Here is a 70594-nt window from a genome sequence, read left to right as displayed (position 1 = left end):
CAAAGTGCTCTCTGGATATAGGGGAACTACAACTCCCAAACTCCAGGTCAATGCCCATCAAACCCTTCCAGCATTTTCCATTGGTCATGGGAGCCAAGTTTGGTTCAAATCCATCGCTGGTGGAGTTCAGAATGCTCTTTGATTATAAGTGAACTATAAATCCCAGCAACTACAAGTCCCGTCCCCCTGTGGGGGTTGCGAGGGGATGTCAGAGGGGTCGCCAAAGTCCATCAGAAAACATAGTATTTTCTGTTGGTCATGGGGGTTCTGTGTGGGAAGTTTGGCCCAAATCAACCATTGGTGGGGTTCAGAATGCTATTTCATTGTGGGTGAACTATAAATCCCAACAACTACAACTTCCAAATGTCAAGGTCTATTTTCCCCGAACTCCTCCAGTGTTCACATTTGGGCATATTGAGTATTTGTGCCAACTTTTGTCCAGATCCACCATTGTTTGAGTCCATAGTGTTTTCTCGGTGTAGGTGAACTACAACTCCAAAAACTCAAGGTCAGTGTCCACCAGACCCTACCTGTATTTTCTCTTGGTCATGGGAATTCTGTGTGCCAAGTTTGATTCAATGCCATCACTGATGGAGTTCAGAAGGCTCTGTGATTTTAAGTGAACTATAAATCACAGCAATTCCAACATTCCCAAATGACAAAATCAATCACCCCCAACTCCACCAGTATTCAAATTTGGGCATATCAGGTATTTGGGATTTGAAAATCCATCTTGCATATCAGATATTTACATTACGATTAATAACTAGCAAAATGACAAGTTATGAAGTAGCAACGAAAATAATGTTATGGTTGGAGGTCACCACACCATGAGGAACTCTGTTAAGGGGTCACGGCATTAGGAAGGTTGAGAAACACTGATGTAGGTGTTAGGCATGTGCAATCCATGGTTCTAGATGGTTCTTAAGTACTTACAAAACTAAAGTTCTGGTGGTGCAAACTAGGGGGCGCTAGTGCTTTGCTTCTACAGTGTTGCTAAAGTTCTGGTGGCGAAAATTTCAGAACTCTAACAAAACTTTCAAAAATTTCATTATTATTTCATTATTGGTGATTTTTACGACAGAACCTATTAGGAACTGCCATTTATAATGAAATTTTGAAAGTTATGTTAGAGTTCCAAAAGTTTCACCACCAGATCTTTAGCAACACTGTAGAAACAAAGCACCATCGCCCCCTAGTTTTCACCACCAGAACTTTAGTTTTGTAAGTACTTTAGAACAGTGTTTCTCAACTTGGGGGTCGGGACCCCTGAGGGGGTCTCGAGGGGGTGTCAGAGGGGTCACCAAAGACCATAAGAAAACACAGTATTTTCTGGTGGTCATGGGAATTCCATGTGGGAAGTTTGAGCCAATTCTATTGTTGGTGTTCAGAATGTTCTTTGATTGTAATGAACTATAAATCCCAGCAACTACAACTCCCAAATGTCAAGATATATTTTCCCCAGGCTCCACCGGTGTTAACATTTGGGCATATTGAGTAGTTGTGCCAAGTTTGGTCCAGATCCACCATTGCATGAGTCCAAAGTGCTATCTGGATGTAGGTGAACTACAACTCCCAAACTCCAGGTCAATGCCCATCAAACCCTTCCAGTGTTTTCCATTGGTCATGGGAGCCAAGTTTGCTTCAAATCCATCACTCGTGGAGTTCAGAATGCTCTTTGATTGTAGGTGAACTATAAATCCCAGCAACTACAAGTCCCAAATTACAAAATCAGTCCTCCCCCAACCCCACTATCATTCACATTTGGACGTATTGGGTATTTGTGCCCAGTTTGGTCCAGTGAAAGGAAATGCATCCTGCAGATCAGATAGTTACATTATGATTCATAACAGTAGTAAAATGACTGTCATGAAGAAGCAACAAAAACAATATTGTGGTTGGGGGTCACCACAACATGAGGGAATTCCTGCTTCTTGGCAGAATGGGGTTGGACTGGATGGCCCATGAGGTCTCTTCCAACTCTTTTACATTTGGTTGCAACCTAAAACTCATGATTCTATGATTCTATGAATGTATTAAGGGGTCATGGCATTAGGAAGGTTGAGAACCACTGCTTTAGAACCATGGATTGCACATGCCTAGTAGGTATGTTAGGTCCCTGTGTTTGTTTAGTTCTGTTGTATGTTGCAATGGCTCATGAGACGGCTACTGTGGTTGTGACCATGGACTCTCTCTGGGAAGCCAAGGTGATGCAGCCTCTGATGGGATTCCCCTCCCCACACGAACACACCTTGTGTCCCCCGTCACCCCCCGATCCTTGTGTTTTCACTCCAATGTGGACTTCCGGAGGGGACTCTGTCCAGGGCCAAGGGGCCCAAGGGTCACCAAGGGAAGGAGGTCCATTGCAAGCTCTGGACATTGGGACAGTCCTATCAAGAGGCTTCACCGAAGCGGACTTCCGGAGGGGACTCTGTCCAGGGCCAAGGGGCCCAAGGGTCACCAAGGGAAGGAGACCCATTGCAAGCTCTGGACATTGGGACAGTCCTATCAAGAGGCTTCACCGAAGCGGACTTCCGGAGGGGACTCTGTCCAGGGCCAAGGGGCCCAAGGGTCACCAAGGGAAGGAGGTCCATTGCAAGCTCTGGACATTGGGACAGTCCTATCAAGAGGCTTCACCGAAGCGGACTTCCGGAGGGGACTCTGTCCAGGGCCAAGGGGCCCAAGGGTCACCAAGGGAAGGAGGTCCATTGCAAGCTCTGGACATTGGGACAGTCCTATCAAGAGGCTTCACCGAAGCGGACTTCCGGAGGGGACTCTGTCCAGGGCCAAGGGGCCCAAGGGTCACCAAGGGAAGGAGGTCCATTGCAAGCTCTGGACATTGGGACAGTCCTATCAAGAGGCTTCACCGAAGCGGACTTCCGGAGGGGACTCTGTCCAGGGCCAAGGGGCCCAAGGGTCACCAAGGGAAGGAGGTCCATTGCAAGCTCTGGACATTGGGACAGTCCTATCAAGAGGCTTCACCGAAGCGGACTTCCGGAGGGGACTCTGTCCAGGGCCAAGGGGCTCAAGGGTCACCAAGGGAAGGAGGTCCATTGCAAGCTCTGAACATTGGGACAGTCCTATCAAGAGGCTTCACCGAAGCGGACTTCCGGAGGGGACTCTGTCCAGGGCCAAGGGGCCCAAGGGTCACCAAGGGAAGGAGGTCCATTGCAAGCTCTGGACATTGGGACAGTCCTATCAAGAGGCTTCACCGAAGCGGACTTCCGGAGGGGACTCTGTCCAGGGCCAAGGGGCCCAAGGGTCACCAAGGGAAGGAGGTCCATTGCAAGCTCTGGACATTGGGACAGTCCTATCAAGAGGCTTCACCGAAGCGGACTTCCGGAGGGGACTCTGTCCAGGGCCAAGGGGCCCAAGGGTCACCAAGGGAAGGAGGCCCGTTGCAAGCTCTGGACATTGGGACAGTCCTATCAAGAGGCTTCACCGAAGCGGACTTCCGGAGGGGACTCTGTCCAGGGCCAAGGGGCCCAAGGGTCACCAAGGGAAGGAGGTCCATTGCAAGCTCTGGACATTGGGACAGTCCTATCAAGAGGCTTCACCGAAGCGGACTTCCGGAGGGGACTCTGTCCAGGGCCAAGGGGCCCAAGGGTCACCAAGGGAAGGAGGTCCATTGCAAGCTCTGGACATTGGGACAGTCCTATCAAGAGGCTTCACCGAAGCGGACTTCCGGAGGGGACTCTGTCCAGGGCCAAGGGGCCCAAGGGTCACCAAGGGAAGGAGGTCCATTGCAAGCTCTGGACATTGGGACAGTCCCTATCAAGAGGCTTCACCAAAGCGGACTTCGGGAGGGGACTCTGTCCAGGGCCAAGGGGCCCAAGGGTCACCAAGGGAAGGAGGTCCATTGCAAGCTCTGGACATTGGGACAGTCCTATCAAGAGGCTTCACCGAAGCGGACTTCCGGAGGGGACCCTGTCCAGGGCCAAGGGGCCCAAGGGTCACCAAGGGAAGGAGGTCCATTGCAAGCTCTGGACATTGGGACAGTCCTATCAAGAGGCTTCACCGAAGCGGACTTCCGGAGGGGACTCTGTCCAGGGCCAAGGGGCCCAAGGGTCACCAAGGGAAGGAGGTCCATTGCAAGCTCTGGACATTGGGACAGTCCTATCAAGAGGCTTCACCGAAGCGGACTTCCGGAGGGGACTCTGTCCAGGGCCAAGGGGCCCAAGGGTCACCAAGGGAAGGAGGTCCATTGCAAGCTCTGGACATTGGGACAGTCCTATCAAGAGGCTTCACCGAAGCGGACTTCCGGAGGGGACTCTGTCCAGGGCCAAGGGGCCCAAGGGTCACCAAGGGAAGGAGGTCCATTGCAAGCTCTGGACATTGGGACAGTCCCTATCAAGAGGCTTCACCGAAGCGGACTTCCGGAGGGGACTCTGTCCAGGGCCAAGGGGCCCAAGGGTCACCAAGGGAAGGAGGTCCATTGCAAGCTCTGGACATTGGGACAGTCCTATCAAGAGGCTTCACCGAAGCGGACTTCTGGAGGGGACTCTGTCCAGGGCCAAGGGGCCCAAGGGTCACCAAGGGAAGGAGACCCATTGCAAGCTCTGGACATTGGGACAGTCCTATCAAGAGGCTTCACCGAAGCGGACTTCCGGAGGGGACTCTGTCCAGGGCCAAGGGGCCCAAGGGTCACCAAGGGAAGGAGGTCCATTGCAAGCTCTGGACATTGGGACAGTCCTATCAAGAGGCTTCACCGAAGCGGACTTCCGGAGGGGACTCTGTCCAGGGCCAAGGGGCCCAAGGGTCACCAAGGGAAGGAGGTCCATTGCAAGCTCTGGACATTGGGACAGTCCTATCAAGAGGCTTCACCGAAGCGGACTTCCGGAGGGGACTCTGTCCAGGGCCAAGGGGCCCAAGGGTCACCAAGGGAAGGAGGTCCATTGCAAGCTCTGGACATTGGGACAGTCCTATCAAGAGGCTTCACCGAAGCGGACTTCCGGAGGGGACTCTGTCCAGGGCCAAGGGGCCCAAGGGTCACCAAGGGAAGGAGGTCCATTGCAAGCTCTGGACATTGGGACAGTCCTATCAAGAGGCTTCACCGAAGCGGACTTCCGGAGGGGACCCTGTCCAGGGCCAAGGGGCCCAAGGGTCACCAAGGGAAGGAGGTCCATTGCAAGCTCTGGACATTGGGACAGTCCTATCAAGAGGCTTCACCGAAGCGGACTTCCGGAGGGGACTCTGTCCAGGGCCAAGGGGCCCAAGGGTCACCAAGGGAAGGAGGTCCATTGCAAGCTCTGGACATTGGGACAGTCCTATCAAGAGGCTTCACCGAAGCGGACTTCCGGAGGGGACTCTGTCCAGGGCCAAGGGGCCCAAGGGTCACCAAGGGAAGGAGGTCCATTGCAAGCTCTGGACATTGGGACAGTCCTATCAAGAGGCTTCACCGAAGCGGACTTCCGGAGGGGACTCTGTCCAGGGCCAAGGGGCCCAAGGGTCACCAAGGGAAGGAGGTCCATTGCAAGCTCTGGACATTGGGACAGTCCTATCAAGAGGCTTCACCGAAGCGGACTTCCGGAGGGGACTCTGTCCAGGGCCAAGGGGCCCAAGGGTCACCAAGGGAAGGAGGTCCATTGCAAGCTCTGGACATTGGGACAGTCCTATCAAGAGGCTTCACCGAAGCGGACTTCCGGAGGGGACTCTGTCCAGGGCCAAGGGGCCCAAGGGTCACCAAGGGAAGGAGGTCCATTGCAAGCTCTGGACATTGGGACAGTCCTATCAAGAGGCTTCACCGAAGCGGACTTCCGGAGGGGACTCTGTCCAGGGCCAAGGGGCCCAAGGGTCACCAAGGGAAGGAGGTCCATTGCAAGCTCTGGACATTGGGACAGTCCTATCAAGAGGCTTCACCGAAGCGGACTTCCGGAGGGGACCCTGTCCAGGGCCAAGGGGCCCAAGGGTCACCAAGGGAAGGAGGTCCATTGCAAGCTCTGGACATTGGGACAGTCCTATCAAGAGGCTTCACCGAAGCGGACTTCCGGAGGGGACTCTGTCCAGGGCCAAGGGGCTCAAGGGTCACCAAGGGAAGGAGGTCCATTGCAAGCTCTGGACATTGGGACAGTCCTATCAAGAGGCTTCACCGAAGCGGACTTCCGGAGGGGACTCTGTCCAGGGCCAAGGGGCCCAAGGGTCACCAAGGGAAGGAGACCCATTGCAAGCTCTGGACATTGGGACAGTCCTATCAAGAGGCTTCACCGAAGCGGACTTCCGGAGGGGACCCTGTCCAGGGCCAAGGGGCCCAAGGGTCACCAAGGGAAGGAGGTCCATTGCAAGCTCTGGACATTGGGACAGTCCTATCAAGAGGCTTCACCGAAGCGGACTTCCGGAGGGGACTCTGTCCAGGGCCAAGGGGCCCAAGGGTCACCAAGGGAAGGAGGCCCGTTGCAAGCTCTGGACATTGGGACAGTCCTATCAAGAGGCTTCACCGAAGCGGACTTCCGGAGGGGACTCTGTCCAGGGCCAAGGGGCCCAAGGGTCACCAAGGGAAGGAGACCCATTGCAAGCTCTGGACATTGGGACAGTCCTATCAAGAGGCTTCACCGAAGCGGACTTCCGGAGGGGACTCTGTCCAGGGCCAAGGGGCCCAAGGGTCACCAAGGGAAGGAGGTCCATTGCAAGCTCTGGACATTGGGACAGTCCTATCAAGAGGCTTCACCGAAGCGGACTTCCGGAGGGGACTCTGTCCAGGGCCAAGGGGCCCAAGGGTCACCAAGGGAAGGAGGTCCATTGCAAGCTCTGGACATTGGGACAGTCCCTATCAAGAGGCTTCACCGAAGCGGACTTCCGGAGGGGACTCTGTCCAGGGCCAAGGGGCCCAAGGGTCACCAAGGGAAGGAGGTCCATTGCAAGCTCTGGACATTGGGACAGTCCTATCAAGAGGCTTCACCGAAGCGGACTTCCGGAGGGGACTCTGTCCAGGGCCAAGGGGCCCAAGGGTCACCAAGGGAAGGAGGTCCATTGCAAGCTCTGGACATTGGGACAGTCCTATCAAGAGGCTTCACCGAAGCGGACTTCCGGAGGGGACTCTGTCCAGGGCCAAGGGGCCCAAGGGTCACCAAGGGAAGGAGGTCCATTGCAAGCTCTGGACATTGGGACAGTCCCTATCAAGAGGCTTCACCGAAGCGGACTTCCGGAGGGGACTCTGTCCAGGGCCAAGGGGCCCAAGGGTCACCAAGGGAAGGAGGTCCATTGCAAGCTCTGGACATTGGGACAGTCCTATCAAGAGGCTTCACCGAAGCGGACTTCCGGAGGGGACTCTGTCCAGGGCCAAGGGGCCCAAGGGTCACCAAGGGAAGGAGGTCCATTGCAAGCTCTGGACATTGGGACAGTCCTATCAAGAGGCTTCACCGAAGCGGACTTCCGGAGGGGACTCTGTCCAGGGCCAAGGGGCCCAAGGGTCACCAAGGGAAGGAGGTCCATTGCAAGCTCTGGACATTGGGACAGTCCTATCAAGAGGCTTCACCGAAGCGGACTTCCGGAGGGGACTCTGTCCAGGGCCAAGGGGCCCAAGGGTCACCAAGGGAAGGAGGTCCATTGCAAGCTCTGGACATTGGGACAGTCCTATCAAGAGGCTTCACCGAAGCGGACTTCCGGAGGGGACTCTGTCCAGGGCCAAGGGGCCCAAGGGTCACCAAGGGAAGGAGGTCCATTGCAAGCTCTGGACATTGGGACAGTCCTATCAAGAGGCTTCACCGAAGCGGACTTCCGGAGGGGACTCTGTCCAGGGCCAAGGGGCCCAAGGGTCACCAAGGGAAGGAGGTCCATTGCAAGCTCTGGACATTGGGACAGTCCTATCAAGAGGCTTCACCGAAGCGGACTTCCGGAGGGGACTCTGTCCAGGGCCAAGGGGCCCAAGGGTCACCAAGGGAAGGAGGTCCATTGCAAGCTCTGGACATTGGGACAGTCCTATCAAGAGGCTTCACCGAAGCGGACTTCCGGAGGGGACTCTGTCCAGGGCCAAGGGGCCCAAGGGTCACCAAGGGAAGGAGGTCCATTGCAAGCTCTGGACATTGGGACAGTCCTATCAAGAGGCTTCACCGAAGCGGACTTCCGGAGGGGACCCTGTCCAGGGCCAAGGGGCCCAAGGGTTACCAAGGGAAGGAGGTCCATTGCAAGCTCTGGACATTGGGACAGTCCTATCAAGAGGCTTCACCGAAGCGGACTTCCGGAGGGGACTCTGTCCAGGGCCAAGGGGCCCAAGGGTCACCAAGGGAAGGAGGTCCATTGCAAGCTCTGGACATTGGGACAGTCCTATCAAGAGGCTTCACCGAAGCGGACTTCCGGAGGGGACTCTGTCCAGGGCCAAGGGGCTCAAGGGTCACCAAGGGAAGGAGGTCCATTGCAAGCTCTGGACATTGGGACAGTCCTATCAAGAGGCTTCACCGAAGCGGACTTCCGGAGGGGACTCTGTCCAGGGCCAAGGGGCCCAAGGGTCACCAAGGGAAGGAGGTCCATTGCAAGCTCTGGACATTGGGACAGTCCTATCAAGAGGCTTCACCGAAGCGGACTTCCGGAGGGGACTCGGTCCAGGGCCAAGGGGCCCAAGGGTCACCAAGGGAAGGAGACCCATTGCAAGCTCTGGACATTGGGACAGTCCTATCAAGAGGCTTCACCGAAGCGGACTTCCGGAGGGGACCCTGTCCAGGGCCAAGGGGCCCAAGGGTCACCAAGGGAAGGAGGTCCATTGCAAGCTCTGGACATTGGGACAGTCCTATCAAGAGGCTTCACCGAAGCGGACTTCCGGAGGGGACTCTGTCCAGGGCCAACGGGCTCAAGGGTCACCAAGGGAAGGAGGTCCATTGCAAGCTCTGGACATTGGGACAGTCCTATCAAGAGGCTTCACCGAAGCGGACTTCCGGAGGGGACTCTGTCCAGGGCCAAGGGGCCCAAGGGTCACCAAGGGAAGGAGGTCCATTGCAAGCTCTGGACATTGGGACAGTCCTATCAAGAGGCTTCACCGAAGCGGACTTCCGGAGGGGACTCTGTCCAGGGCCAAGGGGCCCAAGGGTCACCAAGGGAAGGAGACCCATTGCAAGCTCTGGACATTGGGACAGTCCTATCAAGAGGCTTCACCGAAGCGGACTTCCGGAGGGGACCCTGTCCAGGGCCAAGGGGCCCAAGGGTCACCAAGGGAAGGAGGTCCATTGCAAGCTCTGGACATTGGGACAGTCCTATCAAGAGGCTTCACCGAAGCGGACTTCCGGAGGGGACTCTGTCCAGGGCCAAGGGGCCCAAGGGTCACCAAGGGAAGGAGGTCCATTGCAAGCTCTGGACATTGGGACAGTCCTATCAAGAGGCTTCACCGAAGCGGACTTCCGGAGGGGACTCTGTCCAGGGCCAAGGGGCCCAAGGGTCACCAAGGGAAGGAGGTCCATTGCAAGCTCTGGACATTGGGACAGTCCTATCAAGAGGCTTCACCGAAGCGGACTTCCGGAGGGGACTCTGTCCAGGGCCAAGGGGCTCAAGGGTCACCAAGGGAAGGAGGTCCATTGCAAGCTCTGGACATTGGGACAGTCCTATCAAGAGGCTTCACCGAAGCGGACTTCCGGAGGGGACTCTGTCCAGGGCCAAGGGGCCCAAGGGTCACCAAGGGAAGGAGGTCCATTGCAAGCTCTGGACATTGGGACAGTCCTATCAAGAGGCTTCACCGAAGCGGACTTCCGGAGGGGACTCTGTCCAGGGCCAAGGGGCCCAAGGGTCACCAAGGGAAGGAGGTCCATTGCAAGCTCTGGACATTGGGACAGTCCTATCAAGAGGCTTCACCGAAGCGGACTTCCGGAGGGGACTCTGTCCAGGGCCAAGGGGCTCAAGGGTCACCAAGGGAAGGAGGTCCATTGCAAGCTCTGGACATTGGGACAGTCCTATCAAGAGGCTTCACCGAAGCGGACTTCCGGAGGGGACTCTGTCCAGGGCCAAGGGGCCCAAGGGTCACCAAGGGAAGGAGGTCCATTGCAAGCTCTGGACATTGGGACAGTCCTATCAAGAGGCTTCACCGAAGCGGACTTCCGGAGGGGACTCTGTCCAGGGCCAAGGGGCCCAAGGGTCACCAAGGGAAGGAGACCCATTGCAAGCTCTGGACATTGGGACAGTCCTATCAAGAGGCTTCACCGAAGCGGACTTCCGGAGGGGACCCTGTCCAGGGCCAAGGGGCCCAAGGGTCACCAAGGGAAGGAGGTCCATTGCAAGCTCTGGACATTGGGACAGTCCTATCAAGAGGCTTCACCGAAGCGGACTTCCGGAGGGGACTCTGTCCAGGGCCAAGGGGCCCAAGGGTCACCAAGGGAAGGAGGTCCATTGCAAGCTCTGGACATTGGGACAGTCCTATCAAGAGGCTTCACCGAAGCGGACTTCCGGAGGGGACTCTGTCCAGGGCCAAGGGGCCCAAGGGTCACCAAGGGAAGGAGGTCCATTGCAAGCTCTGGACATTGGGACAGTCCTATCAAGAGGCTTCACCGAAGCGGACTTCCGGAGGGGACTCTGTCCAGGGCCAAGGGGCTCAAGGGTCACCAAGGGAAGGAGGTCCATTGCAAGCTCTGGACATTGGGACAGTCCTATCAAGAGGCTTCACCGAAGCGGACTTCCGGAGGGGACTCTGTCCAGGGCCAAGGGGCCCAAGGGTCACCAAGGGAAGGAGGTCCATTGCAAGCTCTGGACATTGGGACAGTCCTATCAAGAGGCTTCACCGAAGCGGACTTCCGGAGGGGACTCTGTCCAGGGCCAAGGGGCCCAAGGGTCACCAAGGGAAGGAGACCCATTGCAAGCTCTGGACATTGGGACAGTCCTATCAAGAGGCTTCACCGAAGCGGACTTCCGGAGGGGACCCTGTCCAGGGCCAAGGGGCCCAAGGGTCACCAAGGGAAGGAGGTCCATTGCAAGCTCTGGACATTGGGACAGTCCTATCAAGAGGCTTCACCGAAGCGGACTTCCGGAGGGGACTCTGTCCAGGGCCAAGGGGCTCAAGGGTCACCAAGGGAAGGAGGTCCATTGCAAGCTCTGGACATTGGGACAGTCCTATCAAGAGGCTTCACCGAAGCGGACTTCCGGAGGGGACTCTGTCCAGGGCCAAGGGGCCCAAGGGTCACCAAGGGAAGGAGGTCCATTGCAAGCTCTGGACATTGGGACAGTCCTATCAAGAGGCTTCACCGAAGCGGACTTCCGGAGGGGACTCTGTCCAGGGCCAAGGGGCCCAAGGGTCACCAAGGGAAGGAGACCCATTGCAAGCTCTGGACATTGGGACAGTCCTATCAAGAGGCTTCACCGAAGCGGACTTCCGGAGGGGACCCTGTCCAGGGCCAAGGGGCCCAAGGGTCACCAAGGGAAGGAGGTCCATTGCAAGCTCTGGACATTGGGACAGTCCTATCAAGAGGCTTCACCGAAGCGGACTTCCGGAGGGGACTCTGTCCAGGGCCAAGGGGCCCAAGGGTCACCAAGGGAAGGAGGTCCATTGCAAGCTCTGGACATTGGGACAGTCCTATCAAGAGGCTTCACCGAAGCGGACTTCCGGAGGGGACTCTGTCCAGGGCCAAGGGGCCCAAGGGTCACCAAGGGAAGGAGGTCCATTGCAAGCTCTGGACATTGGGACAGTCCTATCAAGAGGCTTCACCGAAGCGGACTTCCGGAGGGGACTCTGTCCAGGGCCAAGGGGCCCAAGGGTCACCAAGGGAAGGAGGTCCATTGCAAGCTCTGGACATTGGGACAGTCCTATCAAGAGGCTTCACCGAAGCGGACTTCCGGAGGGGACTCTGTCCAGGGCCAAGGGGCCCAAGGGTCACCAAGGGAAGGAGGCCCGTTGCAAGCTCTGGACATTGGGACAGTCCTATCAAGAGGCTTCACCGAAGCGGACTTCCGGAGGGGACTCTGTCCAGGGCCAAGGGGCCCAAGGGGCATCAAGGGAAGGAGACCCATTGCAAGCTCTGGACATTGGGACAGTCCTATCAAGAGGCTTCACCGAAGCGGACTTCGGGAGGGGACTCTGTCCAGGGCCAAGGGGCCCAAGGGTCACCAAGGGAAGGAGACCCATTGCAAGCTCTGGACATTGGGACAGTCCTATCAAGAGGCTTCACCGAAGCGGACTTCCGGAGGGGACTCTGTCCAGGGCCAAGGGGCCCAAGGGTCACCAAGGGAAGGAGGTCCATTGCAAGCTCTGGACATTGGGACAGTCCTATCAAGAGGCTTCACCGAAGCGGACTTCCGGAGGGGACCCTGTCCAGGGCCAAGGGGCCCAAGGGTCACCAAGGGAAGGAGGTCCATTGCAAGCTCTGGACATTGGGACAGTCCTATCAAGAGGCTTCACCGAAGCGGACTTCCGGAGGGGACTCTGTCCAGGGCCAAGGGGCCCAAGGGTCACCAAGGGAAGGAGGTCCATTGCAAGCTCTGGACATTGGGACAGTCCTATCAAGAGGCTTCACCGAAGCGGACTTCCGGAGGGGACTCTGTCCAGGGCCAAGGGGCCCAAGGGTCACCAAGGGAAGGAGGTCCATTGCAAGCTCTGGACATTGGGACAGTCCTATCAAGAGGCTTCACCGAAGCGGACTTCCGGAGGGGACCCTGTCCAGGGCCAAGGGGCCCAAGGGTCACCAAGGGAAGGAGGTCCATTGCAAGCTCTGGACATTGGGACAGTCCTATCAAGAGGCTTCACCGAAGCGGACTTCCGGAGGGGACCCTGTCCAGGGCCAAGGGGCCCAAGGGTCACCAAGGGAAGGAGGTCCATTGCAAGCTCTGGACATTGGGACAGTCCTATCAAGAGGCTTCACCGAAGCGGACTTCCGGAGGGGACTCTGTCCAGGGCCAAGGGGCTCAAGGGTCACCAAGGGAAGGAGGTCCATTGCAAGCTCTGGACATTGGGACAGTCCTATCAAGAGGCTTCACCGAAGCGGACTTCCGGAGGGGACTCTGTCCAGGGCCAAGGGGCCCAAGGGTCACCAAGGGAAGGAGGCCCGTTGCAAGCTCTGGACATTGGGACAGTCCTATCAAGAGGCTTCACCGAAGCGGACTTCCGGAGGGGACTCTGTCCAGGGCCAAGGGGCCCAAGGGTCACCAAGGAAAGGAGGCCCGTTGCAAGCTCTGGACATTGGGACAGTCCTATCAAGAGGCTTCACCGAAGCGGACTTCCGGAGGGGACTCTGTCCAGGGCCAAGGGGCCCAAGGGTCACCAAGGGAAGGAGACCCATTGCAAGCTCTGGACATTGGGACAGTCCTATCAAGAGGCTTCACTGAAGCGGACTTCCGGAGGGGACTCTGTCCAGGGCCAAGGGGCCCAAGGGTCACCAAGGGAAGGAGACCCATTGCAAGCTCTGGACATTGGGACAGTCCTATCAAGAGGCTTCACCGAAGCGGACTTCCGGAGGGGACTCTGTCCAGGGCCAAGGGGCCCAAGGGTCACCAAGGGAAGGAGGCCCGTTGCAAGCTCTAGACATTGGGACAGTCCTATCAAGAGGCTTCACCGAAGCGGACTTCCGGAGTGGACTCTGTCCAGGGCCAAGGGGCCCAAGGGTCACCAAGAGAAGGAGGTCCATTGCAAGCTCTGGACATTGGGACAGTCCTATCAAGAGGCTTCACCGAAGCGGACTTCCGGAGGGGACTCTGTCCAGGGCCAAGGGGCCCAAGGGTCACCAAGGGAAGGAGGTCCATTGCAAGCTCTGGACATTGGGACAGTCCTATCAAGAGGCTTCACCGAAGCGGACTTCCGGAGGGGACTCTGTCCAGGGCCAAGGGGCCCAAGGGTCACCAAGGGAAGGAGGTCCATTGCAAGCTCTGGACATTGGGACAGTCCTATCAAGAGGCTTCACCGAAGCGGACTTCCGGAGGGGACTCTGTCCAGGGCCAAGGGGCCCAAGGGTCACCAAGGGAAGGAGGTCCATTGCAAGCTCTGGACATTGGGACAGTCCTATCAAGAGGCTTCACCGAAGCGGACTTCCGGAGGGGACTCTGTCCAGGGCCAAGGGGCCCAAGGGTCACCAAGGGAAGGAGGTCCATTGCAAGCTCTGGACATTGGGACAGTCCTATCAAGAGGCTTCACCGAAGCGGACTTCCGGAGGGGACTCTGTCCAGGGCCAAGGGGCCCAAGGGTCACCAAGGGAAGGAGGCCCGTTGCAAGCTCTGGACATTGGGACAGTCCTATCAAGAGGCTTCACCGAAGCGGACTTCCGGAGGGGACCCTGTCCAGGGCCAAGGGGCCCAAGGGTCACCAAGGGAAGGAGGTCCATTGCAAGCTCTGGACATTGGGACAGTCCTATCAAGAGGCTTCACCGAAGCGGACTTCCGGAGGGGACTCTGTCCAGGGCCAAGGGGCCCAAGGGTCACCAAGGGAAGGAGACCCATTGCAAGCTCTGGACATTGGGACAGTCCTATCAAGAGGCTTCACCGAAGCGGACTTCCGGAGGGGACTCTGTCCAGGGCCAAGGGGCCCAAGGGTCACCAAGGGAAGGAGGTCCATTGCAAGCTCTGGACATTGGGACAGTCCTATCAAGAGGCTTCACCGAAGCGGACTTCCGGAGGGGACTCTGTCCAGGGCCAAGGGGCCCAAGGGTCACCAAGGGAAGGAGGCCCGTTGCAAGCTCTGGACATTGGGACAGTCCTATCAAGAGGCTTCACCGAAGCGGACTTCCGGAGGGGACTCTGTCCAGGGCCAAGGGGCCCAAGGGTCACCAAGGGAAGGAGACCCATTGCAAGCTCTGGACATTGGGACAGTCCTATCAAGAGGCTTCACTGAAGCGGACTTCCGGAGGGGACTCTGTCCAGGGCCAAGGGGCCCAAGGGTCACCAAGGGAAGGAGGTCCATTGCAAGCTCTGGACATTGGGACAGTCCTATCAAGAGGCTTCACCGAAGCGGACTTCCGGAGGGGACTCTGTCCAGGGCCAAGGGGCCCAAGGGTCACCAAGGGAAGGAGGCCCGTTGCAAGCTCTGGACATTGGGACAGTCCTATCAAGAGGCTTCACCGAAGCGGACTTCTGGAGGGGACTCTGTCCAGGGCCAAGGGGCCCAAGGGTCACCAAGGGAAGGAGGTCCGTTGCAAGCTCTGAACATTGGGACAGTCCTATCAAGAGGCTTCACCGAAGCGGACTTCTGGAGGGGACTCTGTCCAGGGCCAAGGGGCCCAAGGGTCACCAAGGGAAGGAGGTCCATTGCAAGCTCTGGACATTGGGACAGTCCTATCAAGAGGCTTCACCGAAGCGGACTTCCGGAGGGGACTCTGTCCAGGGCCAAGGGGCCCAAGGGTCACCAAGGGAAGGAGGTCCATTGCAAGCTCTGGACATTGGGACAGTCCTATCAAGAGGCTTCACCGAAGCGGACTTCCGGAGGGGACTCTGTCCAGGGCCAAGGGGCCCAAGGGTCACCAAGGGAAGGAGGCCCGTTGCAAGCTCTGGACATTGGGACAGTCCTATCAAGAGGCTTCACCGAAGCGGACTTCCGGAGGGGACTCTGTCCAGGGCCAAGGGGCCCAAGGGTCACCAAGGGAAGGAGGTCCATTGCAAGCTCTGGACATTGGGACAGTCCTATCAAGAGGCTTCACCGAAGCGGACTTCCGGAGGGGACTCTGTCCAGGGCCAAGGGGCCCAAGGGTCACCAAGGGAAGGAGGTCCATTGCAAGCTCTGGACATTGGGACAGTCCCTATCAAGAGGCTTCACCAAAGCGGACTTCCGGAGGGGACTCTGTCCAGGGCCAAGGGGCCCAAGGGTCACCAAGGGAAGGAGGTCCATTGCAAGCTCTGGACATTGGGACAGTCCCTATCAAGAGGCTTCACCGAAGCGGACTTCCGGAGGGGACTCTGTCCAGGGCCAAGGGGCCCAAGGGTCACCAAGGGAAGGAGGTCCATTGCAAGCTCTGGACATTGGGACAGTCCCTATCAAGAGGCTTCACCAAAGCGGACTTCCGGAGGGGACTCTGTCCAGGGCCAAGGGGCCCAAGGGTCACCAAGGGAAGGAGGTCCATTGCAAGCTCTGGACATTGGGACAGTCCCTATCAAGAGGCTTCACCGAAGCGGACTTCCGGAGGGGACTCTGTCCAGGGCCAAGGGGCCCAAGGGTCACCAAGGGAAGGAGGTCCATTGCAAGCTCTGGACATTGGGACAGTCCTATCAAGAGGCTCCACTGTCAGACCTTGAGATGAGGATGAGGATGGAGATGAAGGGTGTCCTTGCTCAGCATCGGAGTCAAGGCCAAACAGGGAGGAATATGACACAAAGGAACCTCACTCTTTAGAGCAGGAGCAGCGACCTCAAGGAAGCAGTGACGCTGAGTGAGGGCAGGGCCAGAAGCTTCAGGAAGAAGACCAGGAGCTAAGTCAGGGGTTCTCAGCCTTCCTAATGCCGCGACCCCTTAATACAGTTCCTCATGTGGTGCTGACCCCCAACCATTACATTATTTTCATTGCTACTTCATAATTGTAATTTTGCTACTGTTATGAATCGCCATGTAAATATCTGATCTGCAGGATGTACTTTCATTCACTGGAGCAAATTTGGCACAAATACCCAATATGCCCAAATTTGAATACTGGTGGGGTTGGCAGGAGGATTGATTTTGTCATTTGTAGTTGTAGTTGCTGGGATTTATAGTTCACCTACATTCAAAGAGCATTCTGAACTCTACCAACGATGGAATTGGACCAAACTTGGCACACCGAACTCCCATAACCAATTGAAAATACTGGAAGGGTTTGGTGGGTATTGACCTTGATTTTTGGAGTTGTAGTTCGCCTACATCCAGAGACGGCTGGTGACTGCTGGAACAGCACTTTGGTTTTCTCGATGTTCAGCGACAGGCCAAGCTTTGTGTATGCTTCTGCAAAGGTGTTGAGAGTGGCTTGTAGATCTTCTTCTGTATGCGCACAGACGACATTGTCATCAGCATACTGGAGTTCTATAACAGATGCTGGAAGAAGCAAAGACCACCAGCATTGAAGCGATGGTCCTCCAACATCAACTCCGCTGGACAGGCCACGTTGTCCGGATGCCTGACCACTGTCTCCCAAAGCAGTTGCTCTACTCCGAACTCAAGAACGGAAAACGGAATGTTGGTGGGCAGGAAAAGAGATTGAAAGATGGGCTCAAAGCCAACCTTAACAACTCTGGCATAGACACTGAGAACTGGGAAGCCCTGGCCCTTGAGCACTCCAGCTGGAGGTCAGCTGTGACCAGCAGTGCTGCAGAATTCGAGGAGGCACGAGTGGAGGGTGAAAGAGCGAAACGTGCCAGGAGGAAGGCGCGTCAAGTCAACCCCGACCGGGACCGCCTTCCACCTGGAAACCAATGCCCTCCTCACTGCGGAAGAAGATGCAGAGCAAGAATAGGGCTCCACAGCCACATGCGGACCCACAAGGAAACCCATCATGGAAGACCATCTTACTCGTCCAACGAGGGATCGCCTAAGTAAGTAAGTAAGTAAGTAAGTACATCCAGAGAACACCGTGGACTCAAACAATGATGGAACTGGGTCAAACTTGGCACGAATATTCAAGATGCCCAAATATGAACATTGGTGAGGTTCAGGGAAAATAGGCCTTGACATCTGGGAGTTGTAGTTTCTGGGATTTATAGTTCACCTACAACCAAAGAGCATTATGAAGCCCACCAATGATAGAATTAGGCCAAACTTCCCACACAGAACTCCCATGACCAACAGAAAATACTGTCTGTGATGGTCTTTGGCAACCCCTCTGACACCCTCTCGCGACCCCTCCAGGGGTCCCGACCCCCAGGTTGAGAACCACTGAGCTAAGTATTCCAACTAGCCTGCAATTAAGGACTGGTGCCATCCAACTGAGATTGGTTTAGACCAGTGGTTCTCAACCTTCCTAATGCCGCGACCCCTTAATACAGTTCCTCATGTGGTGGTGACCCCCAACCATAACCCTAACATTATGAATCGCCATGTAAATAATGATCTGCAGGATGGATTTTCATTCACTGGAGCAAATTTGGCACAAATACCCAGTATGCCCAAATTTGAATACTGGTGGGGTTGGCAGGGGGATTGATTTTGTCATTTGGGAGTTGTAGTTGCTGGGATTTACAGTAAACCTGCAAACAAAGAGCATTCTGAACCCCACCAACAATGGGATTGAACCAAAGTTGGCACACAGAACTCCCGTCACTAACAGAAAATACTGGAAGGTTTTGGTGGGCATTGAGCTTGAGTTTGGGAGTTGTAGTTCGCCTACATGCAGAAAGCGTACTGTGGGCTCAAACAATGATGGATCTGGACCAAACTTGGCACGGATACTCAATATGCCCAATGTGAAAACTGATGAGGTTTGGGAGTTGTACTTGCTGGGATTTATAGTTCACCTACAATCAAGGAGTGTTCTGAACCCCACCAATGATAGAATTGGGCCAAAGTTCCCACATAGAACCCCCATGACCAGTGTTTCTCAACCTGGGGGTTGGGACCCATGGAGGGGTCACAAGGGGGTGTCAGAGGGGTCACCAAAGGCCACCAGAAAACACAGTATTTTCTATTGGTCATGGAGGTTCTGTGTGGGAAGTTTGGCCCAATTCTAATCTTTGTGTGGTTCGGAATGCTCTTTGATTGTAGGTGAACTATAAATCCCAGTAACTACAACTCCCAATGTCAAGGTCTATTTTCCTCAAACTCCAGCAAAGTTCACATTTGGGCATATTGATTGTCATGCCAAATTTGGTCCAGATCCATTACTGTTTGAGTCCACAGTGCTCTCGGGATATAGATGAACTACAACTCCAAAACTCAAAGTCAATGTCCATCAAACCCTTACAGTATTTTCTGTTGGTCATGGGAATTCTATGTGCCATTCTATGTGCCAGAATTCCCATGACCAACTCCACCAATGATGGTTCAATTCCATCATTGATGCTCTTTGATTGTAGATGAACTATAAATCCCAGCAACTACAACTCCCAAATGTCAAGGGCTATATTTTCCCCAAACTCCACCAGTATTCAGATTTGGGCATATGGAGTATTTGTGCCAAGTTTGTTGGAGTCCACAGTGCTCTTTGGATGGAGGTGAACTACAACTCCCAAACTCAAGGTCAATGCCCAACAAACCTTCCAGGAGTTGATGGAGTTCAGAATGTTCTTTGATTGTAAAGGAACTATAAATCCCGGCAACTACAACTCCCAAATGTCAAGGGCTATATTTTCCCCAAACTCCACCAGTATTAACATTTGGGCATATTGAGTGTTGGTGCCAGGTTTAGTCCAGATCCATCACCGTGTGAGTCCACAATGCTCTCTGGATGTAGGTGAACTACAACTCCCAAACTCAAGGTCAATGCCCAATAAATCCTTCCAGTATGTTCTGGTGGTCATGGGACTTCTGTGTGCCGAGACTGGTTCAGTTCCATCACTGGTGGAGTTCAAAATGCTCTTTGATTGTAGGTGAACTATAAATCCCAGCAACTACAACTCCCAAGTGACAAAATCAAACCCCCCACCCAACGCCACCAGTATTCAAATTTGGGTGTATTGGGTATTTTGGCCAAATTTGGTCCAGCGAATGAAAATACGTCCTGCATTTCAGATATTTACATCATGCTTCATAACAGGAGCAAAATTAGAGTTGTGAAGTTGTCATGAAAATAATTTGCTGGTTGGGGGTCACCACAACATGAGGAACTGTGTTAAGGGGTCACGGCATTAGGAAGGTTGAGAACCACTGCCCATGACCAACAGAAAATACTGTGGTTTTGATGGTCTTTGGTGACCCCTCTGACACACCTTCGTGACCCCTTCAGGGGTCCCGACCCCCAGGTTGAGAAACACTGGTTTAGACAGTTGGCCAACCCTTTGGTCAAGTACAATGAATATCCCGTTATGACCTTCTTGTAGAAATTAAGTAGATGTTTTCATAGAATCATAGAATCAAAGAGTTGTTGGAAGAGACCTCATGGGCCATCCAGTCCAACCCCATTCTGCCAAGAAGCAGGAATATTGCATCCAAATCACCCCTGACAGATGGCCATCCAGCCTCTGCTTAAAAGCTTCCAAAGAAGGAGCCTCCACCACACTCCCTCCGAGGAAGGCAGAGAGTTCCACTGCTGAACGACTCTCACAGTCATAGAATCCTAGAGTTGGAAGAGACCTCCTGGGCCATCCAGTCCAACCCCATTCTGCCAAGAAGCAGGAATATTGCATTCAAATCACCCCTGACAGATGGCCATCCAGCCTCTGCTTAAAAGCTTCCAAAGAAGGAGCCTCCACCACACTCCCTCCGGGGCAGAGAGTTCCACTGCTGAACGGCTCTCACAGTCAGGAAGTTCTTCCTAATGTTAAGGTGGAATCTCCTCTCTTTTGATAAGCGTTGGCTCTGACGATAGAAGTTGGATCCCACAAAGAGGAGAGCAGGAGCGATTCAGAACAGGGAGGAGGAGGAGGTGTAAACTGGTTGTTGAAACTCACTGAGTACTTCATCTCTTCCCATTTTGTGGCTTCCTTTGCTCATTGGCTTTTTCTCTGTTTCTTTCTTTTTATGGTCATGTGTTTGGCGTAACATATTGGCAGCAAGTGGCCAGAGCGGTGAAATCCCACCACCTTTGGAGGTCGAAATTCAGAATTGGGAATTGGAATGCAGTTTGGAAGACTGGGTGTGTCTATATTTTGCATTGCATCGCCAGGATTCCCCCAATAAATCTCCGCACCCTTGCTCTGTGTCTTGTGATCTCCATATCCAGCTATTTAGAATCATAGAATCCGAGGATCCTCGAGTTGGAAGAGACCCCCTCCTGGGCCATCATCCAGTCCAACCCCATTCTGCCAAGAAGCAGGAATACTGCATTCAAAGCACCCCTGACAGATGGCCATCCAGACTCTGTTTCAAAGCCTCCAAAGAAGGAGCCTCCACCTCACTCTGCGGCAGAGAGTTCCACTGCTGAACGGCTCTCACAGTCAGGAAGTTCTTAGATTCATAGAATCATAGAATCAAATTATCAAAGAGTTGGAAGAGACCTCCTGGGCCATCCTCCAGTCCAACCCCATTCTGCCAAGAAGCAGGAATATTGCATTCAAAGCACCCCTGACAGATGGCCATCCAGCCTCTGTTTCAAAGCCTCCAAAGAAGGAGCCTCCACCACACTCCAGGGGCAGAGAGTTCCACTGCTGAACAGCTCTCACAGTCAGGAAGTTCTTCCTCATGTTCAGGTGGAATCTCCTCTCTTGTAGTTTGAAGCCATTGTCCCATTGTGTCCTAATCTCCATGGAAGCAAAAAAACAAGCTTGCTCCCTCCTCCTCCCTATGACTTCCCTCCACATATTTATCCATGGCCCTCATCATGTCTCCTCTCAGCCTTCTCTTCTTCAGGCTAAACATGCCCAGCTCCTTAAGCCGCTCCTCATAGGGCTTGTTCTCCAGACCCTTGATCATTTGAGTCTCCCTCCTCTGGACACATTCCAGCTTAGAGTCAATATCTCTCTTGAATTGTGGTGCCCAGAATTGGACACAGTGTGATTCCAGATGTGGTCTAACCAAGGCAGAAGAGAGCATGGGGAGCATGACTTCCCTAGATCTAGACACTATACTAGACACTATCATATCTCCTCTCAGCCTTCTCTCCTTCAGGCTAAACATGCCCACCTCCTTAAGCCGCTCCTCATAGGGCTTGTTCTCCAGACCCTTGATCATTTGAGCCACCCTCCTCTGGACACTTTCCAGCTTGTCAATATCTCCCTTCAATTGTGGTGCCCAGAATTGGACACAGTGTGATTCCAGGTGTGGTCTAACCAAGGCAGAAGAGAGCATGAGGAGCACGACCTCCCTAGATCTAGACACTAGGCTCCTCTTGATGCAGGCCAATTTCCCGTTGGCTCATGTTTAACTTGTTGTCCACGAGGACCCCCAAGATCTTTTTCACACGTACTGCTCTCAAGCCAGGCCTCATTGTCCCCCATTTTGTATCTTTGCATTTCCTTTTTTCTTCCTAATGTTCAGGTGGAATCTCCTTTTTCCCTGTCATTTGAACCCATGTCTCCACTGAGTCCTAGTCTCCGGGGCAGCAGAAGAGAAGCCTTCTCCCTCTGCCTTAGGAAACATGTCTCTCGTGTCTCTTTTCAACCTTTTCTTCTGCAGGCTAAACAGACCCTTAAGTTCTTTAAGCCGCTCCTCATAGGACATGGTCTCCAGACCTTTTAGTTGCCCTCTTCTGGACACCTTCCAGCTTGTCAATTAAATTGAAGGACAATTTTAGCAAATATAAACATATCAGTATTTCAATGGGGAAGTGTGGGCCTACTTTTGGTTGATGAGATAGGATTGTTGTTGTTGTTGTGTGCTTTCAAGTTATTTCAGACTTAGGCTGACCCTGAGTAAGGGCTGGGTAAATGACCTTGGAGGGCCGTATCCAGCCCTCGGGCCTTAGTTTAAGGACCCTTGATCTAGAGGCTAGACTCTTTGGATTTAGCCCAAAATCCCATTGGCTTTTTTAGCTGCTGCATCACACTCTTGGCTCATGCTCAACTTCCTGACCAAGAAGATTCCAAGATCTTTCTCACATGGACTGTTGTGGAGCCTGGCATCTCCCATCCTGTATCTTTGCATTTCATTTTTTTCTGCCTGAGTGGAGTATCTCACATTTGTCCTTTTTGAAATTCATTGTGTTAGTTTTGGCCAATCAGCTCTCTAATGAGTACGCATGCCCAGTGTGGAACACATCTCACCACGCTAAAACAGTGGATGTGGCTCTTAATGAGACATGCCGCATTATCACGGGGTGTCTGCACCCGACACCACTGGAGAAATTACACTGCTTAGCCGGTATTGCACCACCTGACATCCGCCGGGAAGTAGCAGCCAATAGTGAAAGGACCAAGGCTGAGACATCTCCAGTTCATCCCCTGTTTGGGTATCAGCCAGCACGTCAATGAATTAAATCTAGACATAGTTTTCTGAGATTTACGGAGACACTCGCTGGAACACCTCAGCAAGCGAGAGTCCAAAAGTGGCAGGCTCAAACCCAGAACCTCAACCAATGGCTGATACCCAATGAGAGACTCCCTCCTGGGCACACAGAAGACTGGGCGACTTGGAAGGCGCTGAACAGACTGCGCTCGGGCACCACGAGATGCAGAGCCAACCTCCAGAAATGGGGCCACAAAGTGAAATCCACGACATGCGAGTGCGGAGAAGAGCAAACCACTGACCACCTGCTGCAATGCACCCTGAGCCCTGCCACATGAGGCACAATGGAGAACCTTCTTGCAGCAACACCAGAGGCACTCCAAGGGGCCAGAGACTGGTCAAAGGACATTTAATCAACTACCAAGCTTGCAAACTCTGTGTCTTTTGTATGTTTGTTTGTTTGTTCTGTCGAAACTGTAATACAACTGTTCGGTTGCCTGACACGATAAATAAATAAAAAAAAACTCTCTAATCTGTTGAGGTCACTTTGGATTCTGATCCTGTCTCCTGTAGTATTTGCTCTCCCTCCCAATTTGGTCCCACCTGCAAACTTGATAAGAAGCATGCTCTCTGAACCTTCATCCAAGTCATAACAAAGATGTCTTGTTGAAGGCTTTCATGGCTGGAATCACTAGGTTATTGTAGGTTTTTTGGGCTATATGGCTATGTTCTAGAAGCATTCTCTCCTGAGAATGCTTCTAGACAAGCTGGAATGTGTCCAGAGGAGGGTGACTAAAATGATCAAGGGTCTGGAGAACAAGCCCTATCAGGAGCGGCTTAGGGAACTGGGCATGTTTAGACTGAAGAAGAGAAGGCTGAGAGGAGATATGATGAGAGCCATGTATAAATATGTGAGAGGAAGCCACAGGGAGGAGGGAGCAGATCAAGGGTCTGGAAAACAAGCCCTATGAGGAGCAGCTTAAGGAGCTGGGCATGTTTAGCCTGAAGAAGAGAAGGCTGAGAGGAGACATGATGAGAGCCATGTATAAATATGTGAGAGGAAACCACAGGGAGGAGGGAGCAGATCAAGGGTCTGGAAAACAAGCCCTATGAGGAGCGGCTTAAGGAGCTGGGCATGTTTAGCCTGAAGAAGAGAAGGCTGAGAGGAGATATGATAGCCATGTATAAATATGTGAGAGGAAGCCACAGGGAGGAGGAGGGAGCAAGCTTGTTTTCTGCTTCCTTGGAGACGAGGACGTGGAACAATGGCTTCAAACCACAAGAGAGGAGGTTCCATCTGAACATGAGGAAGAACTTCCTGACTGTGAGAGCCGTTCAGCAGTGGAACTCTCTGCCCCGGAGTGTGGCGGAGGCTCCTTCTTTGGAAGCTTTTAAACAGGGGCTGGATGGCCATCTGCCAGGGGTGATTTGAATGCAATATTCCTGCTTCTTGGCAGAATTGGGTTGGACTGGATGGCCCACCAGTCCAACTCTTCCAACTCTTTGATTCTATGATTCTATGATTCTATGACGTTTCGCCAGAAGTATCCTCAGACCTCACAACCTCTGAGGATGCATGCCATGGATGTGGGCGAAATGTCAGGAGAGAATGCTTCTGGAACATGGCCCTACAGCAGTGGTTCTCAACCTGTGGGTCCTCAGGTGTTTTGGCCTACAGCTCTCAGAAATCCCAGCCAGTTTACGAGCTATTAGGATTTCTGGGAGTTGAAGGCCAAAACATCTGGGGAGGGACCCACAGGTTGAGAACCACTGCCCTCCAGCCTGAAAAACCTACAACAACCCATAATAAAGATGTTGAACAGTGAAGCTGCTGCAAGGCGAAGCCCACTCCCCAAATCCCTCACGGCAACTCCCCCTTCATCAGCACCTTTTTTATTAATTAGTATGCATCATAAATAAAGAAATAAATAAAGGCGAAACACCGGGTCCTGACGCCAGGATTGCAAAGTCAATGCGGCGCCTTCTCCACCTTCTCATGACGATTATGTACACGCAGGAGCATCCTCGGCATCTTCATCATCCTCACTGATTCCCCACGTCATGGGCAATGTGGGGGAGCAAGGGGCAAAGGACACCCCCCCCCCCCCCACATACACACACACACACTTCAAGCCCGGAATACTGACCAGGAGTGTAGAGAGAACACTGTCTGTTGGCTTTGCAGAGAAGGAGAAGGGTCGCAAGTCCTCCCCATCTGCCATCCCTTTGGGCCCGTGCAACTTGGGGTGCAAGTAGGGCCAATATTGGGGTTCCTTCTTCCCTATTTCCTTGGCACAGGTCTCCCTTTGGGTCAGGTCCTTGCTCACCCCATCCCTTTCTCATCCCATCCCACCCCCCTTTAGACCCCCCTGTTGTGCCTCCCTCCTGGACCCCAAGGAGAGGTTTTTGGGGGGCAATGAGCCTGCGACAAGGTCCTTCTGCTGCCCCAGCCCCCCATTTGGAGGGTGCGACTTTCCCAAACTGGCTACTTCTAACACAGAGCCTCTAGCTAAACACGACACACAAACACACACACAATAGGGATGAAATCCCCCAAATCCATGCCTTCCATTGGGACCGGGGGTCCGGAGGAACGGGGTGGTCCCACGGCCAGCGTTGTCCTGCATGGGGTCCCATGGCCAGCAGCCATACAAGACATAATAGGGGTCGAAGGAAGGCAGTGGCGGCACACACTCCTTGGAAGTCCTGCGCATCCGCTTGTGGTTCCTTCCCACTGACACTTGGGGATGGAAGGAGAGCAGTGCATGCTGGGTGTTGCAGCCTGGCATCACTGGGCTGCCACCGAGGCAAGGAGGGGAAGCCACTGCATCCTGGCAGCATCCTCAAGAGTTGGAGGTGACCATCAAGAGAGGAAAAGGCCGCAGAAGAGGACGAGGAGGAGGAGAGCGAGAGCATGCATCCGGAGTGCCCTTTGCCACAGGACCATCTGGAGAACCACGCAGTCTCCTTTGCAAGGAGGGTGCAAGAGGAAGGTGACTCCACCAGTCAGGGCTCCGTTCACCGTCCGTCTGTCCTTTGCTCTGTGGGTCTGTGCTTCTCAGGGAGGCAGAGGAGGCGGCAGCAGCAGTGGCAGCAACAGGGCTGTCGGTCCATCGGTCAGTTAGCCAGCCAGTCAGCAGGTCAGTAGTCCTGGTCCTCGGCGTGGGTGACGTACATGACGGGCACCAGGCCGCTCTCGGCTCCCCGTCCACAACGCAGCCAGTCGGCGTCCGCTTTGCCCAGGACGCGGAGGAGGTCTCCCTTCTGGAAACTCAGCTGCCCGGCCTCCGTGGCAATGTGGTGGCACAAGGCCTTCACCTGGCTGCGGGGGAGGTGGGGGGGGGCAAGGAACAGAATTAATCAAATGGCAGACTTGGGAGGGACCCCAAAGGGCAGCCATGTGAGAAATATTAAAAATTAACTAGGTATGTGAGTCAAGCAGTGAAAGGGTTAAATGGATGAAATGACTGCAGTTCTATATAAGCAGGTGTGCCTGTAGCTTAGTAGCCGTCAGTCTGAGGTAAACCTCAGTGGGAGTAAGGCCTTAGTCTATGAGAAGGCCTCATAGTGTGAGGTAGGCCTTAGTCTGTGAGAGAAGGTCTCACAGTGTGAGGTAAGTAAGAGAGAGGAAGTTTCTGTGTGAGGTAGGCCTTAGTCTGTGAGAGAAGCCTCTGTGTGAGATAGGCCTCACAGTGTGAGCTAGGCCTTACTCTGTGAGAAAAGGCCTCACAGTGTGAGGCAAGCCTTAATATGAGAGAGGGGGTTTCTGTGTGAAGTAGGCCTTAGTCTGTGAGAGAAGCCTCTATGTGAGATAGACCTCACAGTGTTAGGTAGGCCTTAGTCTGTGACAGAAGGCCTCACAGTGTGAGCTAGGCCTTAGTCTGTGAGAGAAAGCCTCACAGTGTGAGGTAAGCCTTAGTATGAGAGAGGAGGCTTCTGTGTGAGGTAGGCCTTAGTCTGTGAGAGAACCCTATGTGTGAGATAGGCCTCACAGTGCTAGGTAGGCCTTAGTCTGTGACAGAAGACCTCACAGTGTGAGTTAGGCCTTAGTAATGTTTAAATGATTTTTGTACTGTTGTGGGCATCGAATTGTGCCATTTTGTAAACCGCCATGAGTCACCCTCGGGCTGAGAATGGCGGTATAGAAGCATAGTAAATAAATAAATAAATAAATAGTATGAGAGAGGAGGCTTCTGTGTGAGGTAGGCCTTAGTCTGTGAGAGAAGCCTCTGAGTGAGATAGGCCTCACAGTGTGAGCTAGGCCTTAGTCTGTGAGAGAAGGCCTCACAGTGTGAGGTAGGCCTTAGTAGTGTGGTGGAGGCTCCTTCTTTGGAAGCTTTTAAGCAGAGGCTGGATGGCCATCTGTCAGGGGTGATTTGAATGCAATATTCTTGCTTCTTGGCAGGGGGTTGGACTGGATGGCCCATGAGGTCTCTTCCAACTCTTTGATTCTAGGATTCTATTATTCTAGTATGAGAGAGAAGCCTCTGTGTGAGATAGGCCTCACAGTGTGAGCTAGGCCTTAGTCTGTGAGAGAAGGCCTCACAGTGTTAGGCCTTAGTATGAGAGAGGAGGCTTCTGTGTAAGGTAGGCCTTAGTCTGTGAGAAAAGCCTCTGTGTGAGATAGGTCTCACAGTGTTAGGTAGGCCTTAGTCTGTGACAGAAGGCCTCACAGTGTGAGTTAGGCCTTAATATGAGAGAGGAGGTTTCTGTGTGAGGTAGGCCTTAGTCCGTGAGAGAAGCCTCTGTGTGAGATAGGCCTCACAGTGTGAGGTAGGCCTTAGTCTGTGAGAAGGTCGAGTGTTAGTAGGCCTCAGAATGAGAAGGCCTTGTGTATGAAGCTCCAGTGTGAAGCTTGAACTTTATTTGTGTTATGGAAACCTTGTTTTTGCAAATGGTGCAACCATATTATTTTGCTACGAAGAAATGCCTCCTAAGGGAGAGATAATATTGGTGGAACCACTTTTCCTGCATTTTGAACCCATTCCTCATCCCATTAGAGAAAAAATCCACTTGAAATCCAGTTCCTGCCTTCTGCAGAATTCTGGGTTTGGTGTTTAGTGAGGCTGAGCAGAAAGCGGGCTAGCCACCTCCTCAACGGGACCCTCTTTCAAATATTTAAACATGGCTGCCATGTTCCCCCCCCCCTCCCCAGTTTCTAGTCATTTGGCCATTTTGGTGGCCCTTCTCTGGACATGCCCATCTTGTCCACCTTGAACTGCCACCAAAAGAGGATGAAATCAATCTATTGCATTGTGATCTCCTTGCATCTAGTAGTGTTGCTAGGAATTTGGGGCAGTACCGAGCCTCAAAAGGGGGATCCCCTTCCCAGAAGCACTCAGGCAAGTGGGGTCCTCGCCCCTGTGGCCCCTCCCCTTGGGTGCCCACCCCCTCAAAGCCACTCACCAGGGCCCCTCCTGGGCCTTGCTCCTGTCCGGCGGCAGCAGCAGCAGGGGGGTCCGGTGCTTGGGGTGCAAGGGGGGCAGTTCTGGGGCCAGCTTCTCAGGGTCCGCGTGGGCTTCTCTCCAGACGCCACTGGCCGCGCCCACGGTCTGGGCCACCAGCTGGAAGATGGAGCGGTCCAGGCTCAGCCAGCCAGAGGGCAACCTGCAATGAGAGATGGAGGTCGGGAGGAACCAGGGGCAACAGGATTGGATCCACATTTCTGGGGAAGGGTCTTCTGGCCAGACTGGGCACCCCCACCGCCTCCCTCCAATAGCCCCCCAGCATCATTGCCCAAGGGTCCATTTCCAAGGGCTCACCTGTTGGGGGTCTGCTTGGAGTCCTTGGGGGCCTTCCGGGATCCAAAGAGGCACCCCCACTTGGGCTGGTTGCTCAGGGACACTCCGGGGCCACTCTCTTTCAGGGGGCTCCCCAATTTCTGGGGCCCCTCCTCCTCCTCCTTGGCCTTGCTGTGCTTCAGCTCCGTCAGGACGGACTCTGGGGGGCTGCCCATCCAGGAGGGGCGGCGGTGGTGGGGGCCCTTCTCCTCCTCCTTCTCTGGGAACTCTGGCTTTTGGGGGGCCCCTACCGTTGGCCCCAGCGAGGGCCTGTCCTTGAGGGGCACTTCCGCCGCAATGGGGCAGGCCTCGGCTCCCTCCACCACCCCTTCCCGGGGTGGTGGTGGGGGCACCTTCTTAGTTGTGGGGGCCGGCTTCTTCACCTTCCGCTCGTAGCGAATGGCGCGGGGCCCCTCCGAGGGGCCCTCGATGTAGACCTGTGAGCTCTGCATGAGCTGGAACCACCAGCTGGCCTGCTTGTCCCTCTTGGGCCCTGGGGGGCCCTCCGGCCACTGCCTTCTGGCCACTTCCTCCTCTGATTTCCCTCCGGACGGAGCGCCCACCCCCTTGACCCGCTGGACAGGGGCCGCCTCCTCTTCCTCCTCCTGCCTTTTGGGGGTCTTCTTGGGCCCCCATCCCAGCGTGTTGCTGCCGCTGCTGCTCCTCCTTTGCTGGGGGTCTTCCTCCTCTTCCTCTTCTTCCTCCTCGTCGGGGGCCCCGCTCTGGCCGGGGGTCCGCATGAGCTGGAGGGTGGAGTGGGCCGAGAGGAGGAGGTCTTGCCGGATGCGGAGCAGCTCCTTCTTCTGCCGCTGCTCCCGGCCCATCTGAAGCCGGTGGTGCTCGAAGAGCAGGTCCAGGTCGAAGGGCAGCAGCGAGAGCGGCTGGAGCAGCAGGAGGAGCTCCTCAAAGAGACCCTGGCAGACCCCCTGCGACAGCGCCAGGAAGCCCACCGGCTGGTAGTGCGCCTGCAGCACGTCTAGGGAGAATGAGGGAGGGGAAAGGCTCAGTGGGGAGGCAGGCTCCGTGCTTGGGGTACCAGTGGCCAAAGGCTGCCCGGGAGGAGGCATGACCCTTAGGCTAGGCAGGAGCCAACTTCGGCCTCCTCCAGCTGTTTTGGACCAACTCCCCAAAAGAGAAGGGACTCATAATGCCACCCTTGGGGGTCCCCATAGAATTCTTGGGGGGCTTTGTAAGCTCCAGGGAAGGTAAAGGTGCCCCGGACCCACAGGTTCCCAGACTCACCTTCATGGTTGTAGAGGTGGTTGAACCAGAACTCCAGGGATCGGATGCTGTTAGAAAGGAGAGCAGGGGAAGAGGGTGAAAACAGTGGGACAGCCCTCTTTCTGTGGGTGCAGGTGAAAAGGGCACCCCACAGGGAAGGCCAGCTCAGGGGGGACAACACAGGAGCATTTCCACTTTGTCTCCTGCCTGTGTCATCAGTTGGGAGCCCCTCCCCCAACACCAACTGCTGCTCTGGGCCAGAGTGAAGAGAGAGGGGGCCAGGAAGACAGTTCCACTTTGTCTCCTGCCTATGTCATTAGTTGGGAGCCCCTCCCCATAGCACCAAGTACTGCTCTGGGCCAGAGTGAGGAGAGAGGGGGCCAGGAAGACAGTTCCACCTTGTCTCCTGCATATGTCATCAGTTGGGGACCCCTCCCCCAGCACCAACTGCTGCTCTAGGCCAGAGTGAAGAGAGAGGGAGCCCGGAAGACAGTTCCACCTTGTCTCCTGCATATGTCATCAGTTGGGGACCCCCCCCCCCCCTCAACACCAACTGCTGCTCTGGGTCAGAGTGAAGAGAGAGGGGGCCAGGAAGACAGTTCCACCTTGTCTCCTGCATATGTCATCAGTTGGGGACCCCCCCCCCCCCAGCACCAACTGCTGCTCTAGGCTGGAGTGAAGAGAGAGGGGGGCAGGAAGACAGTTCCACCTTGTGTCCTGCATATCTCATCAGTTGAGGACCCCTCCTCCCAACATCAACTGCTGCTCTGGGTCAGAGTGAAGAGAGAGGGGGCCAGGAAGACAGTTCCACCTTGTCTCCTGCATATGTCATCAGTTGGGGACCCCTCCTCCAGTACCAACTGCTGCTCTGGGTCAGAGTGAAGAGAGAGGGGGCCAGGAAGACAGTTCCACCTTGTCTCCTGCATATGTCAACAGTTGGGGACCCCCCCCCTCAACACCAACTGCTGCTCTGGGTCAGAGTGAAGAGAGAGGGGGCCAGGAAGACAGTTCCACCTTGTCTCCTGCATATGTCAACAGTTGGGGACCCCTCCTCCCAGCACCAACTGCTGCTCTGGGTCAGAGTGAAGAGAGAGGGGGCCAGGAAGAGAGTTCCACCTTGTCTCCTGCATATGTCAACAGTTGGGGTCCTCTCCTCCCAGCACTAACTGCTGCTCTAGGCCGGAGTGAAGAGAGAGGGGGCCAGGAAGACAGTTCCACCTTGTCTCCTGCATATGTCATCAGTTGGGGACCCCTCCCTCCAGCACCAACTGCTACTCTGTGTCAGAGTGAAGAGAGAGAGAGCCAGGAAGACAGTTCCGCCTTGTCTCCTGCATATGTCATCAGTTGGGGACCCACCCACCCCAGCACCAACTGCTGCTCTGGGCCAGAGTGAAGAGAGAGGGGGCCAGGAAAATAGTTCCACCTTGTCTCTTGCATATGTCATCAGTTGGGGACCCCTCCTCCCAGCACCAACTGCTGCTCTGGGCCAGAGTGAAGAGAGAGGGGGCCAGGGGACACTTCCGCCTTGTCTCCTGCATATGTCATCAGTTGGGGACCCCTCCCCCAGCACCAACTGCTGCTCTGTGTCAGAGTGAAGAGAGAGGGGGCCAGGAAGACAGTTCCACCTTGTCTCCTGCATGTGTCATCAGTTGCCCCCCCCCCCAGCACCAACAGCTGCTCTGGGCCAGAGTGAAGAGAGAGGGGGCCAGGGGACACTTCCACCTTGTCTCCTACATATGTCATCTGTTGGGGACCCCTCCCCCCAGCACCAACTGTTACTCTGGGCCAGAGTGAAGAGAGAGGGAGCCAGGGGACACTTCCGCCTTGTCTCCTGCATATGTCATCTGTTGGGGACCCCTCCTCCCAGCACCAACTGCTACTCTGGGCCAGAGTGAAGAGAGAGGGGACCAGGGGACTCTTCCGCCTTGTCTCCTGCATATGTCATCTGTTGGGGACCCCTCCCCCCAGCACCAACTGCTACTCTGGGCCAGAGTGAAGAGAGAGGGGGCCAGGGGACACTTCCGCCTTGTCTCCTGCATATGTCATCTGTTGGGGACCCCTCCTCCCAGCACCAACTGCTACTCTGGGCCAGAGTGAAGAGAGAGGGGGCCAGGGGACACTTCCGCCTTGTCTCCTGCATATGTCATCTGTTGGGGACCCCTCCCCTAGCACCAACTGCTGCTCTGTGTCAGAGTGAAGAGAGAGGGGGCCAGGAAGACAGTTCCACCTTGTCTCCTGCATATGTCATCTGTTGGAGACCCCTCCCCCAGCACCAACTGCTGCTCTGTGTCAGAGTGAAGGGAGAGGGGGCCAGGAAGACAGTTCCACCTTGTCTCCTGCATATGTCATCAGTTGGGGACCCACCCACCCCAGCACCAACTGCTGCTCTGGGCCAGAGTGAAGAGAGAGGGGGCCAGGAAGACAGTTCCACCTTGTCTCCGGAACATGTCATCAGTTGGGGACCCCCCCCCCCCAGCACCAACTGCTACTCTGTGTCAAAGTGAAGAGAGAGGGGGCCAGGAAGACAGTTCCACCTTGTCTCCTGCGTATGTCATCAGTTGGGGACCCCCCACCCCAGCACCCCTCCTCCCAGCACCAACTGCTGCTCTGTGTCAGAGTGAAAAGAGGGGGGACCAGGGGACAGTTCCACCTTGTCTCTTGCATATTTCATCAGTTGGGGACCCCTCCTCCTAGCACCAACTACTACTCTGTGTCAGAGTGAAGAGAGAGGGGGCCAGAGGACACTTCCACCTTGTCTCCTGCACATGTCATCAGTTGGGAACCCTTCCCCCAGCACCAACTGCAACTCTGGGTCAGAGTGAAGAGAGAGGGGGCCAGGAAGACAGTTCCACCTTGTCTCCTGCTTATGTCATCTGTTGAGGACCCCCCCCCCCCTCAACACCAACTGCTGCTCTGGGTCAGAGTAAAGAGAGAGGGGGCCAGGAAGACAGTTCCACCTTGTCTCCTGCTTATGTCATCTGTTGAGGACCCCTCCTCCCAGCACCAACTGCTGCTCTGGGTCAGAGTGAAGAGAGAGGGGGCCAGGAAGACAGTTCCACCTTGTCTCCTGCTTATGTCATCTGTTGAGGACCCCTCCTCCCAGCACCAACTGCTGCTCTGGGCCAGAGTGAAGAGAGAGGGGGCCAGGGGACACTTCCGCCTTGTCTCCTGCATATGTCATCTGTTGGGGGACCCCTCCTCCCAGCACCAACTGCTACTCTGGGCCAGAGTGAAGAGAGAGGGGACCAGGGGACTCTTCCGCCTTGTCTCCTGCATATGTCATCTGTTGGGGACCCCTCCCCCCAGCACCAACTGCTACTCTGGGCCAGAGTGAAGAGAGAGGGGGCCAGGGGACACTTCCGCCTTGTCTCCTGCATATGTCATCTGTTGGGGACCCCTCCCCTAGCACCAACTGCTGCTCTGTGTCAGAGTGAAGAGAGAGGGGGCCAGGAAGACAGTTCCACCTTGTCTCCTGCATATGTCATCTGTTGGAGACCCCTCCCCCAGCACCAACTGCTGCTCTGTGTCAGAGTGAAGGGAGAGGGGGCCAGGAAGACTGTTCCACCTTGTCTCCTGCATATGTCATCAGTTGGGGACCCACCCACCCCAGCACCAACTGCTGCTCTGGGCCAGAGTGAAGAGAGAGGGGGCCAGGAAGACAGTTCCACCTTGTCTCCGGAACATGTCATCAGTTGGGGACCCCCCCCCCCCCAGCACCAACTGCTACTCTGTGTCAAAGTGAAGAGAGAGGGGGCCAGGAAGACAGTTCCACCTTGTCTCCTGCGTATGTCATCAGTTGGGGACCCCCCACCCCAGCACCCCTCCTCCCAGCACCAACTGCTGCTCTGTGTCAGAGTGAAGAGAGGGGGGGCCAGGGGACAGTTCCACCTTGTCTCTTGCATATTTCATCAGTTGGGGACCCCTCCTCCTAGCACCAACTACTACTCTGTGTCAGAGTGAAGAGAGAGGGGGCCAGAGGACACTTCCACCTTGTCTCCTGCACATGTCATCAGTTGGGAACCCTTCCCCCAGCACCAACTGCAACTCTGGGTCAGAGTGAAGAGAGAGGGGGCCAGGAAGACAGTTCCACCTTGTCTCCTGCTTATGTCATCTGTTGAGGACCCCCCCCCCCCCTCAACACCAACTGCTGCTCTGGGTCAGAGTAAAGAGAGAGGGGGCCAGGAAGACAGTTCCACCTTGTCTCCTGCTTATGTCATCTGTTGAGGACCCCTCCTCCCAGCACCAACTGCTGCTCTGGGTCAGAGTGAAGAGAGAGGGGGCCAGGAAGACAGTTCCACCTTGTCTCCTGCTTATGTCATCTGTTGAGGACCCCTCCTCCCAGCACCAACTGCTGCTCTGGGTCAGAGTGAAGAGAGAGGGGGCCAGGAAGACAGTTCCACCTTGTCTCCTGCTTATGTCATCTGTTGAGGACCCCTCCTCCCAGCACCAACTGCTGCTCTGGGTCAGAGTGAAGAGAGAGGGGGCCAGGAAGACAGTTCCACCTTGTCTCCTGCATATGTCATCTGTTGAGGACCCCTCCTCCCAGCACCAACTGCTGCTCTGGGTCAGAGTGAAGAGAGAGGGGGCCAGGAAGACAGTTCCACCTTGTCTCCTGCTTATGTCATCTGTTGAGGACCCCTCCTCCCAGCACCAACTGCTGCTCTGGGTCAGAGTGAAGAGAGGGGGGGCCAGGGGACAGTTCCACCTTGTCTCCTGCATATGTCATCTGTTGAGGACCCCTCCTCCCAGCACCAACTGCTGCTCTGGGTCAGAGTGAAGAGAGAGGGGGACAGGAAGACAGTTCCACCTTGTCTCCTGCTTATGTCATCTGTTGATGACCCCTCCTCCCAGCACCAACTGCTGCTCTGTGTCAGAGTGAAGAGAGGGGGGGCCAGGGGACAGTTCCACCTTGTCTCTTGCATATTTCATAAGTTGGGGACCCCTCCTCCTAGCACCAACTACTACTCTGTGTCAGAGTGAAGAGAGAGGGGGCCAGAGGACACTTCCACCTTGTCTCCTGCACATGTCATCAGTTGGGGACCCTTCCCCCAGCACCAACTGCAACTCTGGGTCAGAGTGAAGAGAGAGGGGGCCAGGAAGACAGTTCCACCTTGTCTCCTGCTTATGTCATCTGTTGAGGACCCCCCCCCCCTCAACACCAACTGCTGCTCTGGGTCAGAGTAAAGAGAGAGGGGGCCAGGAAGACAGTTCCACCTTGTCTCCTGCTTATGTCATCTGTTGAGGACCCCTCCTCCCAGCACCAACTGCTGCTCTGGGTCAGAGTGAAGAGAGAGGGGGCCAGGAAGACAGTTCCACCTTGTCTCCTGCTTATGTCATCTGTTGAGGACCCCTCCTCCCAGCACCAACTGCTGCTCTGGGTCAGAGTGAAGAGAGAGGGGGCCAGGAAGACAGTTCCACCTTGTCTCCTGCATATGTCATCTGTTGAGGACCCCTCCTCCCAGCACCAACTGCTGCTCTGGGTCAGAGTGAAGAGAGAGGGGGACAGGAAGACAGTTCCACCTTGTCTCCTGCTTATGTCATCTGTTGAGGACCCCTCCTCCCAGCACCAACTGCTGCTCTGGGTCAGAGTGAAGAGAGAGGGGGCCAGGAAGACAGTTCCACCTTGTCTCCTGCATATGTCATCTGTTGAGGACCCCTCCTCCCAGCACCAACTGCTGCTCTGGGTCAGAGTGAAGAGAGAGGGGGCCAGGAAGACAGTTCCACCTTGTCTCCTGCATATGTCATCTGTTGAGGACCCCTCCTCCCAGCACCAACTGCTGCTCTGGGTCAGAGTAAAGAGAGAGGGGGACAGGAAGACAGTTCCACCTTGTCTCCTGCTTATGTCATCTGTTGAGGACCCCTCCTCCCAGCACCAACTGCTGCTCTGGGTCAGAGTGAAGAGAGAGGGGGCCAGGAAGACAGTTCCACCTTGTCTCCTGCATATGTCATCTGTTGAGGACCCCTCCTCCCAGCACCAACTGCTGCTCTGGGTCAGAGTGAAGAGAGAGGGGGCCAGGAAGACAGTTCCACCTAGTCTCCTGCTTATGTCATCTGTTGAGGACCCCTCCTCCCAGCACCAACTGCTGCTCTGGGTCAGAGTGAAGAGAGAGGGGGCCAGGAAGACAGTTCCACCTTGTCTCCTGCATACATCATCAGTTGTGGACCCCTCCTCCCAGCACCAACTGCTGCTCTGGGTCAGAGTGAAGAGAGAGGGGGCCAGGAAGACAGTTCCACCTTGTCTCCTGCTTATGTCATCTGTTGAGGACCCCCCCCCCCTCAACACAAACTGCTGCTCTGGGTCAGAGTAAAGAGAGAGGGGGCCAGGAAGACAGTTCCACCTTGTCTCCTGCTTATGTCATCTGTTGAGGACCCCTCCTCCCAGCACCAACTGCTGCTCTGGGTCAGAGTGAAGAGAGAGGGGGCCAGGAAGACAGTTCCACCTTGTCTCCTGCTTATGTCATCTGTTGAGGACCCCTCCTCCCAGCACCAACTGCTGCTCTGGGTCAGAGTGAAGAGAGAGGGGGCCAGGAAGACAGTTCCACCTTGTCTCCTGCTTATGTCATCTGTTGAGGACCCCTCCTCCCAGCACCAACTGCTGCTCTGGGTCAGAGTGAAGAGAGAGGGGGCCAGGAAGACAGTTCCACCTTGTCTCCTGCATATGTCATCTGTTGAGGACCCCTCCTCCCAGCACCAACTGCTGCTCTGGGTCAGAGTGAAGAGAGAGGGGGCCAGGAAGACAGTTCCACCTTGTCTCCTGCTTATGTCATCTGTTGAGGACCCCTCCTCCCAGCACCAACTGCTGCTCTGGGTCAGAGTGAAGAGAGAGGGGGCCAGGAAGACAGTTCCACCTTGTCTCCTGCATATGTCATCTGTTGAGGACCCCTCCTCCCAGCACCAACTGCTGCTCTGGGTCAGAGTGAAGAGAGAGGGGGACAGGAAGACAGTTCCACCTTGTCTCCTGCTTATGTCATCTGTTGAGGACCCCTCCTCCCAGCACCAACTGCTGCTCTGGGTCAGAGTGAAGAGAGAGGGGGCCAGGAAGACAGTTCCACCTTGTCTCCTGCATATGTCATCTGTTGAGGACCCCTCCTCCCAGCACCAACTGCTGCTCTGGGTCAGAGTGAAGAGAGAGGGGGCCAGGAAGACAGTTCCACCTTGTCTCCTGCATATGTCATCTGTTGAGGACCCCTCCTCCCAGCACCAACTGCTGCTCTGGGTCAGAGTAAAGAGAGAGGGGGACAGGAAGACAGTTCCACCTTGTCTCCTGCTTATGTCATCTGTTGAGGACCCCTCCTCCCAGCACCAACTGCTGCTCTGGGTCAGAGTGAAGAGAGAGGGGGCCAGGAAGACAGTTCCACCTTGTCTCCTGCATATGTCATCTGTTGAGGACCCCTCCTCCCAGCACCAACTGCTGCTCTGGGTCAGAGTGAAGAGAGAGGGGGCCAGGAAGACAGTTCCACCTAGTCTCCTGCTTATGTCATCTGTTGAGGACCCCTCCTCCCAGCACCAACTGCTGCTCTGGGTCAGAGTGAAGAGAGAGGGGGCCAGGAAGACAGTTCCACCTTGTCTCCTGCATACATCATCAGTTGTGGACCCCTCCTCCCAGCACCAACTGCTGCTCTGGGTCAGAGTGAAGAGTTAGGGGGCCAGGAAGACAGTTCCACCTTGTCTCCTGCTTATGTCATCTGTTGAGGACCCCCCCCCCCCTCAACACAAACTGCTGCTCTGGGTCAGAGTAAAGAGAGAGGGGGCCAGGAAGACAGTTCCACCTTGTCTCCTGCTTATGTCATCTGTTGAGGACCCCTCCTCCCAGCACCAACTGCTGCTCTGGGTCAGAGTGAAGAGAGAGGGGGCCAGGAAGACAGTTCCACCTTGTCTCCTGCTTATGTCATCTGTTGAGGACCCCTCCTCCCAGCACCAACTGCTGCTCTGGGTCAGAGTGAAGAGAGAGGGGGCCAGGAAGACAGTTCCACCTTGTCTCCTGCATATGTCATCTGTTGAGGACCCCTCCTCCCAGCACCAACTGCTGCTCTGGGTCAGAGTAAAGAGAGAGGGGGCCAGGAAGACAGTTCCACCTTGTCTCCTGCATATGTCATCTGTTGAGGACCCCTCCTCCCAGCACCAACTGCTGCTCTGGGTCAGAGTGAAGAGAGAGGGGGCCAGGAAGACAGTTCCACCTTGTCTCCTGCTTATGTCATCTGTTGAGGACCCCTCCTCCCAGCACCAACTGCTGATCTGGGTCAGAGTGAAGAGAGAGGGGGCCAGGAAGACAGTTCCACCTTCTCTCCTGCTTATGTCATCTGTTGAGGACCCCTCCTCCCAGCACCAACTGCTGCTCTGGGTCAGAGTGAAGAGAGAGGGGGCCAGGAAGACAGTTCCACCTTGTCTCCTGCATATGTCATCTGTTGAGGACCCCTCCTCCCAGCACCAACTGCTGCTCTGGGTCAGAGTGAAGAGAGAGGGGGCCAGGAAGACAGTTCCACCTTGTCTCCTGCTTATGTCATCTGTTGAGGACCCCTCCTCCCAGCACCAACTGCTGCTCTGGGTCAGAGTGAAGAGAGAGGGGGCCAGGAAGACAGTTCCACCTTGTCTCCTTCATATGTCATCAGTTGGGGACCCCTCCCTCAGCACCAACTGCTGCTCTGGGTCAGAGTGAAGAGAGGGGGGACCAGGAAGACAGTTCCACCTAGTCTCCTGCATATGTCATCTGTTGAGGACCCCTCCTCCCAGCACCAACTGCTGCTCTGGGTCAGAGTGAAGAGAGAGGGGGCCAGGAAGACAGTTCCACCTAGTCTCCTGCTTATGTCATCTGTTGAGGACCCCTCCTCCCAGCACCAACTGCTGCTCTGGGTCAGAGTGAAGAGAGAGGGGGCCAGGAAGACAGTTCCACCTTGTCTCCTGCTTATGTCATCTGTTGAGGACCCCCCCCCCTCAACACAAACTGCTGCTCTGGGTCAGAGTAAAGAGAGAGGGGGCCAGGAAGACAGTTCCACCTTGTCTCCTGCTTATGTCATCTGTTGAGGACCCCTCCTCCCAGCACCAACTGCTGCTCTGGGTCAGAGTGAAGAGAGAGGGGGCCAGGAAGACAGTTCCACCTTGTCTCCTGCTTATGTCATCTGTTGAGGACCCCTCCTCCCAGCACCAACTGCTGCTCTGGGTCAGAGTGAAGAGAGAGGGGGCCAGGAAGACAGTTCCACCTTGTCTCCTGCATATGTCATCTGTTGAGGACCCCTCCTCCCAGCACCAACTGCTGCTCTGGGTCAGAGTAAAGAGAGAGGGGGCCAGGAAGACAGTTCCACCTTGTCTCCTGCATATGTCATCTGTTGAGGACCCCTCCTCCCAGCACCAACTGCTGCTCTGGGTCAGAGTGAAGAGAGAGGGGGCCAGGAAGACAGTTCCACCTTGTCTCCTGCTTATGTCATCTGTTGAGGACCCCTCCTCCCAGCACCAACTGCTGCTCTGGGTCAGAGTGAAGAGAGAGGGGGCCAGGAAGACAGTTCCACCTTGTCTCCTGCTTATGTCATCTGTTGAGGACCCCTCCTCCCAGCACCAACTGCTGCTCTGGGTCAGAGTGAAGAGAGAGGGGGCCAGGAAGACAGTTCCACCTTGTCTCCTGCATATGTCATCTGTTGAGGACCCCTCCTCCCAGCACCAACTGCTGCTCTGGGTCAGAGTGAAGAGAGAGGGGGCCAGGAAGACAGTTCCACCTTGTCTCCTGCTTATGTCATCTGTTGAGGACCCCTCCTCCCAGCACCAACTGCTGCTCTGGGTCAGAGTGAAGAGAGAGGGTGCCAGGAAGACAGTTCCACCTTGTCTCCTGCTTATGTCATCTGTTGAGGACCCCTCCTCCCAGCACCAACTGCTGCTCTGGGTCAGAGTGAAGAGAGAGGGGGCCAGGAAGACAGTTCCACCTTGTCTCCTGCATATGTCATCAGTTGGGGACCCCTCCCTCAGCACCAACTGCTGCTCTGGGTCAGAGTGAAGAGAGGGGGGACCAGGAAGACAGTTCCACCTTGTCTCCTGCATATGTCAACAGTTGGGGACCCACCCACCCCAGCACCAACTGCTGCTCTGGGCCAGAGTGAAGAGAGAGGGGGCCAGGAAGAGAGTTCCACCTTGTCTCCTGCTTATGTCTCTGTTGAGGACTCCTCCCCCAGAACCAACTGCTGCTCTGGGCCAGAGTGAAGAGAGGGGGGGCAGGAAGAGAGTTCCACCTTCATTGTCCACCCACCCACTCCTTGCCCCCTGGACCCTCCTCTTTGGAAGCGGCCACTTACTTGAGGAGCCCAAAAATGAAGGCGTTGAAGCGCATGGTGTGGCTGGTGAGCTCTGGATACTGGCTGACCTTGCTGTAGAGGCCGTGCAGGACCTTGGTGGAGGGACCTGCGGAGAAGAGGAGGGAGGGCTCAGGCGTGGACCCCCAGAGGAGGGGGCTGCATCTCTGGAGACCCCAAGTGCCGGCCAGCCGTGGCCTCTGGGAGGCTTCCCAAGGGTCAAGAGGCCAAGAGCAGGGACATTGGGGACCTTCACAGGTTACAGAGCTGGGCAAAAAGTCACAACATGAACCCCAACAGGGAGGAACGTGTGCTGAGACACTACGGCAATAGAAAGGATGGATTGCTGTTTCAGCAGCATTCTCTCCTTACATTTCACCTGCATCTGTGGCTAATGGCATCTTCAGACGTCTGTTGGCAGTGAGGCAAGTGGAGTGTGTATATTCCCGTGGAATATTGTCCAGGATAGGAGGAAGAACCCTTGTCTGTTTAGAGCAAGTGCTGATGTTGCATTTCGCAAGCTTGAATAGCACTGAGTAGCCATGAAGCTGCAAAGTCACTGGGACACAACGGAGACAGGGACACAGCGCAGCCATGGATTCAAAGGGGAGGAAAAGAGATCTCATGTAAAACCTTAGGAAGAATGTCTTAATGGAAAGCACTTTTGGGCAGTGGGAAATGCTACCAGTTTCCTTCTCCTGAGTTTCCTTCTCCTGAGGTTTGTTTCTAAGCAGAGGCTGGACGGCCCTCTGTCGGGAGTGCTTTGACTGTGTCTCCCTTCCTGGCAAAATGGGGTTGGACAGGGCGGCACTTGAGGTCTCTTCCAACTCGATGATTTAATGAGAAATGGGCACTGCTCTGGGTCCGAAGGGTCACGGCGCTCCGAGAAATGCCTCCCTTCCTCCTTGTTGCAAATCCATAATATGTAAAATTAGAACTATATTTTAATTTGTGTGTTTATAGTATTTTTGCAATGTTTATGTGTTTTCATTGTACGGTGACCCGCCTTGAGCCACAAGGAGAGGCAGGTAAGAAATACAATTATTATTATTATTATCCCGCCTGCTTCACAGGTGCGGCTGGTGGGAACGAGAGACAGGGCCTTTTCTGTGGTGGCCCCTCGGCTTTGGAATGCCCTCCCCATAGAGGTGAGATCAGCCCCTTCGCTGATGGTATTTCGAAAAAGGTTGAAGACATGGATGTTTAAACAAGCATTCGATTAATTTGGTGCAACAAAACTGATGAACAAAGGATTGGTTAATCACAGACGACAAAATTGGATTGCGATTATAATTAAGAGATGCATTGGATTGTTATTGGTGGCCCTATAATATTGTGTATTGTGTATGTGTTTTTATGCTTTTTTAATGGAATATTGCTGCTTGTCGTTGTGTTGTAAACCGCATTGAGTCGCCGATTTAGGCTGAGAAACGGCGGTATATAAGCACAGTAATAAATAAATAAATAAATAATAATAATAATAATAATTATTATTATTATTATTATTATTAGGTTCTTGTGGGTTTTTTTGGGCTACATGGCCATGCTCTAGAAGCATTTTCTCCTGACATTTCACCTGCATCTATGGCAAGCATCCTCACTCCCTCTGAGGATGCTTGCCATAGATGCAAGTGAAATGTCAGGAGAAAATGCCTCTAGAACATGGCCATATAGCCCGAAAAAACCCACAAGAACCTAGTGATTCCAGCCATGAAAGCCTTCGACAATACATTATTATTATTATTATTATTATTATTATTATTATTATTACCATATGCTCTGACTGGGGGAGACGCACCCCTTCTGTGAGTGAGGCTTGGGGCACCCAATGGCCAGAGCAGACCCCTCCCTATCTGACCCCTTGACCGTGCCCAGCTCCTTACCCAGCTGAGTGGAGGCCTCCACCACGCTCCAAGGGACGTTCCTCCTCTGGCCGATGATGACGTCCAGCACGTAGGCCTTGAGCCCGTCGCTCAGGACCTCCCGGATGGCCGGACACAGGTACTTCAGGATCAGGTGCCCCACGTTGGGGCTGACGGAGCTGTTGCCCAGCTTGGCCTGGAAGGCAGAAGCGGAAGGGAAAAGGACACCGTGAAGAGACCCAGGTTGGGAAAGAGTGGTTTTTATAAGAAGGAATCATATGCTGATGATAGTGCCATTACTGCTCAAGCAGGGAGCTTTGAGATGGTAGAACAGAAGCTCTCCAAAGCTCTAGGTGCTCTTACTGCCTATTACCGGGAAAACCAGCTGATCCCCAACCCATCTAAAACACAGACATGTGTCTTTCATCTCAAGAACAGAGAAGCATCCCGAGCTCTGAGGATTATTACCTGGGAAGGAAGGAATCCCACGGGAGCATTGCAGCGCACCCAAATACCTGGGAGTCACTTTGGACCGTGCTCTGACCTATTTATTTATTTGCTTTACTTCTATATCACCTTTCTCAGCCGAAATGGTGACTACAAGAAGCACTGCCTGAACATCAAGCAAAAAGTGGGTGCCAGAAACAATATCATACAAAAGCTGACTGGCACAACCTGGGGATCACAACCAGACACAGTGAAGACATCTGCCCTTGTGCTGTGCTACTCTGCTGCTGAGTATGCATGCCCAGTGTGGAACACATCTCACCATGCTAAAACAGTGGATGTGGCTCTTAATGAGACATGCCGCATTATCACGGGGTGCCTGCGCCCGACACCACTGGAGAAATTACACTGCTTAGCCGGTATTGCACCACCTGACATCTGCCGGGAAGTAGCAGCCAATAGTGAAAGGACCAAGGCAGAGACATCTCCAGCTCAACCCCTGTTTGGGTATCAGCCAGCACGTCAACGACTTAAATCAAGAAATAGTTTTCTAAGATCTACAGAGACACTCGCTGGAACACCCCAGCAAGTGAGAGTCCAAAAGTGGCAGACTCAAACCCAGAACCTCAATCCATGGCTGATACCAAATGAGAGACTCCCCCCTGGGGACACAGAAGAAGACGGGGCGACTTGGAAGGCACTGAACAGACTGCGCTCTGGCACCACGAGATGCAGGGCCAATCTTAAGAAATGGGGCCACAAAGTGGAATCCTCGACATGCGAGTGCGGAGAGGAGCAAACCACTGACCACCTGCTGCAATGCACCCTGAGCCCAGCCACATGATGCACCATGGAGGACCTCCTTGCGGCAAGACCAGAGGCACTCCAAGTGGCCAGAGACTGGTCAAAGGACATTTAATCCATTACCAAACTCACAAGTTTTGTATTTGTCTGTTTGTTTGCTTTGTTCTGTTAGAAATGTAATATAATGGACTGGTTGCTCTGACACGACAAATAAATAAGAAGGAAGAATGGGTTAAAGAGAGGGGCGGAGGGAGTGAAAACAGGAGAGTAATTGGAAAAAGACAAGATTGCCAGGCACAGGGGGAAAGGTGTGCGTGGGAGGCGAAGAAAGCGGTCAGAATGACCTGGAAGGGATGGGAAGGGGAAGCACAGGAAAACCGCTTTGGAAAACAGGATTGTTTTGGAATAGAAAGGAAAAGAGAGGCACGGAATGGAAGGAGAGAGCTGGAAGAACTGAGGAAAGGAAAGGGGGAAAGGCTGGACTGAGTGTGCCTACACGTTCACTTCACTCTGACTCTGGTCAAGCATCAAACCAAGGATGCAGCTCATAGAATCCTAGAATCAAAGAGTTGGAAGAGACCTGGTGGGCCATCATCCAGTCCAACCCCATTCTGCCAAGAAGCAGGAATATTGCATTCAAAGCACCCCTGACAGATGGCCATCCAGCCTCTGTTTCAAAGCTTCCAGAGAAGGAGCCTCCACCACACTCCGGGGCAGAGAGTTCCACTGCTGAACGGCTCTCACAGTCAGGAAGTTCTTCCTAATGTTCAGATGGAATCTCCTCTTTTGTAGGTTGAAGCCATTCTTCCATTGCATCCTAGTCTCCAGGGAAGCAGAATGGAAGCTTGCTCCCTCCTCCTCCCTGTGGCTTCCTCTCACATATTGATACATGGCTATCATATCTCCTCTCAGCCTTCTCTTCTTCAGGCTAAACATGCCCAGCTCCTTAAGCCACTCCTCATAGTGCTTGTTCTTGAGACCCTTGATCATTTGAGTCGCCCTCCCCTGGACACATTCCAGCTTGTCAATATCTCTCTTGAATTGTGGTGCCCAGAATTGGACACAATATTCCAGATGTGGTCTAACCAAAGCAGAATAGAGGGGTAGCATGACTTCCTTAGATCTAGACACTAGGCTCCTCTTGATGCAGGCCAAAATCCCATTGGCTTTTTTTGCCGCCGCATCACATTCCTGGCTCATGTTCCCCTTCCTCCCCACAAGGACTCCAAGATCTTTTTCACCCGTCCTGCTCTCGAGCCAGGCCTCATCGTCCCCCATTCTGTATCTTTGCATTTTGTTTTTCCTGCCAAAGTGGAGTCTCTTGCATTTCCCACTGTTGAACTTCACTTTGTTAGTTTTGGCCCATCATCTCTCTAATCTGTCAAGATCGTTTTGAATTCTGCTCCTGTCCTCTGGAGCTCAGGCTAACGTGGCACTTTTCTCAGCCGACCCAACATAAATATGTGCACACAAATCTGCTCTGTTTTCATCACTTTGCCTTTTTGTGTCTGATTGGAAAGAAACCCTGGGAGTTCTGGGGTTTGCTGGTCCCAACCATAGGCATTCGCAACCATTGGCATTCCTGGCTGGACTTTTTCCCCTCCCCTCCCTCCACCACCCTCTCCCCTTCCGCTCTGCACCTTCGATTCCTCATTCCTTAAACCACTTGTGATTTGTTTATGAGCAAACCATGGCAAGGTTGTCCTTCAAATACTAAGCCACGCTTTACAAGTCATAAATTAAAAGATAACTAGCAATCTACAAGCCCTATCAAACTGTTAATGGTAATCATTTGCAGGAAAGCATGACAACGCCCCCACCTCTGGCAGGGTCAGCCTCCCTGATCTGAAATGCTTTGGCGCTCGTGGGTTTTTGGATTTTGAAATGCCTGTGTTCACATATATGTAAATGATGAGATGTCTACACTTTATACATAGAATGGGAAGGAAGTTTTTGAGACAAAGTATGTTTTGGCAAAATAAAAAGATAATAATAATAATCTTCTATTTGTGGGATTAACATAACTCAAAAACCACTGGACGCATTGACACCGACACAAAACACTTCTCAGGCCAATGAGTAACCATCACTAAAAAAAAAAACCCCCACTGAAAAATACAAAAGAAGGGACTTAAAAGGCCAAAAAGGCAAAAAGATGCTACAGTGCATGCGCAAAACGACTCCCTCTGGGAAACAAAACACACAGTAGCATATCCACACTTTCTTCCGGACTACATCTCCCAGCATCCCCTAGACCAGGCCCTTGAGGAGAGGAGGAGGATCCAAATGCACTGCTTACAAGCTGCAAGCTTTCTTCTCCTTGGATTTCTTTGAGAGGATCCCAATCCCTGCAGATTTCCCATTTCCTATTCCTGGACTCCCAGCAATCCTCCAGATAGATAAAATAAATAGAGGTAGTTAGGTAGTTAGGTAGATAGTAGGGCTGGGCGGTTTCGTTTCGTAATTTCGTAATTCGTTAAAAATTCGTTATTTTTTTTGATAACGAAGCGATATTGAACCATTCAGGAGCAACTAAAAAACAAAACGAATTTTTCCAATTCGTTTCGCAATTGTTTCGTAATTGTTTCGTAATTGTTTCATAATTGTTTCGTTATTGATTCGTAAATGTTTCGTTATTATTTCTGCATGTCTGGTGCAGGTTTTAGGATTGCTGTTTGTTTTCTCAGTGAAAAAAAATACAATTATCACACCAAGTCAACAACAGAGGGAGAGGGAAACTTCAGAAGTTTTTTTAGCGTATTGCGCGATCGCGGCCGCCATTAATGAATCGATTCGTAATCGATTCGTAATTGTTTTGTAATTGTTTTATGATTTCTGAAATTTCGTAAATATCGAACTTTTTTAAAGGAAAATTTCGGAATTCTTTTAAATAACGAAATGCAAAAAACCCCTAAAAACGAATCGAGTTTAGAAACAAATTTTTCCGTGTTTGGACAGTCCTAGTAGATAGAGATAGATAGATAGATAGATAGATAGATAGATAGATAGATAGATAGATCAGGAGGACTGCTGGGAGTTTCTGTAGAGAAGGAATAAAGGGGTAAAGAGGAAGGGAAAGAAAAGGGGGGAAAGAAGGGAAGAGGAAGAGAAGGAAGGAAGGAAGGAAGGAAGGAAGGAAGGAAGGAAGGAGAGAGGGAAAGAAAAAAGGGAAGGAAGGAAAGAGGGAGGGAAGAAAGGAAGGAAAGAAAGAAAGGAGTACAGAAAGAGGGAGGGAAGGTTGGCCACAGCAACGCATGGCAGGTACAGCTAGTAGTAGTAGCAATAATAATAATAATAATAATAATAATAATAATAATAATAATATATTTATAACCCACCCCTTCCCCTGAGTTTCCTTCCATTTTCTGGAATGGTTTCTTTGCTGAACCAATACTTTCTCAGCCGTACAGACCCCCGATGACCCTGGGCAAGCCACACTCTCTCAGCCCCAGAGGGAGGCAAGGGCAAAGATGCTCTGAACAAGGGCTTTGCCAAGAAAAACCTGCAGTTGGGTCACCTTAGGGTTGCCATACATTGGAAATTACTTGCCAGCACACAAGTAATAAAGCCCTAAACGGTTCGGGCCCAAGCTACCTATCCGAACGTATCTCTGCCTATGAACCCACCAGGACTTTGAGATCTTCTGGGGAGACCCTGCTCTCTATCCCGCCTGCATCACAAGCACGGCTGGCGGGAACGAGGGACAGGGCCTTCTCTGTGGTGGCCCCTCAGCTGTGGAACGCCCTTCCCATGGACATTAGATCAGCTCCTACGTTAATGGTGTTTCGAAGAAAACTAAAAACCTGGCTGTTTGAACAGGCATTCGGATAAACAGTGCAATGAATACGATCAATATAGGAACAGAATTATAGACGACGAATTGGATCATGATTCTAGTTACGAGATGTTAATGTGCTGTTATTGATGTGCCATTACTTTGTATATTATGCTCTCATGGTTTTAAATTGTATATTGCTATATTGTTATGACTGTCTTTTTGCTCTTGTTGTGGAACCGCGTTGAGTCGCCTACGGGCTGAGAAACTGCGGTATACAAGCAAAGTAAATAAATAAATAAATAAATAAATAACAACAACAACTGCCACCCTGCACCTCAAAGCAGCTGAGGCTTCTCATTGGCTGCTTCTGTCCCCTTGAACTGCTGCTGTATCTATTTTACCCTTTCCCCAACTGAATAATAAGGAGATGACTCCAAAGGGCAAGGCTGTGCCCAGGTTCCCAGGCCGAAGGCAAGAGCCGGGCCCAAAGAGTTAAGGGCGGCTCAGCCGGTGTTTGCTGGCGTCGTTGAGGGATGTAAATCCCTGGGATTACTATAAATAAACAAGACTCAGCATGCCCCCCCCCCCCCGCTCCTCCTTAAGCCAAAAGGTCAGGTCAGGCTGCGCTGCTGCCCGGCGGTCTTTCCAGGAATTAAGAGGAAGGGGGGACTCTCTGGATTGGAAAGGTGCCAAGCCTCCCTGAAAAACCTGGACCTGTCCGGAGTGTGCACAGAGAGAGAGAGAGAGAGCAGAGTGACCGCCCTGCTTTCAAGAGCACCACCAGAGGATGGAGTCCAGGGGTCCAGGAGGTTCCCATTGGCACTCTTAAGCTTCTTAACGCTTGTCCCAAAATGCCCTGGTCTGGGAAACAGGAATGGAAATGGTGGGAGTTGGAGTCCAAAACACCTGGAGGGAGGGCCAAAGTTGGCCCATGCCTATCAGAGAGGGATTGAATGCAAGAACGAGGGACCGCCACATGGGCAGGGTATAAAAATAAAGCTATTATTATTATTATTGTGGAATATTGTGTCCAGTTCTGGGCACCACAATTGAAGAGAGATATTGACTCTAAGATGGAATGTGTCCAGAGGAGGGCGACTCAAAGGATCAAGGGTCTGGAGAACAAGCCCCATGAGGAGCGGCTTAAGGAGCTGGGCATGTTTAGCCTGAAGAAGAGAAGGCTGAGAGGAGATATGATGAGGGCCATGGATAAATATGTGAGAGGAAGCCACAGGGAGGAGGAGGAGGAGGGAGCAAGCTTCCTTTCTGCTTCCCAGGAGACTAGGACGTGGAACAATGGCTTCAAACTACAAGAGAGGAGATTCCATCTGAACATGAAGAAGAACTTCCTGACTGTGAGAGCTGTTCAGCAGTGGAACTCTCTGCCCCAGAGTGTGGTGGAGGCTCCTTCTTTGGAGGCCTTTAAACAGAGGCTGGATGGCCATCTGTCAGGGGTGATTTGAATGTAATATTCCTGCTTCTTGGCAGAATGGGGTTGGACTGGAGGATGGCTCAGGAGGTCTCTTCCAACACTTTTTTTTGTATTGTCGAAGGCTTTCATGGCCGGAATCACTGGGTTGTTGTAGGTTTTTTCGGGCTATATGGCCATGTTCTAGAGGCACTTTCTCCTGACGTTTCGCCTGCATCTATGGCAAGCATCCTCAGAGGTAGTGAGGTCTGTTGGAATTAGGACAATGGGTTTATATATCTGTGGAATGACCAGGGTGGGACAAAGGACTCTTGTCTGCTGGAGCATTTGATTGCCTGGCAGTGCCTGGAGCAATCTTTTGTTGAGAGGTGATTATATGTCCTTGTTTGTTTTCTGTCTGTTGTTGTGCTGTTGTGAATTTAGAGTTTTTTAATACTGGTAGCCAGATTTTGTTCATTTTCATGGTCTCTTCCTTTCTGTTGAAATTGTCCACATGCTTCTTGTGGATTTCAGTGGCTTCTCTGTGTAGTCTGACATGGTGGTTGTTGGTGTGGTCCAGCATTTCTGTGTTCTCAAATAATAATATGCTGTGTCCAGGTTGGTTCATCAGGTGCTCTGCTATGGCTGACTTCTCTGGTTGAAGGAGTCTGAGGTGCCTTTCACATTCTCTGATTTGTGTTTGGGCAATGCTGCTGCGTTTGGGGGTCCCTATGGAGACTTGTACACAGCTGCAGAAGTGAGAGGATCCCTCTTGTCCTTTGCTTGTCCATCTAATCACCTCTCAACAAAAGATTGCTCCAGGCACTGTCAGGCCATTATATGCTAATCAAGTTGGTCAGTTGAAACATTCACACCTAGCACCAGCAGACAAGAGTCCTTTGTCCCACCCTGGTCATTCCACAGATATATAAACCCCTTTTTCCTACTTCCAACAGACCTCACTCCCTCCGAGGATGCTTAGAATCCTAGAATCCTAGAGTTGGAAGAGACCTCCTGGGCCATCATCCAGTCCAACCCCATTCTGCCAAGAAGCAGGAATATTGCATTAAAATCACCCCTGACAGATGGCCATCCTGCCTCTGTTTAAAAGCTTCCATAGATGCAGGTGAAACATCAGGAGAGAATGCCTCTAGACCATGGCCATATAGCCTGAAAAAAAACCAATACATTATTATTATTATTATTATTATTATTATTATTATTATTACCCATCCCCACAAGGATGGTGGGCCCAGACCCACTCCCCTTTGAAGGATTCAGAGAACCTTGAAGCAACCGGCCAAATAAACAATCCCGCTGAGCGAAGACCAAAGGCAAAGGGAAGGGAGGCTGGGGGAGGTCAGTGCTGGGCTCACCTTCACGCCGGGGTCTCGGCTGGTCCCAAAATGAGCCACAATCAGATCCACCGCCATGTTGACCGCCTTGACGAGACCTGGAAAGACACAACCAGCGTGGCACAAACTGGCAGAGAAGGGCAGAGCAACCCAGGGGACCTCTTGGCTCCTTTGTCCCAATTCCAGCAAGATGTGGCCCCCCACCAAGGGCCCAAGGGAAAGCCCACCCATTCTTCCAGGGCAGGTGGAAATCTGGTCCTCCAATGCTCCCCAGAGAAGGAGAGAAAGGGGAAGAGAGGGAACTTGGCCCAAGCAGTGTCTGGACCCTCCACTACGTACCCTTCTTCTGCAGCAGGTCGATAGAGATGGACTCGGTGTTTCCGTCCGGCGAGAGGCAGAACTCGGCCGGGGGCTTTTCGGCCAGAGAGAAGTAGTCCGGGAAGAAGTCCGAGTAGTTGAGCTGCAGCTGCTTCACCGAGTGTCCTGCAAAGGGTCAAGGAGGACAGGGCGGGCAGGTTAAAGGGCGCCTTCACAACTGGCACAAGATGGACCTCATAGATCAGGCATGGGCCAACTTTGGTCCTCTCTCCAGGTGTTTTGGACTCCAACTCCCAGCATTCCTAACAGCCTCAGGCCCCTTCCTTTTCCCCCTCAGCCGCTTAAGCGGCTGAGGGGGAAAAGGAAGGGGCCTGAGGCTGTTAGGAATGCTGGGAGTTGGAGTCCAAAACACCTGGAGAGAGGGTCAAAGTTGGCCCATGCCTATCAGAGAGGGATTGAATGCAAGAACATTTTGGCAGCCTAAGCACCCCACGTGTAATAATATGACTCAAATACAATGTATGGTTGTAATGTATACACTTGGGATACTGTAGCACCTTGGAAGTTTGTAGCATCAGCTTTCCTTCATTATGTATCTAATGTCTACAAAAACATTTGCTGCAAACATGTTTCCCTTTTTTTCTGAGATGCTACAATGAATATCCCTTTGCAAACCAATCCAGACTGATAGGACTCTGTGTTTACATGATGCATGTTGCAAAGCTGTCTTGCATGCTACAAACATGTTTCCCTTCTTCTCTGAGATGCTGCAATTAATATCCCTTTGCAAACCAATCCAGACTGATAGGACTCTGTGTTTACATGATGCATGTTGCAAAGCTGTCTTGCATGCTACAAACATGTTTCCCTTCTTCTCTGAGATGCTGCAATTAATATCCCTTTGCAAACCAATCCAGACTGATAGGACTCTGTGTTTACATGATGCATGTTGCAAAGCTGTCTTGCATGCTACAAATATGTTTCCCTTCTTCTCTGAGATGCTGCAATTAATATCCCTTTGCAAACCAATCCAGACTGATAGGACTCTGTGTTTACATTATGCATGTTGCAAAGCTGTCTTGCATTCTGCAAACATGTTTCCCTTCTTCTCTGAGATGCTACAATTAATATCCCTTTGCAAACCATGTCTGATAGGACTATGTGTTTACATGATGCATGTTGCAAAGCTGTCTTGCATGCTACAAACATGTTTCCCTTCTTCTCTGAGATGCTACAATTAATATCCCTTTGCAAACCAAGTCTGATAGGACTATGTGTTTACATGATGCATGTTGCAAAGCTGTCTTGCATGCTACAAATCTGTTTCCTTTCTTCTCTGAGATGCTACAATTAATATCCCTTTGCAAACTAATCCAGACTGATAGGACTCTGTGTTTACATGATGCATGTTGCAAAGCTGTCTTGCATGCTACAAATAAGTTTCCCTTCTTCTCTGAGATGCTGCAATGAATATCCCTTTGCAAACCAAGTCTGATAGGACTATGTGTTTACATGATGCATGTTGCAAAGCTGTCTTGCGTGTTACAAATCTGTTTTCTTTCTTCTCTGAGATGCTGCAAATAATATCCCTTTGCAAACCAATCCAGACTGATAGGACTCTGTGTTTACATTATGTCTTGCTCCAGGCAATGCAGATGACCAGGAATGCACCTTCCGGGCAGCATTCGGTCACCGAAGAGGAGCCTTGGCCCAGTGGCGCAACACTGACCTTTTGCACAGTTAGGAGATTCACTCCATGTGCGAAAGCTGACGCTACACAACACTGACGCATGATCCAGACCCGGTCTCTTGCGCAAGCCGCAGAGGGAACAGGTGCCCCGTGCAGATCCCACCCCCCAAAAGGACCCTTCGTTGATGAATAATCTATATAAATAAAAATGTAATGTTCCTTTGTGAGATTAACAGAACTCAAAAAGCACTGGACAAATGGACACCAAATTTTGGACACAAGACACCTCTCAAGCCAGCAAGTGACCACCACTCATAAAAACACTAGAAAACACAACAGAAGAGACTTAACAAGCCAACCCCCCCCCAAAAAAAATTGCATTACAATACATGTGCAAACCCACATATATATACACAAACACACATATATCCACACATATATGCATATAACTCTATGTTGTGGGAGGGGTTGCAGACCATGTGATCAAAACTGGGACTGTTCAGGACTCAGACTCCATTTTAGAAACAGTACAGTTTAGAAGTCAGTAGAAACGTTATGCTTTAGAAACCAGAGAGATGCTCAGGACTGTTGATTGCAAGAAAGGTGCCTTGTGTTATCTACACAGAGAAACTACTTCAAATCCTATCTGTAACTGGATTGATATGCAAAGTACCTGTATGCTGAGTACACCAAGTTTGTGAGTATACCCACTATGTTATTTTGAAAGAAGTCTGCTTATTTTTAATTTCTTGAGAGAATGATTTAAAACAAGATGTTTTAAGGGTGAGAAGATGTTTTTTGGGCAACTGAAAGAACACTTCTGAAACTCTGATATATGTGTGTGTGTGTGTGCTGTCCCCTGCCATGTGTTGCTGTGGCCCAGTCTGTGTATATATTTGTGTATACGTGTGTATATATGTGTGTTTGCATAGATAGATAGATAGATAGATAGATAGATAGATAGATAGATATGGTTCTGTGCATGCGTCATAATGTATTTTTTAATTTTTGGCTTTTTAAGTCCCTTTCTGCTGTGTTCTTCAGTGTTTTTATGAGTGATGGTCACTTGTTGGCCTGAGAGGTGTCTTGTGTCCGAATTTGGTGTCCATTCATCCAGTGGTTTTTGAATTACGCTAATTCCACAAATGAACATTACATTTTTATTTATATAGATACACACACACACACACACACACACATGCATACACACACATATTAACACGATTTTGTGCACTGGCATATCTTTGTCCCTAACAATTCAAAGAGATAGCTAGGTCTATCAGTCTAACCACTGAGAAACCTAATTGCCTTGCATGAATGCTAATGGATATTTACCACAAGGGAGAAGGCTGATGCAAGTGAGTTTTCAACTCTCCTCAGAGAGAGAAATTTCTGATTTTCCCAAATTGTAAACAATGCAATTTTCCAAAAGGTTATGGAGATTTCCATTTCCCAAAAACCTCATGCTGTTCCACAACCCCCCCCCCCCCCCCGCCCATTCAATAGACCACAGGGGCCCCACCGTTGAGCCTGGCGTAGGGCCGCCCCCCGCCCAGGGCTCCCGGGAGCTCAAAGAGGGGGTTCCTCCGGGAGAGGCGTCCCTCCGGCTCGGGCGGCACCTGCTTCCCATCCAAGCCGCTCGCTGAAGCACCGCTGCTGCCGCGGTCCAGGCCCAGGCCCAGTGGGTTCCGCCGGCGATACTCCCGCCACTTCAAGGCTTGCGGAGAGAGGTGGTGGGCTGCCATTGGAGGGGGGGGGGGGTCAAAGACACAGACAGAGAGGCAGGGAGGGAGGGAGGGGCCAAGGGAGGCAAGAGGACAGAAGAGGGGAGACGGTCAGTGTTAGTACGGATCCAGAAGTCAGCGTTTGCACAGGGAAAGGGGGCAGTGGGGAGGGGGCCAGGAGGAGGAAGAGATCAATAGGATGCTGGGGTTGGGGGGAGGCAGCTGCATGGGTCTGCACCAGGCATGGGCAAACTTTGGCCCTCCTTCCAGGTGTGTTGGACTCCAACTCCCACCATTCCTAACAGCCTACTACAGCTCCCAGAAGCCCCCAGGCTATGAATATTGTAAAGAGCAGTTCTAGGCTGATAGGAATTGTGGGATTCCTGGAGGGCGGAAGTTTTCCCAGGCCTGTTCTGCACAGATTACACAGTGATCCTGGATTCATCGTTGAGCCTGGATCCCCAGGTTTCAGCGGTGACCAGGGGAGCATTTGCACAGCTTAGGCTCGTGCGCCAGCTGCGCCCGTACCTTGGGAAGTCTGACTTGGCCACGGTGGTACACGCTCTGGTCACATCCCGCCTTGACTACTGCAACGCTCTCTACGTGGGGCTGCCCTTGAAGACGGCCCGGAAGCTTCAGCTAGTCCAGCGCGCGGCAGCCATGTTACTAACAGGAGCAGGACGCAGGGAGCATACAACGCCCTTGTTGTTCCAGCTCCACTGGCTGCCGATCTGCTACTGGGCCCAATTTAAGGTGCTGGTGTTATCCTACAAAGCCCTAAACGGTTCCGGCCCAAAATACCTGTCTGACCGCATCTCGGCCTATGAGCCCACGAGGACTTTGAGATCGTCCGGGGAGGCCCTTCTCTCGATCCCGCCTGCTTCACAGGCACGTCTGGCGGGGACGAGGGATAGGGCCTTCTCGGTGGTGGCCCCCCGGCTGTGGAACACCCTCCCTGTTGACATCAGACAGGCGCCCTCCCTTATGGCTTTCCGGAAGAGCCTGAAGACATGGCTATTCGAGAAAGCATTTAACTGAGTGCTATATTAACTGGTAATGACAACTGGAACGGAATATGGATTACGAGATTGGTTATGATTCTACGATAAGACGGAGTGGATTATTTTAGTGTAATTAGATGATTGTGTATTAGTGATATGTTGGTTTTTTCGTTATGGCTTTATTGTAAATTGTCTTTTATATGTTGTACACCGCCGTGAGTCGCCCCAGGGCTGAGAACGGCGGTCAACAAGTGCAGCAAATAAATAAATGAATAAATAAATTCTACAAATTATCACTTTTTCTCAGTTACGGAAACGAAATGTGCCGTTTCTTAGTAAATTTAACATGCCGAATTCAAATATAATAATTAAATGTGTTAATTGGCTCTGGTTTTTATGCAACAGCTATTTCAGTTTTCTCCACAATAGCTAATTCGTTGATATTATGATAATGCGCCTAACCTTACTGCATGTATATAAACCGTGAATATTTACTAAATTTTAGTCAAATTATATTGCCAATAGTTTAGACATGAGAAATATTTATTTAATTAGTCTATTGTTTATGTTTGTGCAGCGAGAAACTCTATGAGTAGGCCTCATGCAGTTGAAAAGTCTGAAAGTTGAAATGCCGCTTGAATCGTGACTTGAATCATAGAATCATAGAATCCTAGAGTTGGAAGAGACCTCATGGGCCATCCAGTCCAACCCCATTCTGCCAAGAAGCAGGAATATTGCATTCAAATCACCCCTGACAAATGGCCATCCAGCCTCTGCTTAAAAGCTTCCAAAGAAGGAGCCTCCACCACACTCCCTCCGGGGCAGAGAGTTCCACTGCTGAACGGCTCTCACAGTCAGGAAGTTCTTCCTCATGTTCAGATGGAATCTCCTCTCTTGTAGTTTGAAGCCATTGTTCCCTTGTGTCCTAGTCTCCAAGGAAGCAGAAAACCAGCTTGCTCCCTCCTCCTCCCTGTGGCTTCCTCTCACATATTTATACATGGCTCTCATCATATCTCCTCTCAGCCTTCTCTTCTTCAGGCTAAACATGCCCAGTTCCCTAAGCCGCTCCTCATAGGGCTTGTTCTCCAGACCCTTGATCATTTTAGTCGCCCTCCTCTGGACACATTCCAGCTTGTCAATATCTCTCTTGAATTGTGGTGCCCAGAATTGGACACAGTATTCCAGATGTGGTCTAACCAAAGCAGAATAGAGCATGGGGAGCAGGACTTCCCTAGATCTAGACACTAGGCTCCTCTTCATGCAGGCCAACATCCCATTGGCTTTTTTGTCGCCACATCGCATTGTTGGCTCATGTTCACCTTCCTCCCCACGAGGACTCCAAGATCTTTTTCACACGTCCTGCTCTCGAGCCAGGCCTCATCGTCCCCCATTCTGTCTCTTTGCATTTCATTTTTTCTGCCAAAGTGGAGTATCTTGCATTTGTCACTGTTGAACTTCATTTTGTTAGTTTTGGCCATTCATCTCTCTAATCTGTCAAGATCGTTTTGAATCCTGCTCCTGTCCTCTGGACTATTGGCTCTCCCTCCCAATTTGGTGTCGTCTGCAAACTTGATGATCATGCCTTCTAGCCCTTCATCTAAGTCATTATTAAAGATGTTGAACTTGATTTTCTATCCTGTTTGCTTCTCTTGACTTTCCTTTGGTATTCAAGGAAAGGATTCCCTCTTCCAATGAATGCTCAGCAGGAGTCTGACAGCATTGACGGAGTCCATTGGCCTTGATCGCTTTTTTCCATCGTGCTTTATTGACACACGTGCGAGGAGGCATAACGACAGTCAAAAGAACCATGTCAAACGATGTTTAACGAGACTGTCTCAGTCTTCAACTGACTGACCCTCACCGTTCAAAAGTCCGGCCTTATAGAGGGCTTTCTGGCTTTTGCACACGGCACTAATACTGCATCATCAAACTTTCTAGAGTATTCTAGAATCTTCCATAGTGTAAGTGGCAACATGCATTTTTTTCAACCATACGTGATCACGTGGTTGCTTATATCATAAAAACTAGAGCCAATATACATTCTGAAATGTCATTTTCGTTTTCAGCACCCCCAAATTCCATTCCACCCCAAGCTGGAATGTGTCCAGAGGAGGGCGACTAAAATGATCAAGGGTCTGGAGAACAAGCCCTATGAGGAGCGGCTTAGGGAACTGGGCATGTTTAGCCTGAAGAAGAGAAGGCTGAGAGGAGACATGATAGCCATGTATAAATATGTGAGAGGAAGCCACAGGGAGGAAGAGGGAGCAAGCTTGTTTTCTGCTTCCTTGGAGACTAGGACGCAATGGAACAATGGCTCCAAACTACAAGAGAGGAGATTCCATCTGAACATGAGGAAGAACTTCCTGACTGTGAGAGCTGTTCAGCAGTGGAACTCTCTGCCCCGGAGTGTGGTGGAGGCTCCTTCTTTGGAAGCTTTTAAGCAGAGGCTGGATGGCCATCTGTCAGGGGTGATTTGAATGCAATATTCCTGCTTCTTGGCAGAATGGGGTTGGACTGGAGGATGGCCCACCAGGTCTCTTCCAACTCTAGGATTCTAGGATTCTATGATTCTATGAAATCATAAAAGAACAACTATTTTCAGGCCCGAAACTTTTATTCCGTTGAACAGTGTTATTACACTATGTAACACTATTTTTGTTCCTGGTTTATAAATGTCATTCTTTCCTAATTGGTTCTAATAGAAAGATATGGAAAGGGCACTTAGGCACTTTAGAGTATGGAGAGGAGGAGGAGGAGGACATTTCAACCCATGGGTATGATGGCTAACCCACTTGTGTTTCTGTGCATTATCTTGTATTATTTTGATGTGTTTGTATTCACTTGAGGCATTCTGCATCAGGCATGGGCAAACTTGGGCCTTCCCTCCAGGTGTTTTGGACTCCGACTCCCACCATTCCTGGCCCCAGGCCCCTTCCATTCCCACCTCATCCACTTAAGCAGAAAAGGAAAGCAAAAGGAAGGAGCCTGGGGCCAGGAATGGTAGGAGTTGCAGTCCAAAACACCTGGAGGGCCGAAGTTTGCCCAGGCCTGGTCTACAACATCGATGGACCCTTTGCTATTCTACAGCAAAGATGGAAGCCTTGATGTCCCAAATTACTGAGAGCGCACTTCTTGGTTGCTGTGCATTACTTTCAACAAGAAATATATATTTGAGTTTCAGCGTTTTGAAAGTGGAGGTGCGTATTAGATTCGAAGGCGCATCAATAGGAGCCTAGTGTCTAGATCTAAGGAAGTCATGCTCCCCATGCTCTATTCTGCTTTGGTTAGACCACACCTGGAATATTGTGTCCAATTCTGGGCACCACAATTCAAGAGAGATATTGACAAGCTGGAATGTGTCCAGAGAAAGAGGGCAACTAAAATGATCAAGGGTCTGGAGAACAAGCCCTATGAGGAGCGGCTTAAGGAGCTGGGCATGTTTAGCCTGAAGAAGAGAAGGCTGAGAGGAGATATGATTACAGCCATGTATAAATATGTGAGAGGAAGCCACAGGGAGGAGGAGGGAGCAAGCTTGTTTTCTGCTTCCTTGGAGACTAGGACGCCATGGAACAATGGCTTCAAACTACAGGAGAGGAGATTCCATCTGAACACGAGGAAGAACTTCCTGACTGTGAGAGCCGTTCAGCAGTGGAACTCTCTGCCCCGGAGGGAGTGTGGTGGAGGCTCCTTCTTTGGAAGCTTTTAAGCAGAGGCTGGATGGCCATCTGTCAGGGGTGATTTGAATGCAATATTCATGCTTCTTGGCAGAATGGGGTTGGACTGGATGGCCCAGGAGGTCTCTTCCAACTCTTTGATTCTATGATTAGACTTGAGTCAATACAGGTATACCTTTGCAAGGTGGGTGGGTGGGGATTCTGCAGCACATAAATGGAGACCCTGGGGGCCGGGGGGGGGGCAGCGCTGCTTGCATGCAAACACAGAACCAAGAACGATGTTCTTAGCTTCTGCAACCTTGCACACCACACAGTTAGAGCGTCCTGGCCCCACTCTGATGCACATGGCTGCTCCCTGGGAGTCCTGGGATGGATAGAGAACTGCATGCACCCCATGACAAATCCCAGGATTCTACTGGGTGCATCCTCGGTGCAAACCCCAAAAAACTTTGCAACTGCCTTCTAGTTTTGGGTGCTTCCCAGTCTAATACATCCTGTACTTTATTGGGGTCCATTTCTGTCCCGTCACAGGGTATAGGTAGGTAGTCCCTTGACATTAAGTCCAGTCATGTCTGACTCTGGGAATGTGGTGCTCATCTCCATTTCTAAGCCAAAGAGCCAGCGTTGTCCGTAGACACCTCCAAAGTCATGTGGCCGGCATGACTGCATGGAGCGCCGTTACCTTCCCGCCGGAGCGGTACCTATTGATCTACTCACATTTGCATGTTTTCGAACTGCTAGGTTGGCAGAAGCTGGGGCTGACAGCGGAAGCTCACGCCGCTCCCCGGAATCGAACCTGCGACCTTTTGATCAACAAGCTCAGCAGCTCAGTGCTTTAACCCACTGCGCCATACGATACCCCAAATAATCCAGTCTTCCTCAGTGGCAATGACATTATCCAACTGCCCTTCACTGTGCCCAAACAGATGGTCACCTGCCTCCCCCAGACCTCTGAGCCACCCCCAAATGCCCACTCACCATTGAGGGGCCGGCTGAGGACGGTGCCCACGGGCCCCACGCCGACGAGGGCCTCTCCGCACCCGGCCTTCCATTGGGCTTCGGGGTGTGGCGCCCCAGCTCTGGCCAGGCCCAGCCCCCCAGCCAAAATGAGGGGTGGGAGGGACCCCACCTCTCCCAGCTCAAACTCCGGGGCTGCGTCCTTCCGGGAAAGAGGAGCAGGACCCTCTTCCTTGGCATTGTGGCCCGCTGCGGCCGGAGAGGGCCCGGCGACGGAGGTGACCGGCAGGAGGTTGGCAGAAGCCGGGCAGGAGCGGCTGCGGGGCGGGTGGCCATCCGGGGTGGGCAGCGAAACAGAGGACGAAGAGGAGGAGGAGGAGGAAGAGTCCCCAGCATTGCTCTGGAAGAAGGGACCCCCGTGGCTCCGGATGGGGGAGTAGCTGCCCAGTGGCGAGGGGCGCGTGGTCTCCGGGGCAACGGCCACCACCGGCGGGGGCTTCTTGGGGCAGGTGGCCCCGTCGGCCGAGCGCTGGGGCATGGGCTGGTCGGCCGCAGAGGTGGACGCAGCGGAGGGAGGCTGGTGCGCGGCGGCACAGCGTCCGGCGGAAGAGGAGCGGCTGTAGAGCTGGGAGAGGCTGGCGGCCAGGTGGCTCTGAAGGGCCCGGGCCTTGGGCTGCCGGGGGAAGTGGTGCTGGAAGACAAAGGGCTGGATGGGCAGCGTGGTGGGGCGCTGGTCCTTGCTGTAGCGGAACACCTTCCCGTCCGCAGCACCGCCTGCAATGCCAGAGAGAGAGAGAGAGAGAAGCAGAAAAAGGAACCGGTCAGAAGTACGCTCACTCGAGTCTAATGCGCCCTCGAATCTCATTCCAAAACTCCGAAGCCAAATAAAGTGTTTGCTGGTGTGTTGCAACTCAGAGTAAGCTTCGCCTTGCTTCCAAACACCACCACACAAGAGCTGTCGTTTTATAGTTTATGAAGGAAAAAGTCCAAGTCAAAATAAAGAATAAGCATTGCAAAGTTGGGTCACACCATTTACAGAAAACCCACACACAGAGATAGATATTAGGCCTGGGTAACAACGGAAAAATTTGTTTCTAAAATCGATTCGTTTTTTGGAGTTTTTTGCGTTTCGATATTTAAAAGAATTCCGAAATTTTCCTTAAAAAAAGTTCGATATTTACGAAATTTCGTAAATGGTAAAAAAATTACAAAACAATAACGAAACAATAACGAATCGATTCATTAATGGCGGCCGTGATCGCGCAATACGCTAAAAAAACTTCTGAAGCTTCCCTCTCCCTCTGTTGTTGACTGTTGGTGTGATATTATATATTTTTTTCACTAATTAAACAAAAAACAACTATAAAACTTGCCCCAGACATGCGGAAATAATAACGAAACGACCTCAAACCAATAACGAAACAAATACATAACGAAATACGAAGCATTTACGAAACGAATTGAAAAATTCGTTTCGTTTTTAAGTTGCTCCAGAATGGTTCGTTATCGCTTCGTTAACAAAAAAAATAACGAATTTTTAACGAATTACGAATTAACGAAATGAAACTGCCCAGCCCTAATAGATATCTACATCAAAACTCCAACCATCACCCAAGTCAACAAAGAAGCACCATTAAAGCCTTGGCAGACCGTGCAAATAGAGTCTGCGAAGCCCACCTAGTATCATAGAATCAAAGAGTGGGAAGAGACCTCCTGGGCCATCATCCAGTCCAACCCCATTCTGCCAAGAAGCAGGAATATTGCATTCAAATCACCCCTGACAGATGGCCATCCAGCCTCTGCTTAAAAGCTTCCAAAGAAGGAGCCTCCACCACACTCCCTCTGGGGCAGAGAGTTCCACTGCTGAACGGCTCTCACAGTCAGGAAGTTCTTCCTCGTATTCAGATGGAATCTCCTCTCTTGTAGTTTGAAGCCATTGTTCCCTTGCGTCCTAGTCTCCAGGGAAGCAGAAAGGAAGCTTGCTCCCTCCTCCTCCTCCCTGTGGCTTCCTCTCACATATTTGTACATGGCTCTCATCATGTCTCCTCTCAGCCTTCTCTTCTTCAGGCTAAACATGCCCAGTTCCCTAAGCCGCTCCTCATAGGGCTTGTTCTCTAGACCCTTGATCATTTTAGTCGCCCTCCTTTAGTCGCCCTCCTTTAGTCGCCCTCCATTTTAGTCGCACCATTAAAGCCTTGGCAGAGCGTGCAAAAAGAGTCTGCGAAGCCCACCTAGAATCATAGAATCAAAGAGTTGGAAGGGACCTCTTGGGCCATCCAGTCCAACCCCATTCTGCCAAGAAGCAGGAACATTGCATTCAAAGCACCCCTGACAGATGGCCATCCAGCCCCTGTTTAAAAGCTTCCAAAGAAGGAGCCTCCACCACACTCTGGGGAAGGCAGAGAGTTCCACTGCTGAACGGCTCTCACAGTCAGGAAGTTCTTCCTTATGTTCAGATGGAATCTCCTCTCTTGTAGTTCACCTCTTCCAAGATGGACTGAACCCCCTCAACTGGGCTCTGCAGGCCAATAGAGACTCCACCTCAGACATCAGAAGAGCTGCAAGACCACAGAGAAGAAGCCACGAGAGTCAAGACAGAGATCCACCCAGAGTGAAAGAGTTCTTGCCACACATTAAGGGAAGCGCTGACCGCAGAGGGAAGCTGAGGAGGAAACACAACATACAAACCATCAAGAAAATCCAACCAATGCTCCATTCAGCAAAGGACAAGAGGGATCCTCTCACTTCTACCGTGTACCATGCAGCTGTGGAGAAGAAGTCTCCAGAGGGACCACCACACGCAGCAGCAGCATTGCCCAGACACGCATCAAGGAACATGAAAGGCACTGTAGACTCTTTCAACCTGAGAAATCAGCCATAGCAGAGCGCCTGAGGAACCAACCTGGACACAGCATTTTATTTGAGAACACAGAAGTGCTGGACCACACCAACAACCACCATGTCAGACTACACAGAGAAGCCATTGAAATCCACAAGAAGCATGTGGACAATTTCAACAGAAAGGAAGAGAACATGAACATGAACAAAATCTGGCTCCCAGTATTTAAAAACTCCAAAATTACAACAAAGAGGAAACAACCAGGCACATCTTAACACCTCTCAACAAAAGATTACCCCAGGCACAGCCAGGCCTTCAAATGCTAATCAAGGTGGTCAGTTGAAACATTCACCCCTAGCTCCAGCAGACAAGAGTCCTTTGTCCCACCCTGGTCCTTCCACAGATATATAAATAAACCCTTTTTCCAAGTTCCAACAGACCTCACTACCTCTAAGGATGCTTGCCATAGATGCAGGCGAAATGTCAGGAGAGAATGCCTCTAGAACATGGCCATATAGCCTGAAAAAAATCTACAACAACCCAGTGCCAATGTGTTTCAGGGCCAACCAAGCTGCCTGCATTGCCTGGAAAGGGGGGGGGGGGTTAGGAAAGAGGATGCAGGAGCAGAGAGGCCCCCAGCGCCCCCTCCTGAGTTTCACCTTTCCCCCTTACACACACACACACAACTAGGTACCACTGACTTTCCTATGAACCCTCTTTCTCATGAGGGCAGCAGCCAGATACATCCACACCAGGACTTTGCATCAGTGGAGGATAGAGGGAACCTCCTTGGGGAGCCCTAGGGAAGCCTCACTGAGCTCTGAATGATGCCAAGCACCCCCCCCCCCAAGTATTTATAGTTCGCCAAGGGCCGGACAATGGATTCTGTTGCTTCCTGACCCAGCACACATAACTGGGTTCCTGTTTCCTCTTTGTGAACTCTCTGGCTTGTGCACTGGACTATGGACTCTGCTACTACCCAACCCAGCTCCCCCTTCAGCTCCAGCTCCTGTTCCTAGAAGGAGCCAATCTTCTGTTGACCAACCCGGACCTTGGAATGATCTTCTGGTGGCCAGCCTGATGCATGGACTGGCCCCTGCACCCAAAACCCTTCCGTCCAGACTTTGGGACTTCTAGTTCTTTCCTCTCTCTTTTTATGAAATGAATAAAATATGTTCTTATTACTGTGGATTGGGGTTGGGATGGGTGGTGGGTGGTGATATATGGAATGCCTGTATACTGGTGATGCCTATGGTTTATGAATATGAAATATGTAACCCCTATGAACTCCTCTGTATCCTCACCCCCTGACCCTCGCCCCACAAGAAAACCAGCGTGACCAGGAACTGCCTGGGGACAGAGCCCAAGCCTCTTTCCCCCAAATCACCCATTGATTGACTCATTTTGCATGGACAATACTGCTGGCCCCAACCCTAGCCCTCGGAGCATGGCCAGCGAAGGAACAAGGGTCAGCAGAGCTTCGGAAAAAGAGACTGATTAATTCACCCAGATATTGTTGACCCTCCGGGTGGTCCGATATTGATCTAGCCTATTCAAATTCCCTGCCAGACTCATCAAGGACAGGAAAGCCTTTGTTTGTCAAACATCTGGAGACATTTTTCCTTTGTTTCGCTGAGCACATGGCATTCCTTTGTCTGCAGATTCCTTTCCCAGATTCCTTTGTGCTCCCTCATCCCGCCCCCATTTCTCCTGATTGGCTGTCGCCACCATGTGACAGAGGTCTCCCCATTGGATCCTACAGACCACTGGAGCTTCCTGATTGGTACAGAGGCGCCAGGGGCGGGAGGGCTGCTTCCCAGGTGTTTGCCCATCACCCAATCACAGCGGGGAACATCAGAGGAGGGTTGAACTCTGGGTTTTCAAAAATTGTATAAATATGCCTGCATCACTGTACCCCAGCATGCTTATAGAGGAAATATCCCTGTAACGCATCCTTTTCAGCTGAATCGCAGAAATAAACGCTTCGGTCACTGGATACCTCTTCAGCCTCTGGTGGGATTAATTCTTAATATTTTGCTCTTTGGATTGGCGTTCGCTGGCTGCTCACCAAGGTCAGGACCCCATTCGAGGTCCTTAGGGACTCCCCTCACTGGGAGAACCCCCCAAAAGAGCTCGATATCATGAATGCCCTTGGAGCCCCCCACACGAACACAACCCCCCTCCCAAAGTATCCTTCATAGCCCTCCCTACCCAAAATACTTGGCCTGGAGCTCAGGGCTGGAGCCTCCTCTCCTCTCCTCTCTCTTGCTCTTGGGAGCCTTCTTTTCAGAGGAAAGGGCTTCTAGGAATGGCCAGGCCTGGCAATGGGCCTGGGGGGAGGGTTGGGGGGGGGGGTCACGCGCAACACCAGTCCCCACCCCTTATGCCCCCACCCCAGCACACAAACAAGTGTGTCTCCCTTCCATGCTCCCCAGCCACATTCAGGGAGATGCCCCAGAAGGAAAGAAGGCAGGCATGTCAACAAGGATCCCAAGAAGGAAGGGGCCTGTGGGGGGGGGGGCAGAGGGGGAGCCTGAGCCAAACCTGGTGCCAAGAAAAGCAGGCAAAGGAAGGACATGTCCCCTTGCAAGGAGGAGAAGGAGGAGAAGGAGGAGGAAGCGCTCTCCAGGCAGACCAAGGGCGTCTCTCTCCGTCTGCAAGGCTCCTTATCAGGAAGCAGCATGAATGCGCATAATGCAAGCAGAGGGGTCAAGGCCAGCTCCAAAAACTCTGGAGGAGGAAGGGAGGGGGGATGGGGGCCTGTCACCTCCAAGGGGCCTCCTTGGTTGGGCAAAGGCTTGCTGCCCCCTCCCATTGGACCCTCTGCTAAGACCCTGGAAGACCCAGGCCGGACAGCAGGTAGGGCCATGGGTCAATAGGTGCAAAAACAGGACCATGAATAGGTTTATTGCAGCATCCTGGGGGGGGGGGGGGTCATGAGAGGGTGTCAGAGGGGTCCCAAAGACCATCAGAAAACAAAGTATTTTCTGTTGATCTTGGGGGTTCTGTGTGGGAAATTTGGTTCAATTCTATCATTGGTGAAGTTCAGAATGCTCTTTGATTGGAGGTGAACTATAAATCCCAGCAACCACAATGTCAAGGTCTATTTTCCCCAAATTCCACCAGTGTTCACATTTGGGCATATTGAGTATCCGTGCCAATTTTGGTCCACAGCCATCATTGTTGGGGGTCACAGTGTTCACTGGATGTAAGTAAACTACAACCCCAAAACTCAAGGTCACTGCCAACCAAACACTTCCAGTATTTTCTGTTGGTCATGGGAGTTCTGTGTGTCAAGTTTGGTTCAATTCTATCATTGGTAGTGTTCAGAAATCTCTTTGATTATAGGTGAACTATAAATCCCAGCAACTACAATGTCAAGGTCTATTTCCCCCACACTCCACCAGTGTTCAAATTTGGGCATATTGGGCATTCTTGCCAAGTTTGGTCCAGATCCTTCATTGTTTGAGTCCACAGTGCTCTCCGGATGTAGGTGAACTACAACTCCCAAACTCAAGGTCAATGCCTACCAAACCCTTCCAATGTTTTCTATTGGTTATGGGAGTTCTGGGACCAAGTTTGGTTCAATTCCATCATTGGTGGAGATCAGAATGCCCTTTGATTGTAGGTTAGCTATAAATTCCAGCAACTACAACTCCCAAATGGCAAAATCAACCCCCCCCCCCAACCCCACCAGTATTCAAATCTGAGCAAATAATGCTCTCTCCTACATTTGACGCCAAACTAATGTGATGGCAAGAGTGGCTTCCTGGATTTTAAGTGTGGCACTCAGTGGGATTTAGTAACAGGGAATCCTAGAATCACGGAGTTGGAAGAGACTCATGGGCCATACAATCCAGCCCTAATCTGCCATGCAGGAGAAGCACCATAAGCCATTGATAAAGAGGTGGAACAGCCCCGAAAGGACCAGGATGGGGTCTTCTTCATGCCCCCCACCCCTACTAGCCCCTTCCCTTCAGGAGGAAGAAAGAGGCGCCACTGGAAAGAAGCACCTTTTGGGTTGGGCCAATCAATCAATTCCCAATCTGGCTTGGGCCAGGCAATCGATTCCCAATCTGGGTTGGCCCAGTCAATCAACTCCCAATCTGGCTTGGGCCAGTCAATCAATTCCCAATCTGGGTTGGGCCAGTCAATCAATTCCCAATCTGGCTTGGGCCAGACAATCAATTCCCAATCTGGTTTGGGCCAGTCAATCAATTCCCAATCTGGTTTGGGCCAGTCAATCAATTCCCAATCTGGGTTGGGCCAATCAATCAATTCCGAATCTGGGTTGGGCCAGTCAATCAATTCCGAATCTGGGTTGGGCCAGTCAATCAGCTCCCAATCTGGGTTGGGTCAATCAATCAATTCCTGATCTGGGTTGGGCCAGTCAATCAACTCCCAATCTGGGTTGGGCCAGTCAATCAATTCCCAATCTGGGTTGGGCCTGTCAATCAATTTCCAATATGGCTTGGGCCAGACAATCAATTCCCAATCTGGGTTGGCCCAGTCAATCAACTCCCAATCTGGATTGGGCCAGTCAATCAATTCCCAATCTGGGTTGGGCCAGTCAACCAATTCCCAATATGAGTTGGGCCAATCAAATTAATTCCCAATCTAGGTTGGGCCAGTCAATCAACTCCCAATCTGGGTTGGGCCAGTCAATCAATTCCCAATCTGGTTTGGCCTAGTCAATCAATTCCCAATCTGGGTTGGGCCAGTCAACCAATTCCCAATCTGGGTTGGGCCAGTCAACCAATTCCCAATATGAGTTGGCCAATCAAATTAATTCCCAATCTAGGTTGGGCCAGTCAATCAACTCCCAATCTGGGTTGGCCCAGTCAATCAACTCCCAATCTGGCTCGGGACAGTCAATCAATTCCCAATCTGGGTTGGGCCAGTCAATCAATTCCCAATCTGGCTTGGGCCAGTCAACCAATTCCCAATCTGGCTCGGGCCAGTCAACCAATTCCCAATCTGGGTTGGGCCAGTCAACCAATTCCCAATATGAGTTGGGCCAATCAAATCAATTCCCAATCTGGGTTGGGCCAATCAATCAATTCCCAATCTGGGTTGGGCCAGTCAACCAATTCCCAATCTGGCTCAGGCCAGTCAATCAACTCCCAATCTGGGTTGGGCCAGTCAATCAATTCCCAATCTGGGTTGGGTCAGTCAATCAACTCCCAATCTGGGTTGGCCTAGTCAATCAATTCCCAATCTGGGTTGGGCCAGTCAATACATTCCTAGTCTGGGTTGGGCCGTCAATCAACTCCCAATCTGGGTTGGGCCAGGCAATCAATTCCCAATCTATTCCCACTCTGGCCACTGTCCAGCCCCTATTTCCCTATCTATTGTCACAGGCCTTCCCGAAATCAAGGTGTGCACCACCCCCCAAATTCCCTGCATCTGCCAAGCCTATCACTCTCTGAATGAGCATCAGATGCTCCCCAATATTTGCACACGGGGACTCACCATCGGCCCGAGCGCGGACGTCCTTCTGGCCCAGGCCGCCTGCCTCGGCCAAAGTGGGGAAGAAGGACTGCTGACCGCAGGGAGGGGTGTCCTGGGGGCGACTGCCGTGACCCTCATCATCATCCTCCTCCTCCTCGGGGCTGCGCTGCAGGGAGTGGATCCAGGGCATGGGGGGCAGGCTCTGGCTGTGCCGAGGAGCCCGGTCCTCCAGGAAGACGGAGCCGCTGCCTCCACCGCCGCCACTGCCGCCCCTCCGGTGCTCCGGGATGGGGGAGAACTCCAGGGAGGAGTCCCGGCTGGCCCGGAAGGGCGGGGAGCACCCACTGCTGCAGTTGTTGTTACCGCTGCTGCTGCTGCTGCTGCCGCCGCTGCCGTTCTTCTTGCGGCCCTTGGCCAGTTCCGCGAAGGAGGTCACCCGCTTGGGCGGGGAGCTCTGCAGGGTCAGGCTGTGGGGGCCCTCGCTCAGCTTGACCGGGCAGCTCATCATGCGCTCCAGGGAGCCCAGCCGGCCGGCGGCGGAGGGGCTGCGGTCCAGGTTGCGGTCGTAGCTGCGGGAGCGCTGGCGCCCGGTGGCCAAAGTGGGTGGGGAAATGTTGACGTACAGCTGGCCCTCCACAGTGTTGGCGTTGGGTTCCGCGGCATCGCCGGCCTCTAGACTTTGTGGTTCGTCACCACCACTCTCTGCTGGACGCTGGAACAGGTAGTACTCGGTGGGCTGGAGCGGGGGGCTGCTGACCCGGGCTTGTTCCTCGGAGCAGCTGGTGATGGAGGACCCAGCCGGGCTGGGGGACGACTGTGAGGACAGGTCACAGGTGACCAGCTTGTAGTAGTTCTGGGTGGCCACCACCAGCCGGGCCTGGCTCTGGAAGCAGGCGGTCAGGTCCGAGGAGGAGCCGCCGGAGCCACAGGGGTCGTAGGAGTTGCAGTTGGCGTCCAGGACCGGGGAGGAGGGTCCGTGGCAGGGGCAGGCCGTGCCCAGGGGCTCTGGGCAGCGCAGTTTGGCCTCCTGCGGGGAGGAGTGCAGGTCCAGGTAGAAGGCCCCCCCGCCGCCAGTGTCCGAATGGCTGCCGCCGGAGGAGGACTCCTCCTCGCAGGAGTTGAGGTTGGGCGGGTGACCGTTCATCTTGTGGTAGAGCGTGCTGAAGTTGACCAGGACGCCGTCGGAGCTGTTGCAGGAGGAGTCACTGGCGTAGCCCATCTGGTGGTCCAGCGGCTCCGACTGGCTGGAGAGGCTGCAGCACCTGCAGCGCTGGATCTCCGAGCCCGAGGAGCAGCTGCACGTCCGGCTGCGGGGCGCCTCCGGACCGGGGCCCAGGTCACTGTCGGGGTCGGCAGCCCAGTCCTGCTCCGAGGAGGAGTCCGAGGGGTCCCTCTCGCGGTGGCAGCTGTACTCGTCCAGCTCCATGCTCTCCGGCCGCCTCTTTTTCCCTCTGTCCTCCTGGCCGTCCGAGCGCTGTCCAGCCACAGCGGCGCTCCCCCACGGCTTGACCCCGTGACCGGCATTGTGGAGGCGGAAGGGTGGCAGGCTCAGCTCACTGTGCAAGTGGAAGGCGGGCTGGCCGTGGCTGTGCAGGCGGAAGGACCGCTGACCCAAGGGCCCCTCGTCTTCGGGGGGCTCCTCATCCTCGCTCAGCAGGAAGGGGTTCTGGCGCCTGCTGGCCCCGGGGTCCCAAGCCTGGCCCTCCTCCGGCGGGGTCTCCAAGGGCGGGACCGGCTCTGTGGGGTCAGAGGGGATGCGGCGGAGGCGGGCCAAGGAATCGGACTGAAGGAAGTCCTGCTCCGGGAGGGGAGCCGTCCGCAGCGGGCCCAGGTCCGGCTGGCCAAAGGGGTTGCTGCGCTTGCACTGCCGGTCGGGCACCTGGCAATGCACCAGCGGGATGTGGTGGACGATCAGCGTCTCTCCGGACAGCTTCGGGGGGCTGTCCATCATCATCGCCGTGGCTCAAAGGGGGGTCCTCCTGCGCAGGGGCTGCCCATGGAAGGAGAGCCCAGGGAGCATCACATCAGAGTCCGGGGGGGGGGGGGGTCCTGCAGAGAGAGAGAGAACACATGCAAAGGGGGGTCACTCGGATGGGAAGTGAGCAGAGGTCAAAGGGCAGAGGAAGTACTTGGGAAACACTAGGAAGTCATCCAGGGCGGGGAGGGGTCACCAATATCTCCTCCCAACAAGAACCTCAAGGGGGGGGGGGGATGGCAACCTTCTCAAGCCTCCACTATTTGTTAGGCATATATTTGCTTACTATATTGTATATGTGTGTATTGGTATGCAATTTCACCGTAACTCTTTGTTGTGGGAGGGGCTACAGAAAATGTGATCAGAACTGGGCTTGTTCAGGACTCATACTCCATTTTGTAACAGAACTGTATGCTTAAGAATCAGAGAATCATAGAATCAAATCATAGAATCATAGAATCATAGAATCAAAGAGTTGGAAGAGACCTCCTGGGCCATCCAGTCCAACCCCATTCTGCCAAGAAGCAGGAGTATTGCATTCAAAGCACCCCTGACAGATGGCCATCCAGCCTCTGCTTAAAAGCTTCCAAAGAAGGAGCCTCCACCACACTCCGGGGCAGAGAGTTCCACTGCTGAACGGCTCTCACAGTCAGGAAGTTCTTCCTCATGTTCAGATGGAATCTCCTCTCTTGTAGTTTGAATCATAGAATCAAAGAGTTGGAAGAGACCTCATGGGCCATCCGGTCCAACCCCTTGCCAAGAAGCAGGAATATTGCATTTAAATCACCCCTGACAGATGGCCATCCAGCCAAGGGTGTATTGGTATGCAATTTCACTGTAACTCTTTGTTGTGGGAGGAGCTACAAAACATGTGATCTGAACTGGGCTTGTTCAGGACTCAGACTCCATTTTGTAACAGAACTGTATGCTGAAGAATCAGAGAATCATAGAATCAAATCATAGAATCAAAGAGTTGGAAGAGACCTCATGGGCCATCCAGTTCTACCCCTTGCCAAGAAGCAGGAATATTGCATTTCAGTCACCCCTGACAGATGGCCATCCAGCCATGTGTGTATTGGTATGCAATTTCACCTTAACTCTTTGTTGTGGGAGGAGCTACAGAACATGTGATCCGAACTGGGCTTGTTCAGGACTCAGACTCCATTTTGTAACAGAACTGTATGCTTAAGAATCATAGAATCCTAGAATCCGAGAGT

The 70594-nt window shown here is 52.7% G+C and overlaps 1 protein-coding gene across 2 annotated transcripts; it reads right to left on the bottom strand.

The window, feature by feature from the left end:
• Positions 1-24696: 24696 nt before the first annotated feature.
• RUSC2 (RUN and SH3 domain containing 2) lies at positions 24697-69439 on the bottom strand. Of its 2 annotated transcripts, XM_060761094.2 has the most exons (11): positions 67424-69439; positions 59134-59886; positions 53279-53494; positions 50088-50231; positions 49770-49846; positions 41978-42152; positions 40098-40203; positions 29842-29888; positions 28582-29575; positions 28226-28426; positions 24697-26141 (listed from the first exon to the last, which is right to left on the bottom strand). In XM_060761094.2, exons 1-11 carry the CDS (start codon positions 69354-69356, stop codon positions 25961-25963), a joined length of 4827 nt encoding a protein of 1608 aa, XP_060617077.2. In that variant the 5' UTR covers positions 69357-69439; the 3' UTR covers positions 24697-25960. The 2 variants fall into 2 exon arrangements, with proteins under 2 accessions (XP_060617077.2, XP_060617078.2); XM_060761095.2 differs by lacking the exon at positions 53279-53494.
• Positions 69440-70594: the final 1155 nt, after the last annotated feature.

The sequence above is a fragment of the Anolis sagrei genome (genome assembly GCF_037176765.1).
Source record: "Anolis sagrei isolate rAnoSag1 chromosome 2 unlocalized genomic scaffold, rAnoSag1.mat SUPER_2_unloc_1, whole genome shotgun sequence".
Taxonomy (NCBI): Eukaryota; Metazoa; Chordata; class Lepidosauria; order Squamata; family Dactyloidae; genus Anolis; species Anolis sagrei.
Note: the sequence above shows the minus strand (reverse complement) of the source record. Positions and strands in the feature narration are given on the sequence as shown.

Excerpts from the sequence above, each read along its gene's own strand:
- RUSC2 (XM_060761094.2), bottom strand. The coding sequence starts at position 69,356 with ATGATGATGGACAGCCCCCCGAAGCTGTCCGGAGAGACGCTGATCGTC. Across the intron at positions 29,576-29,841 it reads CCACCTCTACAACCATGAAG|ACGTGCTGCAGGCGCACTAC; the intron begins GTGAGTCTGGGA and ends CATTCTCCCTAG. Across the intron at positions 28,427-28,581 it reads TCCAAGCAGACCCCCAACAG|GTTGCCCTCTGGCTGGCTGA; the intron begins GTGAGCCCTTGG and ends CTCTCATTGCAG.